General features: G+C 35.1%; 1 protein-coding gene across 1 annotated transcript; it reads left to right on the forward strand.

Moving 5' to 3' along the window:
* Positions 1–43588: 43588 nt before the first annotated feature.
* On the forward strand, positions 43589–60298 carry Lrfn5 (leucine rich repeat and fibronectin type III domain containing 5). Its single transcript, XM_032907816.1, has 4 exons — positions 43589–44993; positions 47485–48197; positions 53231–53274; positions 59902–60298. The coding sequence occupies exons 1-4, from the start codon at positions 43609–43611 to the stop codon at positions 59917–59919; spliced, it is 2160 nt and encodes a 719-aa protein (XP_032763707.1). The 5' UTR covers positions 43589–43608; the 3' UTR covers positions 59920–60298.
* Positions 60299–60948: the final 650 nt, after the last annotated feature.

Consider the following 60948-nt stretch of genomic DNA (forward strand, 5'->3'; position numbering starts at 1 on the left):
TTAGACTTCTCAAACCAAAATTCTACACTCCACATGTCAGTGCTATATATGGATTCTGTAAATTGTTTCTCTATTTTAAAGTTCCAAGATTGGATAAATAACTAGAGGATTAGTTAGGACAATCAGGACCCAGCAATGTCCAGAATAACCAGAAGACCACTGATCACATGACTTCTGTGACACCTTAGTTTAATGCTCTCCCCTGGTATCAGTGGCAATTAAATTAAAATTGATTTCTGGTACCACCCCCCCATTACATTTCCCAACTATATTGTTATTACAGTCAAAGATAATAAGTTCTTCTGGGAAAAGGATGGAAGACAGGTGAAATGATCTTAACAAATCCTTCCTGAAGGGGACTTAGATTTTCCTTTACTCAAGGTGGTCTGGATGTGTCATAGGTGCAAGTCATCACAAAATTTGTTAATGGGCCATGACTCTCTGTTTTTCTGATCAAATATAGCTTTTGTTCACTTGTTTTAGAGGGTTTTTCTTATGGTGATCAAAGAAAACTTTAATAGGTTTCTGATTTATTTCAATTTCATTCTGGAAACAGCATCATTAATTAGCATACACCAAAGCCAGACTGTTACAAACATTGCTTTCCTGTGCAACCCACTGTGATAGCTGTATTCTTCTAGCCTTTGATGAGTCATTGCTAGAGCTTATTCCTTACTACTTAGAGACCAGATTAAATCCATTAGATTTCGTTCATTCAACAGTGGACACATCTCCCATCTTAAGGTCTGCAACAGGAAAAAGAACAAAAATAAAATTCTGTGGAAGTGCTGCTTTCTAGTCATCATTTTGCATTTAGTGAGGAATATTTCACCTGTACACTTCTATTTGGAAACATTAGGTTTTGAACAAGAGTCCACTCCAGCATTACAATTTCCCAAGCCAAAAAAAAAAAAAAAATCCATTCATCAATTCTAGGCAAGAGACAGTATCCTCCCCATCTTCTCTGCAAAAATCATCTTTTGACAAATAATTCAGCCAACCAATTAAACTCTAGGTACCTTTTAATAATTCTGTGAGCTTTAATATTAAAACCAAAATCCTTGCTTAATGGTCCTTCATAAATAGACACAGCCTGACCCAGTTTTGTTTCCTCAACATTATCACACACCACCAAGATTTATTTCTACAAACTTCCTCCAGAATTGTACTTGAATTTATTTGAAAAGATTTTAAGTTCCTCAAGGTCATCTCTCACCTTCTCCTAGTCCATACTTCCTACTTTATTTTTCAGGGCTTTCTTTGCATTGAAGCCAGTTGTAGCTCTAGAAACAATGCTGTGAAGGAAACATAGTCTTTTATGATATCTTCTTCAGAGGAAATCTTCTCCACTTCTATAAACAAAGTAAGATAAATATTCACAGGGCATGGTGTAGAGACCAATATAGCAAGTTATGGGTACAGAAGTGCATCTTTTTTTTTCAGGGCAGTGAGCCTCTATCTTGTAGATATTGCTCTCAGAATCTAAGACCTCAATTCCCTTGTCCTTGTTTGGGTATTCCCATACATCTTCATCCTAAATTAAAATATTCCTTCCTTTATTCTTGTTAGTTTTTTGTTTTTTGGTTTTTTGTTTTGTTTTGCTTTTTTGCTTTAACTACTGACACCCTTCAAGGTTTGGAGTTAATTCTGTTTTGCAAATCAGCTAATCATATAATGAGAGCCTACTTAGGTTTGTTTTTCCACAACTTGAGCTTTGTGGCTGCTAGGGAAAAAGATTTTCTTCAGGGCACATTGAGAAACCTTTAAATTATTTACATGCATCTGGAGCTACTCAGTTTTATTACTGAATTCACTCTGTCTTTTGTTGCTTTGACTAAAGATGTTTAATAGACTAGAGAATCATTATTTTTCTATAAAAGTTTGAAGATTTATATATAAAGTTTGTCTAAATTGATTGCTCCTCACAAAATGTGAAGCAGAAGTACTAAAATGTATTTATCTTGATAAGGTTTTTAATAGTTTTCTCTATAGATTTTTAGTATTCTGCTTTTGCCAGAGGAATATTTATTAACCTGTGGGCTTCATTAGGTTGGAGACCTAACTCTAGGTACCACCAAACCCCTTGTGTGTGTGTGTGTGTGTGTGTGTGTGTGTGTGTGTGTGTGTGTGTGTGTGTGTGTTTAAAGCAGGTAATATGATAGATATTTCATTTTATTAGCTACAATATAAAAAGCATTAAGAAAGATCATAAAAGTACCATACCCTTCATAATTTATAGTGTACCGTTTCTGGAATAGGATTCTATTCATGAGAACTGAAAAATATGAAATAACTGGATAAAATATTAAATTGACTGAGAAACCTAAAAGGACATATAAATACATAAAGAGGCTGATGAATGGTAGGTACACAATAATTACACCCATATAAAAATAATCAGAGTGCATAAAATACATAATAAAAATAAGTACCAATAGTTAAAATGCAAACCATTATCATTTATCACTAGTAATAAAGATTCTAATTTAATACTATTCTTTTTCCTGTCAGGTTGTCGAAATTTAAAATATTGCTAATATCAACAGAGAAGTAAAGAGAACTTCCCAGTCCCATGTAGAGGTGGGAGGAGTATTGTTTATTGACTAACTAAACTGACTAACTATTGATGGTCAGGCCATCAATCCCCAAGACTTTCTAATAGTTTATTAGCAAGTATCACAAAAATTTATACATAAGCATAATACCTAAGGTACATTTTTCCTTTCTCTTTGTTTTCCTTTTCCTTTTCTTTTCTTTTTTTCTTTAGTCTGCTACCTCCGTTCATGGAATGACATTTTATACTTTAAGAACACTCATCTTTTCTCAGCAAAATTTCTTCAGAAATTTCTTTACATCACATGCAGAGATTTTTCTCTAAGGTGATTCAGCATTCAGTCAAACTATTAAGAATAATGAACCATCAGTATTACTTAGTAATTTGGTAGGCAATTTAATTAATGAACGTATACTTCATTATATGCATATTAAAATTTCTAAAAGGATTATTTTGATCTTCCTTCTTCTTGAACATCATATGGTCTCTGAATTTTATCTTGGGTATTCTAAGCTACTGGGCTAATATACAAATATCAGTAAGTGCATACCATGTGTGTTCTTTTGTGACTGGGTTACCTCACTCAGGATGATATTTTCTAGGTCTATCCATTGAACTAAGAAGTTCATGGAGTCATTGTTTTTAATATCTGAACAGTACTCCATAGTATAAATGTACATTTTCTGTATCCATTCCTCTGTTGAAGGGCATCTGGGTTCTTTCCAGCTTCTGGCTATTATAAATAAGGCTGCTATGAATATAGTGGAGCACGTGTCTTTGTTATATGTTGGGGCATCTTTTGGGTATATGCCCTGGAGTGATATAACCGGATTGTCGGGTAGCACCATTTTCAATTTTCTGAGGAAACTTCAGACTGATTTCCACAGTGGTTGTAACAGTTTGCAATCCCACCAACAACGGAAGAATGTTCCTCTTTTTCCACATCCCTTCCAGCATCTCTTCTCACCTGAGTTTTTGATCATAGCCATTCTTATTGGTGTATGGTGGAATCTCAGGGTTGCTTTGATTTGCATTTCCCTGATGACTAAGGACATTGAACATTCCGTTAGGTACTTCTCAGCCATTTGATATCCCTCAGCTGAGAATTATTTGTTTAGCTCTGCAGCCCATTTTTAATAGAGTTATTTGATTCTCTGGAGTCTAACTACTTGATTTTTTGTATATACAGGATATACGATTTTTGTATTTACAGGATATACAATTGGTAAATATCTTTTTCCCATTTGCTGTTTTTTTCTAATGACAGTGTCCTTTGCCTTACAGAATCTGCAATTTTATGAGATCCCATTTGTCTATTTTTGATCTTAGAGCATAAGCCAGTTTTGTTCTGTTCAGAAAAATTTACCCTGTGCCTGTGTGTTCAATGCTCTTCCCCACTATCTTTCTATGAGTTTCAGTGTATCTGGTTTTATGTGGAGGTCCTTGATCCACTTGGACATGAGCTTTGTACAGGGCTATAAGAATGGATTGATTTGCATTCTTCTAAATGCTGACCTCCAGTTGAACCAGCACAATTTGTTGAAACTGCTGTCTTTTCTCCATTAAATGGTTTTTAGCTCCTTTGTCAAAGATCAATTGACCATAGGTTTGTGATTTCATTTCTGGGTCTTAAATTCTATTCCCTTGATCTACCTACCTGTATCTGTACCAGTACCATGCAGTTTTAAATCAATATTGTTTTGTAATGCAGCTTGAGGTCAGGGATGGCGATTCCCTCAGAAGTTCTTTTAGTGTTGAAAATATCTTTGCATCTTCTGAGATCTTCTTGGATTTCTTTCTTAAAAGACTTGAAGTTCTTGTCATACTGATCATTCACATGCTTGGTTAGAGTCACATCAAGCTTTTTTTTGCATTATTTGTGACTATTGTAAAGGGTGTCCTTACCCTAAATTCTTTCTCAGACTGTTTATCCTTTGAGTAGAGGAAGGTTTTTTTTTTGTTTTTTTTGTTGTTGTTGTTGTTTTTTTAATCAGTTTACACAGTATAGTTGAAATAGGCCAACAGCAGCTCACATTTAAGAAGCTGAGGACCTAGAACCTCATAGTTACTCACTGAATTGTAAGCAGTCACAGACTGGTTCAGAGGGCCTGAGGATTACTGCAGAGCAACTTGTCTTCATTATCTTGGAAGTTCAGGTAAGGTTGTTTTTAGTAACAGAGGAGATATCAATAGGAGGAAGAAAATAGGTAAATTAAATGAACTTAGCAACAAGAGGGAGGCTGAGTTAGCAAAATGGACAATAATTGTTAGTCCCTTACTTTCCTTTTGTTGAACTCTGAGCTGATACCAGAAGGTACCGTCCTCATGCATCAGTTCAATTTCACAAAGATTTTGTCACAATCCTAGCAGCTATATTTAAAACGAAAAAGAAAATCCAGATCAGGCTGACTTTTTGGATGACTCTATGTTAAATCAAGTTGGCATTTAAAATCAACCATCACCACAGCCTCATCTGATTTTAACTGTTATTTCATCAGATATATTGGTACATTTTGCAAGTTGGAAAATGAAGGAAAATGATTGTTCCCCAAGCTAATAATTGACAGAGTTCCCTAATTCTTGGTGTAGATGCTCCACCTGAATGAACAGGCTTGATTTTCTTACTAAATAACTTTGCTACAGTCCTGATGGTCTACAATGCCACCTCAGATTTGTTCAGTGTGTTGAAGAGAGCCCACACCTAAGCTCTTTATTTTCCATGTGGCTACTGAGGTCATTCGTTCTCTCCCCTTGAGAATAATACACTGATAATCAACTTCTGAAAGCCTAGTTCTCATATATTTACTTTGAATTTTATAATACTCTTTCTTGATTAAAGTATGGAGCTTCCTGTGGGTAAGGAGAAAAACATTGATTAAACTATATCATTATCTTCAGATTCCAGAAGACAGTGTCTGAATAAATTTGGTGAGTGAAATGGGATAAAGTCTATGTATTAATAAGTGCATCTGTTAAGAAACAACAAAGGTGTTTCTGAACTGAATATTATAATTGGTTATTTTATTTATTTACATTTCAAATACTTTCCCCCTTCCCAGTTTCCTCTCCACAACCCCTCTATACCATCTCCTGTTCGCCCTGTTTCTATGAGGGAGCACTCCCTTGCATCCATCCATTCCTGCCTTACCTCCTTAACATTCCCCTCTACAGGGGGAATCAAGCCTTCATAGGACCAACGGCCTCCCCTCTCATTGATGTGAGACAAGGCAATTCTCTGCTATGTATGCAGGTAGAGCCATGGGCTGCTCCATTTGTACTCTTTTCTTGGTTGTTTAGTCCTTGGAAGCTCTGGAAAGTCTGCTTGGTTGATGTTGTTGTTCTTCCTATGGGGTTGTAAACCCTTTCAGCTCCTTCAGTCCTTCATCTAACTCCTACATTGTGATCCCTGTGCTCAAGTCCCATATCATTTTTGACTCCAGAATCTGCCTCTGTATTCATCAAGATCTGGCAGAGCCTTTCAGAGGACACAGTTATATCAGACTCTTGTCAGTAAGCACTTCTTGGCATCAGCAATAGTGTCTGAGTTTGATATAAGCAGATGGGATGGATCCCTAGGTGGGGCAGTCTCTGGATGGCCTTTCCTTTAGTCTCTTCTCCACTTTTTGTCCATACATCCTTTTAAACTGGAGCAATTCTGGGTTATTACAACCCTGCTTGCATAAGATCTCATCTGAACTGGGTTTTTAAATAAACCCAACAAACAATAATAGCAACATCAAGCAACATTAAATAAACTAATATTAAAACAAGTGCTTTAACTTCTGTATTAGGTCCATCGTTATCATCACCATCACCACCACCACCACCATCATCTTCTTCATGATCAGGATGTGAAAGTGTTTATTACACAGTTCTTTAGTACTGTTTTCTTTATTTTATGTATATTCTCATTAAGAACAGTAAGGTAAAGTTGAGCAACATTAAAAGAAATACCAGCTGACTTCTCCATGATTCCTAGCCTCTTCTACTACAAAAGTATTTGGAAAGAAGATTTGAGATAATCATGTCAGATCAAATACATGCATTGTTTTGGAGGTGCCAGGTAAAATGTGAAGGCAAAGTCACACCATCAGCCCTGAATCTAAAACGGGAAAGACCTAGTTCTCAAATTATTCACCACAGTTGGGTATACAATGGCTTAAGGTCCTTTCCTATTTCCACCTGATATTGATCCAACCAAACCCACTAGCCTTGCTTTGGTGTAAAAGACTTTGCTGAATAGGCCCTTGGTAGAGAATTCTTGACCATAGTATTCTATATTTGATCCTTAAAGGTGGACATTAATCTCATATTTTATGATGCTTTTAGTTATTTTTGAAGAGTTTCCAAGATCTTACCTCAGTGTGTTTCCTCTACATATCAAGCAAGCTGTTTAGCCATCAAATGTCACATCTATCTGAGATGCAACCTTTAGTCAGACTAGGTTTACATTTCTATCTAAATAGAAAAAATCAGTAACATGAAAGGAAGCAATAAAGCCAAAGAGAAATCAGAACCCAACAAGACAAACAATAAAAGATAAAGCTACATGTAACCAGACGTGTTCTACAGTAGAAATCAGGCATCCAAATCATTGAATACACTTTCTCTATAATATCTTTTTTTTCTTTTTTATTTATTTATTTATTTTATTAACTTGAGTATTTCTTATGTACATTTCGAGTGTTATTCCCTTTAATATCTTATTATACCTTGCATTGTTCTTCTTTCCAACTGGATCAGTTGTCTGAATCTTTCCCTAATGAATATTGCATATTCCTGGTCTTCCCTTCCTTGCGTCTCCAGTGAAGCTTTACTTGATCATAAAACACACTCATACCATGCTACTGGGAGCTATCTATAGTTATGACAACTGTGGAATGGTCATCTGGGATTTCCTATGAAATCTCAGGGTAAGGAACTGTGACCTCATAACTCACTCTTTCTCCTTGCTTACCAAACAACATCATGTACATAATTATAAGACATTTGAACAGCTTGAGCTATACCTGAGCCATCTTGAACCATGGGTGCAAGTTACCAGAAACATAAGGAAGAATTTATTTGACTTGCTCTTAGAGCTTTCAGTCCAACACAGCTAGATTGTTTCTCAATTACAATAAGGTAATACTGGCACAGAAATTGTTCAGGTTTCTTTTAACATAAGAGAACTTCTATAAATTTGGAGGCTACCCAAGCTGCCCTGAGATAGTACCTCTTGGATTTTAGTGTCTTAGATTCATACAATTATTGTACCACAGAAAGAATCATTTAAGGAGAAGTTTATTACAGATTCCTGAGTAGAAGTTTAAGTGAGAGTGGACAGAAGTTAGTCTGTGAAAGGTCATCAGAGAGATTTTCAAAGGACAAGTGGAAAAAGCTGAAGGGAGGAATCAGTATGGTGATGAACTAGTTACAACAGCTGGTCCATCAGAAAGCGGTTCAGTGCCTTCTGCCCATTCACTCATGTCCCTACCAATAATGTCCACGTTGGAAATATGAAAGATTTCAATTGGCATTTGTGATATCAAAGAAAGATATTCTCATAACTATTGCTGTGCCAGATGTGTCCCTATCCAGTTTCTGTTTCTTAAGGTCATCATCAACCTGGCAGAAGGATCTATATGATCAAGATTCCTGATACTAGCAAATTATAACATATATATATATATGTATATATATATATGTATGTGTGTGTGCATGTTAACTAAACTATAATATATATTTTATAGCATATGTATTATATATAGGATAGTGTACTATATATTATAGATTGATAGTATAGTACAGTTAGTATTGTATAGTATACTATATACTGCATATATATTTAAGTGTACTGTACTATATATATACTATAAATATTCTGTATATACTATAATATGTAGTGTGTATATAGTATAATATATAATATAGTGTATATAGTATAAATGCATACACTATATAAACAGTATATAGAGATAGTATACTCTATAATATATATAATTATATATATATTATTATATATATTACATATATATTATAACTAAACTATAACTATGCCAGTCACTAATTTCTCTAGCTAGAAGTGACTCTCCATAATCATTCCATTTCCAAATGTTCTATAAAGTTGAAAGCCATTAGACAAGCTCCTACACATGCAGCATGGTAAGGATGGGTATTGATTAAAATTTCAAATCCTTCAATGGATTTAACTTTTATGAAGTCAAGTACCTCCAGATCTATTTGTCAATAGAAATACCCTCACCTAAATTTCCAGATGTGTGTTTTATACATCTCTATGTGTCCCTCAGTCCAGTACATTTGACACTTAAGATTACCTATCATGTCCTTACAACTATGGTTTTGTGTGCCCTCCAAGTTAAATAAAACAAGTAGTCTTTGGCATTTCATATGTCATGAGCTCCTCTTTAAACTGATTCTGCTCTAAACATTATTTGAAAAAAATAACCAGTCCCACTTTTGGATGCCAGTTACAATTTCTTTGCGGGCTTTGGCAATGTTGCCATCTCTCTTGTCTCTAGCCTTGTTAGGAGCAGTTGCCTTTGGATAAGTGTGAGCTATTGCATCCTCTTATGTCTCTCTTTTATGTAAATTGGTGAAACATTTTTTCCTGCATCTCATTTTTGGTTTTCACTCTAAATTGTCTAAAATATCCAGTAAATCCTGTTTAAAGGCAGAATGTTATATTGCCTTGTTCTGGCCCAGAAAAAAATACTTTTTGTGCTATTTTGTTTTTGTTTTTGTGTGGTATGTATCTTTTTTATTCTTCATTTTTATGTTTAGAAAAAGGTTATGCTATGTGACTTTATCTGAATTAACGTGTACTGTGCACATTGGTCAGCCCTGTACCAATCCTCAAGTTCACACACTTAGTTATTGAAGTACTAAAGTCATAGGCATATCTCAACGCCCAGCTCTGTTCTCCCAAATTTAAGGGGGATACTTGGCCGTGGACAAAATAGTTAAAATTTTAGCTTTGTTGACCCAGACGTGGTCTTTGTAGTCCCAAATAGTGTATTCATCACAATCTTAATGCTAAGAACCTCTATGTTTATAAACCTATATAGTTTATCTCTTCCTACTTTCTTAGTAATATTCTGTCCTAATTTTTTTTTCCTTTTTTTGGATATTTTATGCATTTACATTTCAAATGTTATCCCCCTTTAGCACTCTCCCTCCCCCCATTTACCCTCCCCCTTTTTCTATGAAGATACTCTAACTTTCAACCATCTATTCCTACTTCAACACCCTGGAATTCCCCTACACTGGGGAAATGAGCCTTCACAGGTCCATAGGATTCTCTCCTATTTATGCCTTTGTCTTTGTTATCATAGTGACATAGTAACATCTTTTTATGGTTTTGGAGGCTTTTACCTGCTGTTCAAAATTCTTTCTTTCTTTCTCCTTCCTTCCTTCCTTCCTTCCTTCCTTCCTTCCTTCCTTCCTTCCTTTCCATTGCTCTTTCTCTCTTTCTTTCTTTTTTTAAACCTTTTTTCTTTGTTTGTTTGAGACAGAGCTTCTCTGTGTATCATTGGTTGTTGGAACTAACTCTGTAGTCCAGGCTAGCCTTACTGTCAGAGACATGGCTGCCTCTGTCTCTCCAATGCTGATATTAAGTCATGCAACACCACCACCTGGCTATCTGAAAATTTTTGAATCTTCCATAAAACAAAACCAATGGCTCTTTGACCACATCAAACCTATAGCGAATGGTACCACATCTTGGTGCTATTTTCTACATTGTGTTACTATAATAAAATACCTGAAATTTGGATCCCAGGCTGGCCTCAAACTCCAGATGCCCTGCCTCTGCCTTCTTCAGCAAATCCAACTGGCCTGTGCAACCAAATAGGGACTGAAGAAAAGGTCATCCAGACTATGATGTAGAGAAGGCCTTTTCCAAAATGAGGGAACAATGTTATGACACCTTACTATAAACCAAAGGCCAAGGGATGACAGAGCAATGAAAGGACATGAGGATAATGAAACAGAGTATTTCTGGGCATCCATCCCATATGCAGCCATCAAACCCACTCACTATTGCTGATGCTAGGAAATGCTTGCTGACAAGAACCAGGTGTGGGTGTCTCCTGAGAGGCTCTGCCAGAGCCCTACTGATACAGATGAGGATGGTTGAAGCTAATCACTTAACTGAACAAGGGGACTCCAATGAAGGAGTTAGAGAAAAGACTGAAAGAGCTGTAGGAGTTTGCAACACTGTAGGAAGAACAATATCAACCAACCAGACCACACCAGAACTCCCAGGGACTAAACTACCAACCAATAGAAGGAGAGATCCATGACTCCGGTCACATATGTAGCAGAGGACAGAATTGTCCAGCATCAATAGGAGGAAAAGCCCTTGGTCCTGTTGATGGCATTGTTTTCCCATAATGCCAGGGCATTAAGTTTGGAGTGGGTAGGGGGGAATGGGAGCATCCTCATAGAAGCAGGGGGATGGTGATGGCAGTATGGGAGAGGGAGAAAGGTAATAACATTTGAAATAAAAGTACATAAAATATCCAAGAAAAATAAAATTTAAAAGAACGAATAGTTTAAAAATACCTGAAATAATGTTAGAAGTAAATGTTTTAGGATCCATTAATTACAATGGCTGAGGATATAAGACAGTAACTACAGAGATGGTATAGCAGAGTAAACACTATATTTCACAAGTTAAGAAGCAAAAATGAAAAGGCCAGGTATCCTCAATTTCCTCCCACGGTAAAGACCTGTTGACCTACATACATCTAACTAGGCTGTGCTTACCCCTCTGGAAATTAATCAATTGAAATTGGAACTTTTGGGGACAACATCATTACATTTCAGCTCATAATGCCTTCCTTGTCCTCAGGATTCTTTCCAGGAAATACTCTCAGTTTCGTTATCCTCCTGTCCTTTCATTGCTACATCATCCCTTGCCCTTTAGGTTTATAGTAATGTGTCATAACATTGTTCCCTGATTTTGGAAAAGGCCTTCTCTACATCATAATCCAAATTCCAAACTTTTGTTCCTCTAAATGGAAACAATGCATAGCTCTTTTTCTCTTCCTCATTGTATTGATAACATTTCAGAAGAAAATAAAAAACAAAAATTAGCTACGAAACTATTTTGCATTGATAATAGCTAACATTTCTATCCAGTAAAAACTCTGGCAGAAAATCTGTTCATTCATTGCTACTGTACTTAATAGAGAGTAACATATTGAAGTTTGTGTATTATGAGAACTTGTTTTACTTATCCAAACCCAGCAATTCAAAGAACTGTGCAGTTTCATAAATAACAATGTTGTAACCACTATGTTTACTGCTCTAAGGAAATGTTATCCTGATGCATAGCACAGCGATGGACCTACTGTCTGCAATTAAACTTTGAAAATTGGCACCTGTGTACAGATGCTATCATTCTGCCTAAAACAATACAATTAAAGAACTGTTCTAGCCAGAGACTTTTCAGAGAAGGCTGAGAATATTAACATATGAATTGCATTCTGGAAAACTTACTATTCAGTTTATACAGAAAGCGTTTTAAATATGATTACTGCAAAAATGGCATACATAAGCTGATTTTAAAGCCAAATTTCACTTTAAATATAGCAGTGCAAAGCTGCGATTTGGATGACACTACATATGGTGTTTAGATCTATGCTCAAAATGCTCCTACAAGGTTTTTCAGCAAGGAAAAACAATTTGTTAAAAAAAAAAAAAGCAGAGCACGTCAGAGGTACTTTTTTACATATATAAATTTAAATTAGAGGAGTACATCTGTTTTGCATGAAAATTTATGATGGTTGTTTCCTTTTCTGAATCTGTTGAAAACAATGATTATTTAATAGAACTACTGTAATTTTAGTTTTTAGTTTAATTCTTGTATACAAATTGCTACTATAGCTTATTAGAATTGTGTATTTTAATCTAAGTATTTTGCTCCTAAGTTTTTCCCAGATGCAAATAAACCAATCTTGATTGTCCTGATACACTTGGAAAAAGTTAGAAATTGGGTTGCCTTATTAATAAATGTGTTTAGATATGCTAAACAATACTTAATTTGAAAGTATTTTCTTTCTCGCTTTTAAGATTTATTTATTTTATTTATATGAGTGCACTGTTGCTGTCTTCAGACACACCAGAAGAGAGCATCAAGTTCAATTACAGCTGGTTGTGAGCCACCATGTGGATGCTGGGAATTAAACTCAGGACCTCTGAAGAGCAATCAGTGCTTTTAACCACTGAGCTATCTCTCCAGCTCAGGTATTTTCTGAGAGCGAGAAACATGTTAGTTTTGTTGCAAGTGGTTGCATGTAAAGAAAAATAGCCTTGTGAAAGCCATATATCTTCACTTCAAGCTAGCTTGTGTTATGTTTTCTCTACTACTGAACATAGTATCTGTACACACATATCAATATGTGTATCTCTTTAATTTCTTCTCATTCTAAATGATGATTATCGATATGCAATTACATCAACTTCTAAATATATTTCACTGCCAGTGTAATAGTGTTATAAATACACTCTGAACATGAAGAATTACAGTCTCTAAGGTTGACTACTGATATTGTAATCAAATTAATTAGTTTGTATTTTGCACTCAAGTCATTGTGTCATGAATATATTTTTTACACCTACTGGTTTCATTCATTTGCAGGTGTAACAACTAAATGTATGTTATATTCTTAATTAATATAAAGAACTTAAAATGTCTACATTCAATCATAAAATATTAATAATTTAAATCATTGAGACTGTATTTTGATATAAAATTAGTTCCTGTTTCTTAGTACTCTTGTTTTGCACACATTTTTATCTCAGTTCTGAAGTTATTTTTTCTTGAGAATCTATATTTCAATTTAAAAAATAACTTTTACTCTTTAGTCGTAAGTTCCTTGTTCACATTTTATTCATTTAATTATAAGGTTTCTATACCACCTTCCTATTGTTTCTTACAGTACTGAGTGAGAACAACATGAGACTCCCTTTCAGTTCTTCCTTCTTCCCAGTGGCATTTTTCACTGCAGTGGAAATCATAAGTCTAATGCCCATCCTTACTTTGTAGCCACCTTCTAGAAAGGTGATTTAAAAGGAAAAAAGTTTGTGTGATTTTTAGGCTTTCCTTGCCACTGCAATAATTATTGTTATGAAGAAAATTTGTAATAATTACATAGGCTAAAACTTCTCATACTTAATAGGAAGTGGCTGCCATATATGTATATAATTAACCTTAGGGGAAAATGTGCATTTACTGGCATTGAATGTGTGGATTATTTACTTCTAAAACAATGCCATAGTGTTCTGTCATTTAGGAATGAGGATGATTTCCAGTGAACAGTTCTTACTATAATCCACTTTTTTTATTAATGAATTCAGCACAACATGTGAGAAAGTAAGAGTTTAGGAATCATTAATAAGAGGTGCTAATTTTAAGTTCTACATTCTATTCTACATAATGTAGACAGACTTTTTTTTTTTTAGAAAATACAAGTAATGATTTCAAGTTTCAAATAACAGTCTTGGTCTAGGAAAATGGCAATAAATATAAAAGTATACATGTGCAGTTAGGGGACTCTAAGGCTGTACAATGTTAGAAATAACCAACTAATTTGATAATGAGATATAAGAAAGTTTCATAGTACATCTCCAACTATTAACAAAACAATTTAATAACTGAGATGACAATTGAATAGTTATGAGCTACAGCTTTGGGGATGAATGTACTTCAATGTGGAGAAGTGGTATTCAGAATACCTACTTACAATCTTATTAAGATACAGTTTCCAGGAAATTTTAAAAATGTGTTTGGAACTCTGAGGCTGGAAAGATCACTCAGTGGTTAGCGATATGTACAATAGGAACTTTTAATATGAATTTTCCATTCCTAGGTCCCATATAGGCAGTTTATAACTGACCCAAACACTAGGTGCTAGGGATCTGATACCCTCTGTGGGCCTGTGTAAGTATCTCTATTCATGTGCACACATTCATATGTAATACACACATACCTTATTAAAAGTGCATCACTTTAAAATATAGTATGGAAGTGATTCCAGAAATGGACACAAGAAATTAATATGAAGGCAATTTATTTAAAATTTAGAGGAATTGTGAGATATTTGGTATAATATAAATAAGCAATAGTAGAAACCTAGAGATACAAGAACAGTTGGAGTGTAATTATAGGACTGCAAGTCTAGAGATTTTGGTGTAATAGTGAGTATGAAGACAAGAAAAAAAATTATTAATTGTGATGTTACTTTATACTGTCTTAGACCATTCTTCAACTCTCAATGAGATCACATGATGTAGTCAACAGCATTATATTCTTTTTATATTAGGGAAAACTAATTAAAAATAAGTAGCAATTGGCATGGCTAGAATGTAAAGTTATAGTGTTCCTTTTACAAATATTATTTACTCACTTATGAGAGGGATGGTGTAAGATACGTGTGTGCTAATGTGTAGTGTGGAAGTCAGAGGACAAAAGGAGTGGATTGGTTTTCTTCTTCCTTGTGGGTTCTGATGATCAGACTCAGTTTGTCAAACTTGGTGGTAATGGTTTGTATCCCAAACAATGTCTTTCTAGCTGAGTTTATATATACCTCACTTTTGGATTTAATAAAGCATTGCTACTATGCATTTGCGTGTCATGACAAATGACCTCCTATGTACAGGGAATTTATTTTTAAAAAGACTTCCAATCATTAAAGCTATATACTTGAGGAAGTACAAGGAAAGGAATTTTAAAATCCTGACTTAAAGAGAACAGTTTAGTCTTTGAGGATCTTAGTATTGATGAGGAAAATAGATGAGTTTATGACTGGGAGAAAGAACAATTTCTTTTTTGCTTGCATTGGTTTATTTCTGCTGTTATTTTCATGGAGGAAGTCAGTTAGGATTCATTTACTGAAATGAGCCCATTACCATATAATCTTCAGCTACTGCTTTTACCAAGTCACCTTTCTATTCAATGAAGCAAAAGTTCCATGTATAATTCTATACATGGAATACACAATTCTTGAACATATTTTATCTATCACATGCAATAGATACTGGAGATAAAATTTTAACTAACAATTTGTTATTTCCTTCAAAGAACTAATTAATATTTTCATAGACATATTTGTACAAGAGGAGCACTTACTGATTGTGTGACCCTTGTATCCATTGTTAACTCATTTCTTGAACAAAATCTGAATTACTAATTTAATGAGGCAGTAAACTTTTCTAGCCCTATCAATGAATATTGTAAGTATTCTGAAGGTCTTCTCAAATTATTTGACGAAATGTTAGAGATTACTGGAGATAAAGCCTCAACCTTAAGCATAGTATGCCTGTGCTCTACCACTGAGCTACACCCTCAAACTCTTTCCAAATTATTCATGACTAAATGTGGCTAACTTTAGTGAACAATCACTGTGTCCAGAGCACTGTAGAGAGACTTGCTGTGAAATATTTCATTGGTTTCATAATTGCCAAGTTAATTTTCTTATTCTTAAATTAATGAATCATCAAACAAAGATAGTAGATAAGACCAGTACCCCGGATCTTTCACTGGTAACACCTTGATTCAATTCAGCTCATTTAATGGAGCTTAAATCCACAGTGTGAACTAATTTAATTATACTGCTTCCTTGGAAACAGAATCATAACAGATGGCATTGATTTTATTTTCAATGAGTTAAAAAATTGGGGAAGTAGACACACAGAACCATGTAACCCATAAAATTTTATGGCTTTATGGCTTCTCTTCTCGAAGCATATCTAATATTTATTTGATAAAGAATTCATTTGTAGTTGGTAACACTATTCTTTATAATTCTGTATGTAGTGTAAACTTATAAGTTTTTTTAAGATATTCATTCTCATATCCAAAATGCTAAAATGCTCCGAATATGGTGATTAAAAACAGACAGTATTTTGTCCAAAATATATACAAAATTTATTCATTCAACTCAGACATTTTAAGTGTACAGTGATAGCGATTCAGAAACAAATTATTACTTAAACTCTCAAATTATCTAGGAGAGATCTCTTACATTGGAGGCAGGAAGGTAAGGAAATAAAATTTACACTTAGTGAGGATATCGGTAATGGTATTATGAAGTCAGCAATGGAAACAGAATGTGAAGATTGACAAATAGTCTCCAGCAGATGGAAAAAGAAGGAACTTTTGTTTTTTGTAAATTTTAAACAGTCTTAACAAGAATCTGGGCTGGATTGAAACTTGCAATGACAGACCAGACTGATTCAAAATTGTAGTATCTTTGAGTTCCTCTGTGTCATGAGTTTTTAAGTCCATTATAGACAGCTACTATACATACCCTGACAAAAGGACATAGAGATATTGTAAACAAAAGAACAGAAGCAAGGAGGTAAAGGAACTAATGTTGCGAGTACTGCATCGCAGTAAGGTGCTATGTGCAATTAGAAGATCCAGACAGTAAGTCAACCTCAGAAAATAATTGACTGTTTTATTAAATGTGTGTGTAAGTAATTTGAATTGGCATTGTGAATTTTCCACTTACTGCTTAATAATCTGGCTAAAGAAAGACAGAGCAGAGTAGAAGGAACAAAGAAAGACCATCCAAGAACAGGTACACCAAGCTCAGTGATGACTGCAGAGGTGCTCTGGGCAATGGCCCTTTATGGTTACCACATAGGCTTTGCAAGCTGTCACTGTTTCCAAGAACACCAGAGGCTGACTGTCTCTTAACAGTGTCAGCAAAATATGTCTCTTTCCTTGCAAAGAGAAAGACCATTATATACATTCTCTGACTTCCTACTTCTAAACAAGAACAGAATGATATCACCTGCCTATAACTGGCCAGCATTCCCGATGGAGCTGTGTTCTTGTTTTTATCATCACCACTCAGCCCTATACAGTCCAAACTCTGTTGTTTTCTGCCATAATTCTTTTTGTTTTGTTTTATTTTGTTTTGTCTTTTAACTCTCTCATCTTCAGTATCACACGCTATGGACTATTCTAAACTGCAATGAAGTAAACCAACAAAACAGTCTCCTCACTGTCCAGAATCTCCAATTTCTGTTCTTTGTGTTTTACTCCCAAAGCCAGAGTGCCCTGAGGAGTCATCAGACACAGCCTTAGCATTTCTTGTCCTCTATATTCTACTGGGTGCACTACACGTTGTGCTGTTTGCTCCACTAAAACAAGCTGCAAAAAATTAACCTTGAAATTTAGGATGTTACTTATGCTATTCAGGTGTTTCAATGGTTTATTCTTCTTAGGACACTCTGTTGTCCTCATTTACATCATATTGGACTTTATAGTTAAATTTTCCCATCACTTTTATTTCCTATAAAAATTCTGTCATAGAAGAGTCCCATTTGTTCCTATTCATCTTAAATCATCTTCTCTTACAAATCAGAGAACACTCCATCACAAAGGGAAGTCAAGCAAGGAAGGAACATAAGGTGGGAACTAAGGCAAAAAGAGTGAATGGGGGAATGATACAAGCTTTCAATCTTTAGTTAGTGAAGGCTGCATTACTATACCACCCCAAACTACTGACCATAGCTAGAACCACACAATAAACTGGAGCCACTCACATCAAATGTTAATCAAGGACATGAGGTGTTTTTTCAAATGGAGTAGCGTCTTTTCAGATAAGTCTTGAGTCAATTTGACAAAACCAAAACCAAGGAGAATAATCCTTGTCAGAGAGATGCACAAATGTATCACTATTCACCTATGGCCTTTTTTGTTTAAGACAAAGATTATATATTCTTCTTATCAATTTCTCTTTTATTTTTTAAATATGTGATGGAAGACTCCCTTGCAGTGATACTTAATGTGATATTTAATTATGTATTTTACTTTATTAATAAGAATTGAAAATTTAAAATGTGTACTTTGGTGCCAGATTTTATAGTATTTCTTGCCAAATAGTTGTCCATGTTCCATACATTTTCAAATGAATTTTGTCTGAATTATTCTTTTAAATAATGAAACTTGTCTTCTTTTCTTGATTAGTTCCAAATATAGGTCATTAAGTTTAATAAGGACTTAAATGATATATTTTTTCTCCTATAAATTTATTTTCTCATATGATTTTGTGCATTTTATTTTATTTCATTCCTAATTTAATTTGAATGCCCCCCCACGGCAAACATTGATGAAGAGACAACACTTGCTTTGTCCTAACTGCTTCCTTTAATGGTGAATAAATGCACAAATATTACTCAGGGTGAACCAAGGATTAAATATGTTTTGGAGAAAAATGCTCAGGAAGGAAGCTCATTGGTTGAACACAAAGGGGCTATCTAGGTAACTCATTAACATGGTCCTCTGATCCAGAACAGGTAGTTTGACATGGAGATGGACCCATACCCACCTTATTAAAATTCTGAGTTTAAGGGTTCGGGCTCACTCATCCTTATCAGTTCTTCTGTCTGGTGACACAGTCCACTTGCCCCACAATTCGATACTAAAACATTTGTTTTAATTAAAACTATTTTGCTCTCAAGTAATTTTTCTGTGTTTAAAGAGAATATTTTGCCCTTGGTGTTGCCTCCCATGTATATATTATCTAAAATTAGAAAATTATTTTGTAATTGTATGTAAGATGCCAGAACAGTGATTAGCATTTTTTCTTTTTTAATTTTTCAATTTTTTATTCTTTAATCCATTCTTATAGTCAAGATTTCACCCCCTTCCTGGTCTGACTTCTCTCCATCCCATATCTCCTTCCTGCCTCCCCCTTCTCCAAGATGATGTCCCCGTCTGACTCTACCAGGCCTGCCTCTCCCTGGAGTCCCAATTCTCTCCAGGGTTAGGTGCAGCTTCTCTCACTGAGGCCAGACTAGGCAGTCCTCTGATGTATATGTGTTAGGGGTCTCATATCAGCTGGTATACACTGCCTGATTGGTGGCTCAGTGTCTGAGAGATCTAAGGGTCCAGGTTAGTTGAAACTGCTGGTTCTCCTATGATGTCACCCTCCTTCTCAGCTTCTGCAGGGCTTTTCCCTAATTGAACCAGAGGGTTCAGCAGCTTCTGTCCATTGATTGTGTGCAAGTATCTGCATTTGACCCTTTCAGCTGCTTGATGGGCCTCTCAGAGGGCCCATCTAAAAATCAACCAAGATTGAAATTTACAATTCAATTTATCTTCTAATTTAAACATGCTACTGGGTTCCAGTTCACTGACACACTACCGTAACTAGAAACATACAAAGCATTCATGTTATTTTTTTAAGTTATAGAAGTGACATATCCTTTCCAAAGATTCTAGAAAGCTTTCTTTCTTTCTAAGACTTGGGGAGAACATGTGTTCCATGAGTCTACCAATATGTGCTCCTTGTAGTGTGTTGGTGTTCATGGCTATTCCTTAGCATGTGAAAGCATCAACATGACTTCTGATTTCATCTTTACATGGGTTGTTTATTGCATATATAACTTTCTACTTATATTCGATGAATGTAGTGGATATTTTAAATGCTTTATTATTTTATTGCTTAAGTAAATGCAAAGCAAATGAAACAAAAATACAAAATAGAAAAATGTGAACAGGATCTATTTTCTACAGTGATACAGTTCACATTAGATGAGGTACCGATCATACTCTAACTTAATATGCCTGTAACTATGCATAAATAGAAAATCATACTTATATACTGTGTCTTAAGAGTTGGTGAAATACATTTCAATACAAAACAACTAAGTTAATCCATTAATACTTCATATATATTTTCGTAAGCGATGGGTCCTGAAGGTACCTGGAAGAGAATGGGGGACAAGAGACATGAAGAAGGACTCCAAGACAAGAGACGGAGCAAGGCGACAATTTTATTTTTACCCAAGGCTGAATTTATACCATAACATGGGTAACAGAGGGAGGGGGGAAGTGTGAAAGATTTACATAGGCCAAGGACACAGTATTCGTGTGGTCAGGGAGTAGGCTGATGTTGACAGGATGTCAGAAAGGTCACAGGTTTGTCATATTATTAGTCAGCAGGAGAACTTTATCATATTATTATTTTTCTTGACCACCAGATTTGTATTAGTCTTCTGCAGCTGGCTGGGGATTTTCCATGAACCCAGTCATACTTAATTCTAACCATAATAATAACATCAATAATGGAGGGCTTCAAGGGCATCGCTCCCAACATATTTTGATAACCATTTTTTACTTTTTGGTGGATTCTTCTCATGTAAAAAAATTATCAATTTTGAAACATAAAATTTGTCTTTTTTCTTATTTAAGAACTGCTGGTATAGCCCAGGCTGGCCTTGAACTTGTGATCCTCCTGCCTCTGCCTCCTTCAGCAAATCCTACCGCTATGCGCGACCACAACCGGCCATTGTCCATGCTTACAGATAATTTATTTTTGTATTTTTGAATAAAGACATTTGTACATTCCTGATGCTAGGTGCAAGAGCCATATACCAGTGTCATGCTTTTAACTTAAATCACTGAGGCATCGCTACTGTTCTGTTAGCATCAGGACTGTAGTGCTGTGTCACCACATGAGAAGTTCAGAAATAGCCTTTCTGTGGAGGGTGAGGATGATTGTGCACAGAGTACAGAAGTATCCAATTATGTGACAACCTTCGTGTAATAAAATTTTGTTCAAAGTTAAAAAAAACCTGCTTGTATAAGAAAGCTTTTTCTTTTCCATGATAATAAATACAGCTTCATTTTCACCAAAGATGTAAACATTTACTTAGTCCCTACATTTGTGTACCTATATATCACTATTTATGTCTCATATAAGGAAAATATATTGTCTTATAGTTTCGGATACTTTGTCCATGGAAAGTTTGCAACAACTGCTTCCTTTAGAGAATACTACAGTGTTTTAAAAGTATTTTAGTCTTTGATATTTCATAAAATTTATTTTGAAGGGATTTATTCTTTCAACATTTTCAATTCTCCCATCATTGCTGCCTAACCTTGCAATCATCTCTTTTTTCTTCTTCTTTTTCCATCAAGTCTAGTTTTTGTTTTCTAGCTCATCTTGAAATACAGAGGTAACTGATCTGCTGTGTGGTCAGCCTCCTAGGGCTCCATGCTGTGATTTTTTGGAGAAGGATCTTGTCTATGCTAGCACTGTGAGTTTATATGTATATTTGTCCTGTATTATTTGAAAAATACACTATCCTTACAATTATCCACCATTTTGGTTTTTATAATATTTCTTTTCAATTTTCCATTAAGATCCCTAAGTTAAGGATGTGATATGATTATCTAATTTAGAACGACAAACTTCACAGTCTCTTGATTATGGCAGGTTGACTATATGGAAGTCTGTTAATGTTCAACTACTGCAAGAGGAAGCTTCTCTAATGAGAGCTAATTGACTCTCTGATGTATGGGTTTAACAATAATTACTTACAGGTCATTTTAATCCTAATTCCAATTAGAAAAACAATAGAGCTTATGGGATATTTAGTCATCAATTCCCGGCCCTTTGAATAGTGCCAAGCATGGATTCAATCTCATGGAAATGACATTTGATTAACTCAGAAAATGGCTGGTTACTTTCATAACATTCATGTACCTATTGCACCAGTGGACCTATCTTGTTGGATTAGGCTTTCAATGTTCAAAGTTGGCTGAGAAGGAAGCATTCTGTCCTCTGGCAAGGTGCATAATATCTTTTACCATTATGAACACTAGTCAGTAGGCATGAAATTACAGGTGAGTCGACCTTGATATCTCTGTCTTCTGTTAGTCAAATATGTGGTGTTTTCAGCAATATGGTTTTACCATACATTCTGGATGAAATCTGGAAATAAGTTTAATGTTTAAAATCTATGTGACCAAATTGGCCAATAAAAGTTAACAACTATTTCTGATTCTGAGGCTTTATTTGCTACCATGGGGTATGTAGTTGGGAAATTACCTTCCTATTCTATTTTTATGTATGTATAATGAATATTATTGTTAGTCCATTCCTAACTGGTTTTTTAAAAAATATTTTTAATACTCATAAGATTTAAATTAGGTTTTATTAATGTCTTATTCATTTTGTTTATATGCTATCTATAAAGTAGATATTACTATTTTAAGTTAATGGCTAGAAAAAATCTGACAAATGGAATGCATGAAAAACTATGGCACGAAAATATGCCCCAGTGTAAAGAATTTTAAACTGTTACACTTTACAAATCTAGTATTAACAGAAGAGGCCAACAAAAAATTAGACTGTAAATCATTATAACATTACTAGTGAGAATTCTAGTTTTCATTAATGTAATAAAACTTGAGTTTTTTCTCCTCCTTAACTATGCAAAAATGAGGCCTGTACTCCAGGTCTGCTAGAAGTCATTACTTTCTTACATGCAAAGCTGGAAGTAACCGTAAGATGTGTCCTCAGAAAATTTTGTCTCACTTGTATGTCACACTCTACTTATGTAGTTTTCTCTGTGTAGCAGAAATGAGAAACACCTGGATAAAGAATCCTCTTAGCCACAGGACAATTGATAGTATTGAATATTTAAAATTGAAACAGACATTTGGTGTTGACCCATGCCTTTGATGCCAACAATCCAGAAGCAGAGGCAAATGGATCTACAGAGGACAATGTAGTCTACAAAGAGAGTTCCAGGCCAGCCAAGGTTATATAGAACAATACTGTCTTGAAAAACAAAACAAAAGAAATTAAAACATTTATGACATACATCATTTGTGGGGAAAAGTATATATATCATATACACCTAAATACTACAGTGAGTAATTATTTAGATACTGTCCTTGTAAAGTATCTCTTCAACTGAATACTGCAATAGTCCTGCCAGCACCTATATTTAATAGAAAAATATCCTTTTATTTAACAGCCATATAACTTTTTATTTATATGTTTAATTATTGAGTATTTGTTTATATAAATTGAAATAGAATTCTATCCAATTCATTTGAATTCTCCAACTTCTCTAATATCCTCCTCCTTAATATATCCCATGTTCAAATTCATTTCTTCTTTTCCTTTCTTTTATAACTCATTAATTCCAACTAGTACTAGAATTACAAACAATCATGTGGGACTATTCATTGGACTACAGGTGTTGTACCAGTGCAACCCCCATCAAAATGAATGATTCACCTTCAAGTAGAAGCTTTCACTTGTCTGAAATTCTTTATTAAAAAGATAGGTAATTAACTTTCCCATACAGGATGCATTAATTTTGAACATGCTTTTGATTTTTAAATATATATGCCAGTATAATCTTCAGTACTTATTCATTTGTTTTTCCTTTATGCTATCATAGTCATTTCTTTCTGCTTTTACAGCATTTCCTTACGAAAATATTGTCCATTTTATACTTTCCTTCACTTTGCTTTGAGCAGACCCACTGTTTGTAGCTTGGCATCCTTACAAAAGACACTACTAAATTCCATAATCATAAAAAAGCTACATAAGCAAAATTGTACTTGAGCAGTGCTCCATTACTATGGAGTTTTATGCTCCTTGCATGTCAAGTGGATGAGTTTCATTGTGTAAAATTCATATAGCCTTTTGAGCTATTTCCAATCTCATCCCATTTATTTAAAAACAAGATACATATTATCTTGTCCAATCTGAGTAAAACTTTTAGAAAATAGTATACTTAATTTAACTTTTGCATACATCGTACATACACACACGTGTGAAAAAGGGATATAAAAGATTTAATTTTGCCACTTTTCTTGGTTATTTTATTTATTTACATTTCAAATATTATCTCCTTTCCCAGTTTCCCCTCTACAAGCCCCCCTATCGCCTTCCCCTCCATCCTACCTCTATGTGGATGTTCCCCCACCTGTTCAACTACTCCTGCCTCGGGCCCTAGCATTCCCCTACCTTGGGTCATCAAGCCTCCATATAACCAAGGGGCCCCTCCCAGTGATGCCAGATAAGACAGTCCTTTACTACATATATAGCTGTAGCCATGGGTCCCTCCACCTCCACCGTGTACTCTTTTGTTGGCGATTTAGTCCCTGGGTACTTTGTGGGGTCTGGTTGGTTGAATTTCTGTTCTTTCTATGGGGTTGCAAACCCCTTCAGATAATACAGTCCTTGCCATAAATTCTCCATTGGGGTCCCTGCACACAGTCCGATGTTTGGCTGTGTTGATCCGTACCTGCAGAGCCTCTCAGGTGACAGCTATACCAGGCTCCTGTCAGTAAGCACTTCTTGGCATCAGCAATAGTGTCTGGATTTGACATCTGCAGATGGATGGATCCCTAGGTGCAGCAGTCTCTGCGTGGCTTTTCCTTCAGGTGCTGCTCCACTCTTTGTCCTTTCATTTCTTTCTGACAGGAGGAATATTGTATTAATATTTTGGGGGTGGGTGGGTGACCCCACGCCTCAACTGGGGGCCTTGCATATCCTATGCATATGGTCTTTACAGACTCTATCTCCCCTTTGTTTTTTCTGCCAATGTCCTCCATGTTGGGTCCTTGGGAACATCTTGGGTCCCTGGCGTCTGGGACATTCCAGTGGCTACCCCTAATTCTCCATCCCCCACTGCTACACATCTACTGTCAAATTCCTGACTTTCTGTGCATTGCAGGACTGTTCAGGTTATCTGTTCCTGATTTAACATTGGTACATGGTATCTGTCTAGAAAATCTTCCATTTCATCTAGACTTTCTAGTTCTGTTAAGTATAGGCTTTTGTAGTTGGATCTGATTTTTTTTTAAAATTTCCTCCTTTTCTATTGTTCTCTCTCCCTTTTCACTCCTGATTTTGTTAATTTGGATACTGTTTCGTTAGCCCTCTGGTTAGTCTGGGTAAGGGTTTTTTCTACTCTTGACTTTCACAAAGAACCAGTTTCTGGTTTTGTTGATTCCCTCTTTGTTTATACTTGGTTGATTCAGTCCTGAGTTTGCTTATTTCCTGCTGTCTACTCCTTTGGATGTGTTTATATCTTTTTTTTTTTCTAGAGCGTTCAGTTGAGCTGTTGAGCTGCTAGTGTATGAACTTTCCAATTTCTTTATGGAGGGATTCAAAGCTACGAGTTTTCCTCTTAGCACTGCTACATTTTGTTTCATAAGTTTTGTATGTTGTGCCTCAATTTTCATTGATTTCTAACAAGTCTTTAATTTTTCTTATTTCTCCCCTGACCAAATTATCATTGAGTAGATAGTTGTTCAGCTTCCATGTGTGGGCTTTCTGCTTTCTTGTTTGTTTGTTTGTTTGTTTTGGGGTTTTTGATTCTGTTGTTTTGTTTTGTTTTGTTTGTTTGTTTGTTTTGCTATTAAGGACTAGCCTTAGTTTGTCCATGGTGGTCCAATAGAATACCTGGGATTAATTTACTGTTTTTGTATCTTTTGAGGTTTGTTTTGTGTCCAAGTATATTGTCAATTTTTGAGAAGGAACCATAAGTACTAAGAAGAAGGTTTTGTTTGATTATTTGTTTTTGTTTGTTTGTTTGTTTGTTTGAAGGTGAAATGTGCTGTAGAAATCTGCTATATCCATTTGGTCTATAACTTCTCTTATTTTAACTGTGTCTCTGTTTAGTTTCTGTTTCCATGATCTGTCCATTAGTTAAAGTGGGGTGTTGACATCTCCCACTATTATTGTGTGAGGTTCAATGTTTGCTTTAAGCTTCAGTAACAGTTCTTTTACAAATGTGGGTGCCCTTGCATTTGAGGAATAGATGTTCAGAACTGAGAGTTCATTTTGGTCGATTTTCCTTTGATGAGTATGAAGTGTGTTTCCCCATCCTTTTTGATAATTTTTGATTGAAAGTCTATTTTGTTAGATACTAGAATGGCTACTCCAACTTTTTTCTTGGGATCATTTGCTTGGAAAAGAAATTTCCCAACCCTTTACTTTGAGGTAATGACTGTCTTTGTCACTGAAGTATGTTTCCTGTGTGAAGCAAAATGCTAGATCCTATTTATGTATGCAGTCTCTTAGCCTATGTCTTTTTATTGGAAAATTTAGTCCATTGATTTTGAGATATATTAGGGACCAATGATAGTTGGTTCCTCTTAGTTTGTTGTTAGAGATGGAATTTCTTGCTTTTACTTGGGTAGAGTTTCCCACCTTGTGTTGGCCTATTCCTTCTGTTATTCATCTGTCGGGCAGGATTAGTGGAACAATATCGTTTAAATTTGATTTTGTCTTGGAATACCTTGGTTTCTCCATCTATGGCAATGGCAAGTTTTGCTGGGTATAGTAGCCTGGACTGGCGTTTTCACTCTCTTAGGGTCTGTAAGACATCTGTCCAGTATTTTCTGGCTTTTAGATTGTTTTTTAAAAAACTGTAGTTTAATTCTGATAGGTATGCTTTTATATGTTACTTGACATTTTTCCTTACTGCTTTCAATATTCTTTCTTTGTTCCATGCATTTGATGTTTTAATTTTTATGTGATGAGAGAAATTTCTTTTCTGGTCCCATCTGTTAGGTATTCTGTAGGTTTCTTTTATGTTTATAGATATTTCTTTCTTTAGGTTAGGGAAGTTTTCTTCTATAATTTTGTTGAAGAATTTTGTTGGCCCTTTCAGTTAGGAATCTTCACTCTCATTAATACCTATTATTCTCAAATTCAGTCTTTTTATTGTGTCCTGGATTACTTGAATGTTTTGAGATAGGAGCTTTTTGCTTTTTGTATTTTCTTTGACTCTTGTTTATATGCCTTCTACGGTATCTTCTACTTCTGAAATTCTTTCTTCTATCTCTTGCATTCTCTTGGTGATGCTTACATCTTTGATTCCTGCTCTCTTTCCTAGGGTTTCCATCTCCTGAGCTGCCTCACATTGTATTTTCTTTAATGTATCTATTTCCACTTTTTAAATCTTGGGTAGTTTTGCTCAATTCCTTCACCTGTTTGATTGTGGTCTCCCTTATTTAAGGGATTTATATGTTTTCTCTTTAAGTGCTTCTACATGTTTACTTGTGTTCTCTTGTATTTCTTTAAAGGATGTTTTTTATGTTTTCTTACACTATTCTATCATCTTCATGAAATGAGAATGTAGGTCTGAGTCTTGCTTTATATGTGTCTAGGGGTGTCCAGGACTTGCTTTGGTGGGAGAACTGGGTTCTGATGTTGCCAAGTCAAATTGGCTTCTGGTGTTTGTGCTCTTAAGCTTGCCTCTTGCCATCTGGTTATCTCAGGTGTTATCTCGCTTCCCAGTCTCTGACTGTATCCTGTCCTTCCTGTGAGCCTGTGATCTTTGATGTGTCAGAGTATCTGGGGAGTTAAGCTTCAAATTGGGTGTTGACTGTGTGGGTTTGGATCTAGAGCCAAATCTTTACTCCTGGCACAGGTAGAAATTGGAAAATGTGCAGGTTTCTGCGTAGGTGGGGCATCTAAGCACAAGGGTTGTAGGTATCCTGGTACACTAGGTATTAAGGCAGGGGTGGAGTCTCATCTGTGATCCTCGGTGTGTCAGAATATCCAATAGTCAAGCTGCAACTGGGCTGTAGGCTGTGTGGATACAGATCCAGTTCTAAGGCTCTGCTCCTGGCAGAAATGAAAAGCAGAAGGCCAAGATTTAATGTTTAAACATTTTATATTGATTTTCTATTGATGTCAAATTGTTTTGAATTTGATAGCTTACTCTCTGTGTGTAGGTTGCATCATAGTTCTTGTGGGTCAGTATTCTAAGCACAACCTAGTGAGATCTTCTGTCCTAAATTACAAGAAAGTTGTTGGACTGGTTGCATATTACTGAGTGTTTCCCAGTCTGGAGAGGGTAGTGGCAGGGGCATAGGGTAGGACTCTGGTATGGCTTTAAAGTCTGAGGATCTCCAGATGTTCTAGCTCTCTAACTATACTGAAATGTTGTTGATAACTTCTAAAACATCCTAAATACTTTCTTGCTCTTTCTGAGGGTAAAAGGCTTTCTGGCTTAAGTTATTGACACCTGTAGCCTAACAGCCAGGGATTAAATAATGTGACCTATGTTCTAGCTCAGCAGGAATTGCACTGCTCTAACTTTCAGCCTGCTAGTGGGAATTCACAAATTTTACCATCTCTTGGAATGTGCTTTGAGTAGCAGAAAGTCTGGTTACTATCTAAGAGCAAGTAACTAGTGACACATGGGTGACTGAAAGAGAGTTCTCATTGCAGTTTTAACTATGTGAAAGGGACCTAATAGCAGTCTCACTTTAATAGAGATTAATAATCACTGATATAATTTTAGTAATTCTTATAGGATCATCATTAAGACTTAAGATGTCATCTATTTGTCTCTATAGCATCACTACAAGACAGTACATTTTCATAAATTGTAGAGATCTGCTCAAAAGTGGTGGACTAATACCTAGTGATTGTTATATATGTTTAATGGTAAAAGGAAAAGCATATTAATGGCAGGAGCCTTTCCTAAAATGAATTCTCCTAGGCCTCGCCTACGGAAACGAATCTGTTGTGGATTATATTATAATCTGAAGCATCTATCTCAGGAAGATCACAGGCTAGTTATTATCTTGTCCCATTATGGCTCTTGACAGCATATATTTCTCAGCACTTGAATTCTAGCAAAATTTTTCAAGCCTTCTCTGATTATTGGGAAAATTCATCTCCTCACTGTAGTAGAATGAAAATAATCTGTAAGAAGAAAGTCAACCTGCTCTGTGATATCTGAGGCCAAGGAAAGCCTGAGAAGTCACTGAAAGACCTCAGGTGTAAATGACACCCTCAGGATAACTATATTCTAATTCAAAGTCAAATTAAAGTTTTTACTGGACTCTCTACATTTCTTGTACTTCTGATATATTTATCATGTACAGCAAGATGCACCATGTACCTTCTACAGGAGAAGACTAAACACTAGAGATTGGAATAGGTGTCATATCTAACACACATTATAATATATTTTATTTTTTAACAATAATTAATTTGTCATATTCCAATAATATGGGGCTCTCATTCACATGAGCACTACATTATTTAGAAACTTGTGGGCTGTGTATGTTGGTATTTGACGTTTGAAAAGCTGGGGCTTCCCTATGCTACTGCTAAGTCAGTATTTTATAAAAGTTGAAATGGGATAAGTAATGGGAGCATAACTTATAATGTATAAGTTATAAGGCTCTGTTTTCTAAACTCTAGAAATAAATAATGGATATTAGATTCATCTCATTTAAAAGTACTTCCCTCAAGATCCTTGCCAATTGACACTTGCAAAGCAGTCATTTATTTAAAACAGTCATTAGCTTAGCAATAACAAATAACTATGGAAATGCTTCCAAAATTAGATATCACAGTTCACAAAGCATTCTGTTATCTGAACATCAACCATGTTCCCTTTGTCCTTCAGAGTTTATATTCCCATTGACTTTCATGTAAGTCAGTGATTGTTTAATTATCTTTCCAGCTGCCGCTTAAACATTGCTACTTCTTGGAAATAGTATACCTCAACCGAACTTATCACCTTTTAAGAGGCTTAAATCTTTTTTGTCTGTTTTAATAAATTAGATTCTATTGATTAATTTACCAAAGCCCAAATTAAGTAATTCAGCCTACTTTTTTGAATACCCTGCATATTTTTGATGAACTCAGAAATCTTTCTATTCTCTTTAACCTCATTTGCCCATGGTTAGAGAGTATCTGTTTTTGTTTTATTTTGTTTTCTGTGATTCTGTTCTATTTTTTTGAAAACTGAGTAATTCTATGTAACTTTTCTTTGTTAGCTAAAATACATAATGCATTTCTAAGTAAGTTACTATCAAATAGTGCCCAAAGGAATAAATGAAAAGTGTCTGACAGATGTGTACTTAGTATGCTTACTCATTTTAATATCATATAATATTTGGTTTTTTGAAATTGTGTGGTAGCCCAGAGCAATAATTGTCAAAAATGTGCCAATCTGATACATAATTTTCATATGTGTGAATTAAAGCTAACATCAATAATTTAATATTAACAAAGTTTAAGCTATTTTAACTTTGAAATATTTTTACAAAATATGCTCTGATACATGCATTTTAAAAACATTTTAAAAGTCTGAGGCTATACTGATTGTATGCTATTTATATACTCATTTGTGGTCATTTATTGCATATTTATAATTGGTGCTGAAATATTTTCAAAATCATTTTGTATGGTTGGAGCTAGCTTACATATGAATAGATCATATACTTCAAAATAATACTTTAACAATTTTCAAGAAAATTAAGGTGGGCAGAACAACTTCCTAATAAACATCAATGTACTTTGTAGTCAGACAGGTACATATATGTGATCCATATACAATCTCTTCTGTGAGGTGACCCATATACAATGTCTTCATTCGGAAGATTAAGCCACATGATTTGTGAATTCATTTTAGACTTGCCTAAATAGAGAAAGTGTAAGAAGGAAGTGAGGAGGAATGACAGAAAGAACAAATGAAGGAAAAAAGAGAAAAAAAGAAGAAGAAACTTGTTTAATCTTATTGCAACTTAACTTTGACATTCAAGTTTACCCCATTGTCTATACTGCTGAGATTTCAGATAACAGATCTAAATTGCATTTCAGAATAAAGTAGACAAAGAAAGAATAGTGGGGTGCCTCAAGTCTCTATTATCACTCTTCAACTCTTCTCTGAAGTTGTTCTCAACATCTTCATGTAAACATTTTTTTAAATGATGGTTTGCCTCATCATTCCTATCCCTCTAAGAAGGCAGAGAAGAAATTACTCCAGAAAGAGTAGCCTGCAAGGTTGAAGAAGTGTCAAACGGATTTCAGAATGGCAATCAGTACTTCCTTGTGCTCATAGATGCATACATTGATCCCGACAAAAAAGTATATATGTAGATTTATAAACTTAAATAGGTACATGATTTTTATCTACTTTCACACTAAGACTCTGTCTGGCTGCCCATTCTTTAGGGGTTATAAAAAGAAAACATCGTGTTAGAGGTTTACTTACATTTCAGCAAAAGCTTACTTCACCTTAACCTGAGCAGTGAGGATGTAGCTGACACTGATAAAGCATCCATCCTGGGTAAATGCCTCAAAGTGTTGGATCAAGTGCATGATGGGTAATAAACTACTATCTCCTACTATTAATTTTCATCATGAATTAGTGTTGGATTTTAAGGACACTAGAGGTTCAATATTAGTCAGAGACATATAATGAAAGCCATTGTTTTCTTGAAAGGAGGCTACACATTTGTATTAGCAAACAGAGCATTACTTTCTAAATGCTCATATATCCTTAATTTTTGAGATTTTAGAAAGAGGGGGGAGAAATAACACATTCCTATTAGTGCTATGAAAGCTTCCATATGGTGTTAGTTTGTCAAAATATTTCTGTAGGCGTCCTGCCGGAACTTTTCGCCCACACACATATTTAGTATTTAAGCCATCAGTAATTTCACTACTTCCTTCTGGATGCAAGCATCTTGCTTTACTACTCCCACCCCACTTGTTTTTTTTTTTTTATTTCTTTCAATTTTTCACCTTAGTGGATCTCTTTTAGTTATCTAGAGTTTCACTTATAAGTATTTCATTTCCTGCAGTGCCTACAATTATATCAAGTGATAAATTTAACAACATTTATTTTCCCAAAGACATATATATATATATATATATATATATATATATATATATATATATATTCTGGTTGTCTGAATTCAGTCATATGATATCTCTGTCATTATCATCTTTCTGTGTTTCTCTAAAAGTGTATTTATATAATTGCTATGGTAACAGTACAACAAAAACAACATCATCTAGGGACCCTAGTTTGAACAAATACTAACCATCAGGTAGAAAATAGGGATTGGTGCATTGCAGAACATCAGAAATATTCAAACATGTCATTATTATTTGAATGTCAAAAAAATGTAAAAGAACAAATTCACTATGGTATAAATTAATATGATAGAGTAGCCTTTTAATTCAATATTATTTAACATTAATATTCATTTTAATTCAAACTTGAAAACTGTGCTTTATTATTGGGTTTCATATGATTTTTAAATACATATGCTAGAAAAGGTTTAATCTTGGCAAGTGGATCTATCTTCTTGAGCACTATTTGTGTGTGTGTGTGTGTGTGTGTGTGTGTGTGTGTGTGTGGTGTGAGCATTGAAAATATGCATATAAGGATTTAAATTAATGTTTCCTCAGAGAACTCGTTCATTTCTTGACTACATCAGTTGAGTCAGTAATGAACCTAACGTCAGCACCTGGTGATTCCCCTGCCATCTGATGGATTCCAAAGGCACTGCACTCAGGTACATAATCCCACACATAGTCACGTGTGTATATACAAAATTAAAAAAGAATAAACAAAAGAATCCACTGAAAATTCCAACCTTTTGAAACAGAAAGCAGATATTGTTACCTTTAGTTACTCTACAAGGAAGTAGCACACCAGACTCTCTTCTTTGCAACTATAATTTTTATGTGTTTTTTGACATCTTTATAACCTTTACCCATTTGTACCCATCTTTTAATTTAAATGTTTTCATTTGTTTGGGGGAAGAGGGACGATTTTTAATACTCCTTTGAAAATATCATGTATTTTGATTATTTTCATTCCAACTCCCATCAGCCTACACTTTCCACCCAACTTTTGCCCTCTTATATCAACTCTAATTTGCGCTCTTCATAGATACTTCTGTCATAGGATCTTGAGTATGATAAAGGAGCCAGGTGAAACTATGATATTTCATCTTATATCCATCAGAATGCCTGAGATCAGGAAAACAAATGATAACAAGTGCTGACAAATGCTGACATGGGTGAAAAGAAAATACTTAGTCAATGCTGGTGGATATGCAAAACTAATCTAGCTACTATAGAAATCAATATGGAGATTCCCCATAAGATAAACAATTAATAACCACATTATTCAGCAAATCTTGGGAATAAGCCCAAAGAACTCTTTCTATTAAAAACCTGCTCACCCATGTTTGTTTTTGCTCTATGTACAATATCGTAAATACAGAAACAACATAGATGTCCATCAGCTGATGATTGGAAAATAAAAAAAAATGTGTTGAATTTACACATCGTAACTTTAATTACAAAGTTATTGAAATTAAAAGTATGAAATATATACTATTGTTGAAATAATAATGGTGCCATTGATACTATCTATACTATTTTGAATTTCATTTAGTATATTTTTTATCTCAATGATTCCATTTGACTTTTAATGTAGTCCAATCTTTCCATTAACTTTTATTGTTAATATTGAATGTTTAACAATTTCTCGAATTTGTGGAAGATCATAAAGGTTCTTAAAAGAGTTGTTTTATGTTTTCTAACCAAAATTGGGAAGTGCAGGCTATTAGTAGTGTGTTTCTGGTTTCTCTGTGTGACTGCTAGCTGAGATAATAGTTCCCTGGACATTATTGATTATTATGGGTAGGCAGAATACCTAGACATGACTACATCTGTATTTATTTAAATCTTTTATCTTTTTTCCTGCCTTGTCTTACCAGAAATTCTAATCCCACAGTTGAAGGGTTATAGTCACTTCCATTAGCTTAGCACTAGGTGGCACCCCAAGTCTGAGATTTTAATAATTTTTGGAAGTATATTGACACTAGTTCAACAGTAGAGGGCAATTCAAGTGCATATGTGTTTAAAATCTGCAGCTGAAGTCTTGTTCAACGCATAAAGTTTGGATATCTGAGGAGGGATATCCATCCATAAAAGCCTCTCCATGACACCAGTGAACCTATATGCCTTGTCCATATTCACCTGTACTGTACTCAGATACTTAGACTCCTGATGTAGGGCAGAATCATTCTGAAGGCACAGTTTCAGGATGTCAGGACTTTCCCATATCTACTATTAGTACAATCTGCTTCTGGTAATGAGTCCACAATTTACCAAGACCAAAAAAAAAAAAAAATAGTTACGACCATATCCATGTGGCTTCTGGCTGACTGTGACTAGAGTCACATGGCCAACATCACTTCAAACATCCTGGACAAAGGACTCTAAAAGCCACTTGACTCGGGCAGTAGAAGTACATTTTTATGAACCTGCGCAGAGTACGTTCAAGGTCGTTTTCAGTTTAAGACTGCAACAACCAAATACTAAATTCTGAAGCATGGTCATGCAAAGTCATATCTCACACCATTCCATAATGTTAAAATTTGAAGAAGTGTGAAGAAAGCAGAGGGTGAATTGTACACACAATATCCTATATAGTCTTTGGAAGTCTTATGTTACAGGTCCAACCTAAGACTAAAAATTATGTTAAATGATAGGTCTGAGAGTGGAGCATAGTCTCCAGTTGGTATGGGTGGTTGTTAAAGGGTTCTCTTTGTAATCCTAGCCATAGTACAAGTTTGTCACTTTCTGTGGTGGTACTGTCACCACATTAGCATTGCACTACAAAGTGTCACAGTCCTGTGGTCATTCTTGTGTCCTATTTATTGAATTCTTTTCTTCCTGGGGTTGGAGAAAATTTTGCAGTTGCAATACTGATGATACTTGGATAATGTTTCTCATGTGATACATGCTGTTGGCACTGGCTTGGGCATAATATGGCCAGAAGACACAGTCATGCACTAGGTTTCACTGTGTTAGACTTCCTGCTAGGTTCAGCTATAAGACAAATTTTCTTACTCTGACAAGCTAAAATCATCTTTCTTTCTGCTTAGAGTTTTGACTGGGATTTATATGAACAACTGTTTCTTGTTTCCCACTTCAAATATAGCTTATTATGTTATTAAAACCAGCTACCCTGGGTTCTCATCCAGATTATTATGATCTTCTCATGGTAGTTTGGTGTCTGACTAGTTATATAAATTGGAATAATTGCAATTGGTAGAAAAACATGTTCAGATTACATCTTATAGCTTTCTCTTAAATATTTAAATAATAGGTATAATTGTGTGCATCATTTACAGTATTACGTTTTCAATTATACATGTGTTAGGAAATGACTAAGTATAATTATCAAATTTATTATTCTAGATATTTATTAATTTTTTGTAAATACTTAGAAGTTAATCTCTTTAATTTTCAAAATTACAGTGTAACAACAATATTGGATTCACAATATTTTGTGATCTATTTCATCAAATGTATTAACATTGTATGACACTCATGTTGTCCTAACTAAGATGACTTCTATGGACTGAACTTCTATATTCTCAGAACTTGAATGGATTTGTATGACATAATATGATGGTGATTTAATTGAAATATATTTTGTCACGTTGTTTTATGATGCATCTTCCTTCATCCTGTGTCCACTGATAACTGATTGTCTGTCATGGACATGCAAGAGAAAGTGAAACTCTTCGACTAAATACAAGTTATAACCATAGGCATCTAATAGTGTGTTTAGTCCTTCACAGAGATGTAGCAAAGGCAGATTCTGTGAGGAAGAATCCACGTTCTTTTAATGCGGTTCTTTCCCTGAACACACTCATAGTTGGGAAAATATCTTCTGAGTCCCAAATGTGGGCAGAGATAGTATCTTCTCATATCACAGAAAAATATATGTTCTTCTCTTGAGATCTTACTTACCTCCACTTCATTATCTGAAGACTACCAATATGAGAACGTTTTTCAGGGGAGCATTACCTTCCTTCTACATCATCCATCATCTCCTATACAGTTTATTTTTACTTACTTACCAGAAAAAGGATGACTTTCTCTTATCTCACTATAACCTTTTAAAACTATAGCCTGTGAAATACATTTTATATACAAAATAGAATATCACAATGGCTACATATCTATGCTACAGATTATATTTGCTGTGACACTGCTGGCTTAATTATTACAAATGTTAACTATAATTTTCTCTTTTTCTACATGATTCAATCCTTTACAGAGTACTTCCCACTTTTTTCTGAACATCATGTGAGGAAGTTTCAGCACACAGAGTCTAATTTTAAGGAAACTGATTTAAACCTGTTCTGGCTGACTGTTGTTACTAGTCCAAACTACTGATGTCATAGCAGTGTTGGGACTCTTCAACTGTGCTGGATGAGGCTGTCCTTTTTGACTTTTTTCCTTACTCACCTATTTTCTGTTAGAGGAAATGCACTTATCACCCTTATTTGTGGCATTTCTCAAGATTCACAGATTTCTCATGACATTATAAATTCTCAGTGAGAGACAAAGTAAATAAAAGGGGAATCTAATCATACCACTAAGAGTATATTGATCATTATTGTGGTACAGAATCCAGTTTCTTTCTATTAGCTATAATTTACATATTATTTAAGGAATACGTAGGATTCAGGATGGAAGCATTTGGAAGGTCACAGACATATCTTGACATACCAAGGGTAAGTCATAGTGGTATTTAAGCACACAATTGGGATTTCTATCCAAAAAGCTTTTAAGTGTGTCATCACTTAAATAAGTTAATAAATTATGTCATGAACCGAGAATCACTAAAAAACATTATCCTTTTCTACAGTCATCAGTACACATAACATACTATATTCACAGTTTACAACAACATTCTAGCTGTGATCTCAGCTTCAGAAGGTGTCACACTTAGTTACCTTTTGTTTGCCTCTTGTTTATCAGCTTACATCACAGGGAAGGAATAAATATTTCTGCTTTGAATTTTGTTTTGAAAATGAAAAGTTTGTACTTTATGTGCCATTATATAAGAATTAAAAAGCACTTGAAGGTGCTTTGTATAGTACCAGAGGAAAAAATTATTAACAACACACAGCTACAAGCTAGGGGACCTGTAACAGAGAGCTGCCTGCAAGTTATATTTATAAAATGATGGTATAAATATAAAAAAAGTAATGAACGACTTTTAAATTTGAATCCCATTCTGTAAGATAGAGGATAGATTTGACACTGCTTATTTGGCAAAGAATCTAATATTAGATAATTTGTGGGCCTAAGGAATGCCCTACTCTTGTTCAGCTAAAGGAACATGGCAAATTAAAGAAAATGACTCCTAATGACATATTGCTATATCCATGGTTCAGAGCATCAATGAATTCTCATAAGACTGACTTCATCTTCCAGTACATGACAATCAACAGAGAGACCCACAGCTAGACAATGTGCAAAGAGTGAGAGACTTTAAAGCACTAAGCCTTAAATGGAATGTCCTCATCATATACAGGCATCAATGCAGAAAAAGAATCAGAAGGTCTTTTAAGAGCCAGGACGTTAGATGATTTCAAGGGAATGGTGACATCTAGATACAACAAGACTGATACACATATGCACCCTCAGAGTCTGGAAAACATGCACAGATTCCAGTTCAAACCAGTCAATACAAGAAAGAGAATAGGACAAAAAGCCCCACTCCTAACCAAGAATTTATTTGCATTTGATACCTGTTTGAAAAGAGGCAAATTACTTTTCTTCAATGAAGTGTCACTAGGTATATTAAATACTCTATGACAGATCCAACAGTCAAGAATAGTTGGCCAACACAAAGCAGATTCCATATTATTTGGTGGCTTGTTTTTCTTTTTTTCTTTAATTTGTTTTTGTATTTTTGTCTTCTGTTGTTTGTTTGACTGATTGGTTGATTGATATTTTTCTTTATTTCCAGAAAGATGGGGAGTAAGAATAAACATGAAATTAGGAGGTAGAGATGTAGGAAAGATCTGGAAGGATTTAGGGAAAGGAAAGATGAAAATTAAATACATGTGAAAAAAATTCTTACAAAGAAAATTTTCATTGAAGAAGTCATACATCAACAAGTTTCACAGAACATAATGAATTCCACTTAATAAATTTGACTTTGTGTTATCCTCATCTCACTTAAGATTCCTCATTTTCGAACAAATAGGTCACCTCTTTGTACTGTGCTCAGGAAATGGGAATTATTGTTTGATTATTTTCTTTTCATACTTATCTAGTTTTCATAATGCACATCCATAAAAATTCATTTACACACATGTTATAGTAAAATATATGTTCACCTGATTTAGATATGAAAATATAATGTGATACTAAGAATCCATTGACCTATTGAACTATCTAAATTTAAGTGTCAAAAATTAGGGTAAGTCAGAATTTCTCCTATTACACCTTTTGTTTTCATTGTATTTGTTCTAATTAAAGGCCATTTTTAAGCTTCAGTTTAGCAATATGTTTTATGGATTTTAACTAATTATATTCAATATGATAATGATTTTTACTAATAACTGTTAAAGACCAGTTGCTCACTATTATGTCACATTTGGACACCTGAGTGTGATAGACCTAATCATAATGTCTTTTGTATGTGCTTTTATGGAGACTGTCCTTTAAATTATTTGTGCTTGGTTGGGGAGAGCTGTCATAGTAGTTTTAGGTACTTGGTGCCCAATATCATACAGTTAACTACATCCTGTAAGTACACCGCCAAGGGACGACTGCTTTTTACTGGCCTCCACAAGAACTCACGCTGATATATTATGCAAGTATTAAAATAACTAAATAAATAGTGTTTCTAAGTTCTCTAGGAAAAAAATAAACAGAAAATGATTTTTTTCTTTTAATTATATAGTCAATTGTTTTTCATTGAATAAAATATTGTTGTTAGGACTTTAAGCACTACCATATCTCGTACCGTGAGTCATCGGAATCAGTGGGCAATACCGTTTGCCTCTGATTACCAGCCTGAACAATCCTACAGTAGCTGACATATTAGAGCTCTCCTGAAGGAAGAGCAGCTGCAGGGAAAGCAGCAGTTTAACTCTGCTATGCTGTCTTCCACTAAATGCATTATAATCTGTGTTGCTTGAAAAATCTGAATTTGCTTCGATATCCCCTCCCAGTTGTCAAATAAACACTAGCTCTTAGGCATGTGCTATGTAACCGTCATAAGCAGAGTGTTGTATAAAAATCATTTTATAGTGTGTGTGGTAGTGGCTTCTTTGCTTATACATGAGTTGTTTTGTGTCTGAGAAGAGTTTTCTTGAAAGAACATGTAATTCAGAGATGTGCAGAAATTATCTAAAGTGTGACAACAGTGTTCCAATTTGGAGTCTTACATCCTTCTAAAATTCCTAGCCAAACCTATTTGTGTAATTTACATTTTGCTATTTCTAGAGAGCAAGAGACAGATGTTTGTAAGTTTTATATGCTTAGATCAAGCATATATGTTGTTAATATTTGTAGTTTTTAAAATCATTATTACAGAAAAACATAACTACTGTTCAAGTGGCTATCAGTGTAATGATAAAACTAATTATATATTAATCCTTGTTTGGATACCGAGATGAAGCTGTTTCCTCGCATGATTCCTGGTCTTATATATTTTGAAAACTAAAGGTTCACCTTGTGCTATTCTCATTGGAAAGCTCCTTAACACGATTCATTTTTATTGATACTTAGAACTGTTAGACAGAAATTAAAGATTGTGGTTAGAGAACTTTTATGTCTATTTTGATTTATTCTAACTTTTTAAACAGTCAAAACTTCATTGAGATTTCACTGTATCTCTTGATACAATAATAAGTCATGCTATGGAAAAGGAAGCTAAGTTAAAGTTAAACATAGTATAGAATTAAGGACATATATCTCTTAAAATCATTATCACTCCTTTCTTATTAAACTACAGTGTAGCATTGTATAGACTCTTTGTCTTAGGCAGAGTTTGTATTCCTGCATAAAGAAAACATCATGGGGTTGGGGATTTAGCTCAGTGGTAGAGCACTTGCCTAGCAAGCGCAAGGCCCTGGGTTCAGTCCTCAGCTCCGAAAAAAAAAAAAAAAAAAGAAAAGAAAAGAAAAGAAAACATTATGACCAAGAAACAAGTTGCCCAGGAAAGGGTTTAACATTGCTGTTCATCATCAAAGGAAATCATGACTGGAACTCAAGCAGGTCAGGAAGCAGGAGCTAATGCAGAGGCCATGGAGGGATATTAGTCATTGGCTTGCTTCCCCTGGCTTGCTCAGCCTGCTTTCTTTTTTTTTTTCTTTTCTTTCTTTCTTTTTTTTTTTTTTATTAAGTTGAGTATTTCTTTATATACATTTCAGTGTTATTCCCTTTTCCCAGTACCAGGCCAACATCCCTAACGGTCCCTTCCCTTCTTTATGGGTGTTCCCCTCCCCATCCTCCCCCCATTGCCGCCCTCCCCCCAACAGTCTAGTTCACTGGGGGTTCAGTCTTAGCAGGACCCAGGGCTTCCCCTTCCACTTGTGCTCTTACTAGGATATTCATTGCTACCTATGAGGTCAGAGTCCAGGGTCAGTCCATGTATAGTCTTTAGGTAGTGGGTTAGTCCCTGGAAGCTCTGGTTGCTTGGCATTGTTGTACATATGGGGTCTCGAGCCCCTTCAAGCTCTTCCAGTTCTTTCTCTGGTTCCTTCAACGGGGATCCTATTCTCAGTTCAGTGGTTTGCTGCTGGCATAGGCCTCTGTGTTTGCTGCTTTCTTAAAGAACCCAGGATGACAAGCCCAGGGAGGGCACCACCTACAATGGTCCCTCCCAACCTTGATTGCTAATTGAGAAAATGCCTTACAGCTGGATCTCATGAAGGCTTTTCCTCAAGGGAGGCTCCTTTTTCTGTGATAACTCCAGCTTGTGTCAAGTTGACATGCAAAACCAGCCAGAACACTCTTCATCTATATGTAGTTCAAAAATAGTTGCAATAACTGCATGGAGAGTTTCTATGCAGCTTTTTCCAATATTTATAAATATTCCCACCAGCACATCCTCCTTCACACAAACAGACTCTCTCTTTCTATATGATCATATATAATATACTACATATTTAAATTGTGATTCTTGGCTATAATGATCTTCAGTTTGACCTAGAATAATTAATGATGTTTTGCATATAGATTGTTTCTAGAATGTGATTTTTTTCAGGCAGTTGTCTCAGCATATTGTATTTTATTATAAATTTGTGCTTTTAAGTTGGTTAGCTATTGGTATATAAGTCATTAAATTCCTTTGTCTTTTAATATCTTTGTAGTTTGTCTTTGTATTTCCCTTACTGTTCTTATTTGGATTCTTGTTTTGCTTCAATTTTCACAATGGCAATTTAATATCAATTCTATATTACTTCATAAAAAGTTATTTGGAACCTTAAATTCTTCATCTATTTTTTTTAAATTTAGAACTTGTTGATTCATACTTTCATATAAGTTATCTTTTTTCTTTTTTTGTATTTTTTCTTTATGTAGATTTTACATTTACTATTGAGATAATAGATTTTAATTACATTTTCTTTCTGAGCAGGTATACAAAGTTCTCTATAGCCTGAATCTAAGTGAACTATTTCTTTAAATCACAAGATTTAAATTACTTTATTTTTCTATAATAATAATTGTGTCTTCCACTTTTTAAAATATTTACCCTGTTCTTATATATGAATAAGGCATATTATTCTCATCCAGTAATTTATCATATCTTCTGTTCTTCACTCATTTTATAAAGAACCAAGATTCTGACATTAGATGTAACTTTCCTCCAGTCTGAATACAGTATCATTCTATAGTCTTACAGCTTTTTGTTTGTTGGTGAGAAATCTACTTGTTTCATTGGTGAAGATTTTTTTATTTTTATGTTTTAACAAAATATTAGTATATCAATTTAAAATATCTCTGTTTTGATTAGCATTATTGAAGGAGACCCTTTCATTATCCCTCATCCCTTTTTCATGTAGATGGCTCAGTGACCGGTTAGTATTGTCATGTGTTCGCCTCACATTACATAATAGTTTTAATTTCTAGGAAGGCTTTTAAGGTTGTTTTTTTTTTCTTTTCCTTTTAATGTTACAGCCAGATTATAGTTTCTTTATGTTGAGTTGTGAGAGATACATTTTAGAAATCACATTTACAGAATGGTTTCCCGGTATTTCTACAAGTGTGTTTTGCCTTCCTATCATTTTCTGAACTTCAATTATACTCGTGTTTGTGTACTTCATATTGTTCCATTATATTACTAGATTTTTATTTGCTTTTCTGGAAACCTCTTTGTAATTCGCATTATAAGGCAGTAGATGGCTGCCTCTGGTGGAGCCTGTATACCAATCAGGTATTTGACTACTCTCCTCCACTTGAGTGCATAGGAATCGCCTGCTTTATTTTCCTAGCAGGTGTTGTGGTTTTGGCTAATGTTTCCTAGAGAAATCAGAACTCACATTTAAATTTACTGCCTCACTTATGCAAAATGACTTGTATCTGAAAACTGTGTTTTTGTTTGTTTTGGTTTGATTGTTTGTTTGGGTTTTTTTTGGCACATTTTGTTTCCTATTGAAGGCATAGTTCAATTCTAGTAATCATCAAGAAAACAAGACTCTATCAGTTTAGAATAGTCATTGTTAGTCATTATATCTACATTTTATAATGTGTGGAATAACTGAATATTATGACATAATATTTTCAGAAAAATATCTAATGCTCCTAGAAAAATTTACACGTATTTTACATATTCCATTAAAATTGTGGTGATATGATCCAGCATTTTCTCTCTTGTTGTGTAAAACAATATATATATATATATGCATATATATACGCATATATACATATATATACACATATATACATATATATACATATATATACATATATGTATATATATACATATATATATACAAAAGATATATATTTTGGAGCCAGAATGTGAGAGTTCAACAATATCTCCTTCAACTATGAGTTACAACCTAATCTAAAAGCAAACATTTCACTACTACATCTGTAGCTGTTAAGTGAGTAAATATTCTCACAATGTTTGGAACTCAGTTGTGAAAAAAAGGTTGTCTTAAATCCACCATTTTTCCTTTCTGAAATCCTAACTTTCCAATCCCTGGCACAAATCTTGTGTGTGTGTTGTGTGTGTGTGTGTGTGTGTGTGTGTGTGTGTGTCTGTGTGTGTGTGTGTCTGTGTCTGTGTGTCTGTCTGTGTGTGTGTCTGTGTGTGTCTGTGTGTGTATGTGTGTGTATGTGTGTGTATGTGTGGGTGTGTATGTGTTTATGTTGCTTGAGGTTGTTGGTTGGACGTATTTTAGAATGGCTTTTAATTCACATAATGATAGTAATCCTTTTATAATTTCTTTCCATTAATATTAAATTCTGTGAAGAGTTATATTATCCTTCCTTAGTGTCCACTGCTGATGCTAGAAAACTGCATTAATACTCATTTGATATATATATGAATGCTACTCTTTCTGTGTTCCTATGTATATAAAATATTCTAGTGCAGATATGAAATATATAGTAATTGGATTTTAAACTCTCCTTTATATCTTTTTTGCAGGCTCTTAATCCTGATCTACAATGGAAAAATTTCTTTTTTACCTGTTTCTCATTGGCATAGCTGTGCGAGCTCAGATCTGTCCAAAGCGTTGTGTCTGTCAGATTTTGTCTCCCAATCTTGCAACCCTTTGTGCCAAGAAAGGGCTTCTATTTGTTCCACCAAACATTGACAGAAGAACTGTGGAACTACGGCTGGCAGACAACTTTGTTACAAATATCAAAAGGAAAGATTTTGCCAATATGACCAGCTTGGTGGACCTGACTCTATCCAGGAATACAATAAGTTTTATTACACCCCATGCTTTTGCTGATCTACGAAATTTGAGAGCATTGCATTTGAATAGCAACAGACTGACTAAAATTACAAATGATATGTTCAGTGGGCTTTCCAATCTCCACCATTTGATATTGAACAACAATCAGCTGACTTTAATTTCTTCCACAGCATTTGACGATGTTTTTGCCCTTGAGGAGCTGGACCTGTCTTATAATAATCTAGAAACGATTCCATGGGATGCAGTAGAGAAGATGGTGAGCTTGCACACTCTTAGTTTGGATCACAACATGATTGACAACATTCCTAAGGGAACTTTCTCCCACTTGCACAAGATGACTCGGCTAGATGTAACATCAAATAAACTGCAAAAGCTGCCTCCTGACCCTCTCTTTCAGCGAGCACAGGTGCTGGCCACCTCAGGAATCATAAGCCCATCAACATTTGCATTGAGTTTTGGCGGAAACCCCTTGCATTGCAATTGTGAGTTACTGTGGCTGAGACGATTGTCAAGAGAAGATGACCTGGAGACCTGTGCTTCTCCTGCCCTTTTAACTGGTCGTTATTTTTGGTCAATTCCTGAGGAAGAGTTTTTATGTGAGCCTCCACTCATTACTCGTCATACACACGAGATGAGAGTCTTGGAGGGTCAAAGGGCAACACTGAGGTGCAAAGCTAGAGGAGACCCTGAGCCCGCCATTCATTGGATTTCTCCTGAAGGGAAGCTGATTTCAAATGCAACGAGATCACTGGTGTATGATAATGGAACACTTGACATCCTTATAACAACTGTAAAAGACACAGGAGCATTTACCTGTATTGCTTCCAATCCTGCAGGGGAAGCAACACAAACCGTGGATCTTCACATAATTAAACTCCCACACCTACTAAACAGCACCAATAATATCCACGAGCCTGACCCTGGCTCCTCAGATATCTCTACATCCACAAAGTCAGGTTCGAATGCTAGCAGTAGTAACGGTGATACAAAGATGAGTCAAGATAAAATTGTGGTGGCAGAAGCAACTTCGTCAACAGCATTACTTAAATTTAATTTTCAAAGAAATATTCCTGGAATTCGTATGTTTCAAATCCAGTACAATGGTACTTATGATGACACCCTTGTTTACAGGTAAAAAAAAAATTCAGCCATAATGGATCTTTGCTGACCATTATAGTGCAGGGAGAGTGAAGCACTGTTGCTTTGTATCGTTTCTAAATCGACACTGCTACTCTGCGCTGTACATGTAACAATCCAACCTTATGGAGGATAATGTAATATATGAAGTCATGGGTATATATGGGGAAGTAGTTTAAATGGCAATGTTTTTAAATAGTACACATTTGTATTTAATACTATGACTATTTTTTTAACCTCCTATGAGGGATGTGACTATCATACAAGACAGAGTTACTTTAAAATTTCAAAAAACATACCAGAATTTACACATCCACATGAGTGTTCTTTCCTTCAAGGAAGTCACGTTGGGAGGCTATCCCATTAACCCAATGATGCTGCCATTGCTCAAAGCAGTTTTGGAGTTATCTTTAGAACCTTCGGCATACTAATTTGAATGTCCTCAGTGGTGGCAAATCTTCGTCTTTTGAGGGTGAGTTTCAATTTTGAAAACAAGCCTTTTGGAGTCAAGACTTGTGAATAAGGTGGGTGACCAAATGGGTATTGCCACTTTTGGGTGAACACTAGGATGTAACTATAGAGTAATGAGACTGATTCTTTGAGTGATTGAGTTATGCGCGTGTATGCTGTTTTATGTGCATGGGTTCTTAAGATACTTCCAAAGAGGCTGAACATCATATTTTGAGCAGTGAAAGTATCACTGGAGTTATGTATGTAACTACTGGCACAGGACAGTGATGGAGAACTTGAATCTGCTAATGAATTTCTGGTATGTTTTTCTAAAGTTCAGCCTCATTGATTTATAGTCACATCTTTTCAAATTTTCAGTTGGAAATTCACAATCTTTATTCCCTATAATTTTACACATGACCTATTATTATTACCCCTAAGAAATGATGTAATGTCACGGATTTGAAAATATAACCTTTTAGGTCAGTTTAGTTCTTATATACAGAAGCTAAATTCTTGAAAAATAATTTGTTTTACATTCATGTATGGAAAAGAGATTAATTTCTTAAAATAAAGGTAGAGTAGTAGGAAACATAAAAATTGTGTCTTAGCTAGCTATGTAATCAATCCTGCCCCAGGTTCTACCTGACTGAGTTTTAATTTCCTCATCTTTAAAAAGAGAACAATTAGGCTAAGTGGTTTCTAATATCCCTTTCATCAGTAAATGGACGTGGTGGCACACTATGTCATATGATTATTAGCAAAATGTAGTTTACCTTCTTTCACAAGCTCTCTACACTCTCCACAGATGATATTCAACTGCTGGTCAATGAGAGACACTGGCCTCACCACAGTTTGCTCTATTGTCCATATATTATAGGTGTTAACTCTGTGATTAGCTGCATTTTATGGCAAAATCCCAAAGAAATAACTTCTTTCTGGAGAACTTTGATGAATTTCTGACCAAAGGGGTTGTCATTCTTAAAGCCTCAATAGCCATTCTTTGCATTTTATAATGTTTAAACATTGATATCCAACATTTGCAATATATTCCCTGATTGGCAGCATTCATTTTGGTTATGAATGCATGCTCTTGTAAATTGCCCAGTGCATTCAGAGCATACTGTGTAGTTTTTGTCTCAGCTTAGTTTTACCATGGTTTGAAATATCTATAATTCATTTTCAAGAAAAATTATAGTTTCACTGCTTACTTTAAATTGTGTTTGCTTACATCTTACAAAACAAGTTAACAATAAATAGGAACACAGAAAAATAATTTCTGCGAAATGGATCCAGAGAGTTCTCTAGACTTCAGAACAGAAAAAGTGTCTTGATAGACGTTCTCACTGGCAGATGTTGGTTCAGTGAATTCATACTCCTGGCAAATGCTTTGCTTCATCAGGTGTCCTGGTAATTGCTCATAATGCACATCACACTCATTAAAACATACTGGAAACTAAGGCAGAAGAAATCACGGTGTCTGTAAATAAAATCTGTTCATCATCGCAACAGTAGAAGTTATTAAAGATAGCCTTAGCTAATCCCATTCCACAGCAACTTATTACTGGCTTGGAAAACAAATGCTCTGAATCGCAGTTCCATTCTGGTTGCTAATGTGATTGTCCGTGTTTTCTCTCTCTCTTCAAATTGCCTTTCAGCCATTGAGGTGTTGTAAGTGCTAAATGGATTTGTTTAGTAGTCAGATAATGTCACAGTCACACCTTTCGAAAGCAATTTGTCATAAATGATATTTTCGCAATGGCTTTTATTAGGAGTTCTGCTTTGCCAAGCTTTGTAATTAGTAAGCTTGTCAAGGCGTAGTGCAGGCACCATTAATATAACGCGAACTGTAACAATGAGCTTTCAGCTATTCTAACTGGTAAATATAAGATCAGCGCACATCTCCATATTTCATATCTGCTGTAAATGTGCTTATCTTAATGAGGATTGAAGGAGAAAGTGCTAAAGCCATAATGACTTTGCAGATATGTGTTGTTTTGTTGTTAATACTAACACATATTCCATTGTCCCTCAGAATGATACCTCCTACGAGCAAAACATTTCTGGTCAATAATCTGGCTTCTGGAACTATGTATGACTTGTGTGTCTTGGCCATATATGACGATGGCATCACTTCCCTCACTGCCACAAGAGTCGTGGGTTGCATCCAGTTTACTACGGAACAGGATTATGTCCGTTGCCACTTTATGCAGTCCCAGTTTTTGGGTGGCACCATGATTATTATCATTGGTGGAATCATTGTTGCATCCGTGTTGGTTTTCATCATCATACTAATGATCCGGTATAAGGTTTGTAACAATAATGGGCAACACAAGGTCACCAAGGTTAGCAACGTTTATTCTCAGACTAACGGGGCTCAGATGCAAGGATGCAGTGTCACGCTGCCCCAGTCCATGAGCAAGCAAGCCATGGGCCATGAAGAGAATGCCCAGTGCTGTAAAGTTGCCAGTGACAGTGCGATTCAGTCTTCAGAAACATGTTCGAGTCAGGACTCTTCTACTACTACCTCTGCTTTGCCTCCTACCTGGACTTCAAGTGCGCCTGTGTCTCAAAAGCAGAAAAGAAAGACTGGCACGAAGCCAAGTGCTGAGCCGCAGAGTGAAGCTGTCACAAATGTTGAGTCTCAGAACACTAACAGGAACAACTCAACTGCCTTGCAGTTAGCTAGCTGCCCTCCTGATTCCGTTACAGAGGGGCCCACATCTCAAAGAGCACATACCAAGCCAAGTAAGTTTCTCAGTGTGCCTGCTGAGGGAGCCAGAGTCAGGCACAGGTCCTCCCTCAGCGGAAGTTTAAAGGAATATTTTCACTATGATAATTCACAGAAGTCATTGGAGCTGTCTCTTAAGAGAAGCATGTCTATGAATGCAATGTGGACTCAGTACCGTGTTTCTGATGTTTGCTATGGAAAAGAAACTGTTTTAAATGCAGAGTGCATATAAGAATCCTTTGTGTAATCTTTTTTTTTCCTTTTGAAAAGTCACAGGAAATTGCAATTTGAAATTCTTCTCTCATGTCAGATACAATCACTTCAGGATTTTAGAATCCTTCTCAGGATGAGATAAGGATATAGTACCTTCATATACAGGCATGGAGGTTACAGACATAAAATGGCAAACATGGGAGAGTAAGAGAACGCAACAGTGCCTTCTCCTACTCTAAGGCTAATATAAAAGCCCTTTGACTGTAAATCATAGTTTTAAAAAATGGTGATCACAGGGCCATGAGATTTCTCAGCCTGCAAAGGCACCAAGCCTGCTACGCTTGACTACTAGTGAATGGGAACCGATAGTAGAAAGAGAAGATGAACTTCCACAAATTGTCCTCTGACACCCACTCCCCATCTACACAAAATAAATAACAATCGTTTACCTAAAATACTACCACAAAAATATTAGATTTTTGTAATTCAAATATAAGTCTGTATGAATAATTTAAATGCACAATGAAGACACTATATTATTTCAGTGGAAATTAGGTTGTAAAAAACAACTTAATTACCTTCTAATGAACAGTCTTGGTTCAGGCGCCAAAATTTCTTTCATAATCAAGATCTTCAGTGGAAAATAAAATAAACGGTAATTTATTCTACATTTGTCATATATGCTAGTCTATAGAGTTATTCTGAGCACAATTGTTGAATGACTTTATTTTACATTTTTTAAAATGAGGTAAAAAAAATCAGATAAAAATTTAAGCCTGCTCTTTCAAGCAGGTGTTTGCTTTTATCACCAAGGAAATAAAAACATTTAAAGGACGACATCTCATTAACAAATGGTAGAAAATCACTGCTCATTAACCAGAGTGACTTTTTTCTCCTTTTGTTATAATTTTGTTGCTGAATGTTTGTCTTTTGAAGTAAATGCATTTTTTTTAAAAAAAAACAAAAGACTATGGTAAATGAAGTCATATGCACTCTAGAGGGGAAGCATTATTCTTATGAAGTATGTAAAATTAATTCTATGTTTCCTTGCAAAATCATTCTTGGAGATTCACAGAATTCATAATCCAAAAATATATACCTATATGGAGTTGTTAAATGGCTTTATTTTTTCCTTCTAATTTTACTTTCATTTTGTTGTGAGACTATATGTCTTATGTAAACTCTTATACCCTTAACTCAGCAAAGACACAGTTATCCCAAGATGGCCTCAAACCCACTCTGTAGTTAAGAATACCAAGAATACCTTCAAGATTCATCTATACACATGCCTCCACTACCAAGGTGGTGAGATTACAGATTTGCACCACCATGTCTGCCTCAAAATGATAGTGTACTAACTCACATCACTCAAACATTACTTAAAGCTAAACTTCAGATTCTCACACCATTAGCTTCATTTTTACTTCTGTGTATCTACAAAATAAATCAATTAATTTAAATTTGGCAGAGGTCCATCTTATCACATGTGCTTTCTATTGATAAATATCTAAGCCTGTTGTAATTTTTGGAAAAGTTTATATTTCAAGAGTTCTACAAATACTCACATACCAAGAAAGTTATCTGATGTTCATATGTATAAGATGTGATCATATGAATACAGTTTTGCTTATAGAGAAAATTAATGTGATTTAGTATAATGTCTGATACAGAATAGATGACTAGTTGACTGAATGTATAAATGGATCAATAAATATATGAGTAGCTCTAGGGATGGAGGTATTTTATTACAATTATGTATGGTTCTTACTAATTAATATCATGATGATTGTGGTCCAGAAATTATGTTTCCATAACAATCAGAGACTCCGTATTGCCTTGTTTTTCATTTGCCATATAGTATAGTCTTTAAGTAACCTGCCATATATATGTAGTCTTCTTTATTGCTTTATACTATAGGCAGAATGAATTTATTTATTTCCTTTTTATCCATTATTTAATTTTAATTTTAGTCCAATAACATTATCAGCTTCTGGTAAGCCAAACACAAGTACTACACGGTGTCTTTGTTATTAGAGTAGTTTAATAATTACTTACTCTGAATGTTTAGATAAAACATTATGTATCCCTCTCTAAAATACTTTTGATACTTTTTCGATAATTGTTCTTTGATTTAGAAATAATTTACAATATTTCATGCAGTGTTCTAAACTTCAAATTTTCTCAGTATTCTAGGAAAGAGTAGTTTGTTTTGATGACTATTATATTTGGAACCTCCAACTTGATTGATATATAAATCTGTTTATTAAACTGTGTAACTTAGATGTGTGAATCAGTAACTATGACACTGTCTAGTTTATTTCCTATAGAATGTTCCCCATTATTAAAGGACTCAAAGAGGTCTCACTAGTTAATGCATTAAACTAACTGATTTTACCTATTTCTAAGATATAATTTGATAAAGTTTTAGAATATGATTTTTAAATATTCTGTGTTATCTAGTTACACACAAATATATTCAGTAAAATATTTGTGTTTTCTTTGAAGTAATTCACTTTCAAAACTTTAATACAGTCTATTTTCTTTTCAGTTTTAAGCACTCCTAATATGATGACTGTCAATGTCATTTCATTTGTTTTATTTGATTTAATTGCAGAAATATAAACTTTCTTAGAAATTAAACAAATAATTAGAAAATTCTAAGTAATTAATTATTTCCCATTTCCTAATTTTAGTATCCCCTTTTTGCTTATGGCCTGGTATAAACTTAAGAAAACTTACTTTAAAGTGGTTAACCTTAAAAATTCTATGGACATAAAAGATTGTATTTATCTTTAAAATGAAATTCTACATTTTTTCAAAGGCAGAAAATAATAGCTTGTTGGTTTTTTGGTCTCAATGATTAAAAGTGCTGTTTATAATGCTAAGTGAGGCATAGACATTCAAGTCACACAGGGAGAACCTCATTGATCTTCCTCCTCAGACTGTTCATTGTCATGAGAGCAGCCCTTAGCATTCCATACTGTGTGTGAGCCTTGAAAACGTTTGGTGTAAAGACTTCAGTAGAGGTGTAGGTTGGATGGGAAAGTACAATACTTTTCTTCTTAGTAGCTAACAACAACAATAACAACAATAATAATAATATATTATATACATTATAATGTAAGTGGAATATGGCATTAAATGTCTTTTATGGGTATAAAATATGTAATGAAAAAGATAATTTAGCTGGAGATCCTGCTAGTGCTTACGTGAACTTATTGTTGTTGTAGAGGACCTGGTTTCGGTTCCTAGTACCTGCATGGTGATTTATAACCTTCTGTAATTTCAGTAATGGAGGACTGGGGACCCAGTGTCTCTTCTGACTTCTTTAGTGTCCTAAATGCATATGGTATACATCATTTCCCTCATGTGTATGCATATATATATAAAACAAAAATTACACTTCTAAGATGAAGAGCATCAAAATTCATAAAAGAAAGAAGTAACTCAACAAAATCAACAAGATTTTTATGTCACTTTTAAAGACCATTTTTCAGAATGTCCCAATTCTAGACCCAAGAAATAAAAAAAAGTGAACAAGGACGCTCCCTCAGCCATGATTTCATAAGCACTATGAATTTCGTATTCTTTTCAGTATTTTCCAGAAGAAATGACTGTTTTTAGCAGAACATAAATCTACACAAAATGTTTTCTTAATATGTACCCATACCTGACCAATGTGGATTCATTACAAGTGGGACAAATTACCAGTTTATAACTGGAAGTGTATTAAAGTCTTACATTATCTCATGGTGATAATATAAATACATTTAACACATTATTAAAGTTTACAACTAGTCCTTATAACTAAGGAAGTGGTGAGTAATTGTTATGACTGTGTTCAGGTGTTTTAATCATGAACCTATGTATTTTTTAATGTACTTGTTTTGGGTGTGGTTATATAACATCTCATTTAAAACATACATTTTGCAGTTGGTGAGATTTTGCTCCATATCATACAAGTAAATAATACCAAAGTATCAGAATGAATTGAAATTATGAAACACAGTTTGATACAACCATAATCAAATTCTCAATTTTCTCCCTGTAACATTCGTGAAAATCCTAACCTACAGGGTCTATTGTAAATATTTGTTCTCAATGAGTTTATGTGTAAAAAAATTAATATTTCTCCTTTCCTAACATTTCATAGACTCTGGCAACTATCCTTAACGACCCTTAACCATTTTCATTTTAAAATAGTTAATAGTTTTTTCATAGGAACACATTCCTCAAAGAAATGGAATACACCCAATCAGGGTTGAATCATGATATTGAGATTTTATAGATAAATGGTATCTAGGGATGGAATTTATGTAGGATCCTGTTTGTAGTCTTTTACTTAGAAATGGATGACATAAGAGTAGTTGAAGACTATATATTAACTGGTGGTTAATACTATTTTTATATCTCTGTGGTAAGTATGGACAAATTCTTCTACTAACTTAGAATTCTGTAGTTTCCATGTTTTTATGGATAGCTCTGCAGTTGAAATGTTAATTCTGGGATGAATAGAAGAAGAGACTTGACTGTCTTATTGAACTACATTGATCCTACATTAGGAGACAGGAATTTATATTCTAGAAGCACACACTCATACACACACACACACACACACACACACACACACATACACACACATACACACATACACACATATTAAAATTAAATTAAAGTTATACTAGTAAATATATCAAATAGCTACAGAAAACTATAGCATAGCAAAGCTAATTGTTATACATGTGACTGTCCAATTCAGTAATAATAGAGTGAGTAGGGTGGTAGGAAAACAAAACAAGTAAAGAACTAATTATGACCTTGAAAATCTCCTTCCCAGATGCTTTGCTGACTAATGTTGACCAGAATGTCCAGGAAACACAGGTGAGAAGCTTACTCACAGTTATTTACTTCAAAGACCATAAAGACTTTCTATTGTCTGCATGAAAATTTAATTGCTAACAGGCTAGAGCCTTGACTTGAGATTGCTCATTAAATAGAGTGCTTAACAATGTAGACTGCCATTTACTTGGGTTCAAAAGGTGTCTGCACCAACTGCTGATGAACATAAATGTTGTTGAGATAAAGGTAGTTCAGATTCTGCCATCGGTGTGACCTCGGAGCAACTCTTGCAGTCATTCCTGATTTAAATCATTTTACAATATTGCTACACACATATATATCTTTGTATGAATATACTGACCCATGCCTGATACCTGTCTTTGTCAGGACATATTCAGCCATACCTTTCATCCCTGTCCTACTGTCCTACTGTGGGTTGAGATAATAAATTTGACTTGATTAAAAATGATATTCCTGTTGTTGTAAAAATATAAAAATAATAAGGAATAACGGTGTCTTTTACCCCGATAGCTCTGTATTGCAGTGCCCAGATATCTGCTAGATATCTTGGCGGAAACACATCCCAGCCGCACACTTTCCTACACTCAAACACTCACATAAAAGAACACACAACACAATAATCTTAGATCCAATTGGTAAGATATAATTGCCCACTTAAACATACAATGCCCGGTACTATCCATCCCTTGAGAACATTAATAACAACCTGTAAATACACAGAGCAGAATCTTAACATCACCTGCCATCTTGTCCTGCCACGGCTTCTCAGCTCCTCTCCTCCGCCCTGTCTCCTCCTCTCTCCCCTAGTCTCCTCCTCTTCCTTCAAACTTCTCTCCCGCCCATCCTTCCTTCTCCTCCAATGACAGGCCTCCTTCTATCCTGTACCTGCCTCACCTGTGACATCATCCTACATATTCCTGTACACTGTTATACAAAATGAATAAAGTGGTTTTCAGAAAAGGTCACATGAGCCTTATTGGAGGCATCGTTTCTGTCAGTCATCAATTACTTTTTGAGACTGTTCCTTTTTTGTTTTGGTTTGGTTTTTTAATTTTATTTTCAAGTTAGATTTTGATTCCTTCATTTTAATTGGACCAGCAAATGTGTTCCCAGAATGGAGAGCACAGAAGCGATCCATCCAAAAAGCTGGAAGTTTCAGCAATTTCTCTGACGTTTCAAACAGGGGAGGAGGGATCTTTTAAAAATTTGAAAAAAAAAAAAAAACCCTGCATGTTTCAATATCAAAGGCAATTTTAGCTCCTTAATACTATTTAGCAGTAAATTCCACCTCTAAACAAGAGCAAAGTGTTTTATGTATCAGTTCTTTCCTGACACCATTCTTGGATTCCTTTTTTTTTTCTCCAAATAATTTACCTTTTATTCACTTCGCATCCAGCTCACAGCCCCCTCCCTCCTCTCTTGCCAATCCCACCCTTACAATTTTCTCCCCCTATTCTTCCTTCCCCTTCTCCTCAGCAAAGGGGAGTCCCCCTTGGCTACCACAGCACCCTGGGATATTTAGTTCCAGCAGAATTATGTTGGTCCTCTCTACCGAGGCCCCACCCAGCAGCCAGTTAGAGAAAAGGGTTTTCAATGGCAAGTAGTAGAAACCATGACAGGCCCTGCTCCACTTGTTAGGAGACCCATATAAGACGAAACTCTACATTAGCTACAAATGTGTAGGGAGTATAAGTCAAGTTCCTGCATGCTCTTTGGTTGGTTCAGTCTCTGTGAGCCCCGTGCGCCCAGGTTAATTGACCTTATAGGCTTTCTTGTGGTGTATTTTATCCCCTTTGGCTTATTTACGTCTTTCCTTCACTCTTTCACAAAACTCCCTGAACTCTCACCTATGTTTGACGGTGAGTAATCCAGAGCCATAAAAACACATATGCGTATGCGTTCTTGAGTTTCTCAATGGACAGATGGCTCAGTAGAAACCAAGAACTTCAGCAAGTCCAAGGGCAACAGCCAGAGCTGACTTGCAGAGAATGCCTTGCCTTTCCACATCTTTTCACTCGATTTAACTTCCCCCCCATTCTCTGTCTCTTTACTTAGTTTTCTAGTTTCTCTCTTCCCCATCCTCCTTTCCTGTCTTTTCTATTCTTCCCCTTTTTCTATTTATCTTCTTGTTTTTTTCTTACTTTTAAACTTTCATTTATTTTTGGAGTTTGGGCATCCACCTGACTTGAACTTTAAGATAGCTTAAGTAAGGAATTAGGGGCAAGTGATTTTTATATCAGAAACATTTCAAAGTCATGCTCAGTGTTATTGGGCAGATAGAAAAAGAAGACTGAATACACAAGACATATTCAAATTGTCAAGTAGAAGTTTCCAAACATATTCCAAGGGCATTCTGCATCACTGTGACTGTTCTGTTTCGTTATTTGAAATGGAATTTAGAGGTCACCCTTCATTCTAACTTTGAGGATTCTCTGTACTGCTGAAAAAAACAAAATTCTGTCAACGTGATAGATTCATAAAATTATGAACAATGACATTTCATCACACTGAATTTAGTGCTCTTTATAGAAACTTTGAACAGGTGATTAAAACAAAATGTAAGTTTGTATCAGCCACAACCTACAAGCATATGCACATAGCAATTTATAATATCATGTACTTTATGTTTTGCTTTGAGTAAATAAAAAGGGATGGAATGGGTTAGTCTTTAAAATTCTTTTTTCAATTGGATATTTTCTTTATTTACATTTCCAATGTTGTTCCTTTTCCTGGTTTCCCCTCTGGAAACCTACTGTTTCTATGAGTGTGCTCCCCACCCACCCAACCACTACCTTCCACTTCACCACCCTGGCATTCCCCTATGCTGGTGCATTCAGCATTCATAGGGCCAAGGGCCACTCCTCCCACTGATGTCAGAAAAGTCTACCCTGTGCTACATATGTGGCTGGAGTCATGTGTCCCTTGCAATGTACTCTTTGGATTGTGGTTTAGTCCCTGGGAGCTCTGGAGGGTCTAGTTGGTTGATATTGTTATTCTTCCTATGAGGTTGCAAACCCCTTCAGTCCTTTCTCTAATTTCTCAATTGTGAACCCATTGCTTAGTCCAATGGTTCGCCGCGGGCATACATCTCTGTATTTGTTATACTCTGTCAGAGTCCCTCAGAAGGCAGATATAAAAGGCTCCTGTCAGCATGTACTTCTTGGCATCTGCAATAGTATCTAGGTTTCGTGACTGTATATGGGATGGATCCCCAGGTGGTGCAGTCTCAGGATGTCCTTTCCTTCAGTCTCTGCTCCACATGTCTTCTTATTTCCTCCTGTGAGCATTTTGTTCCCCTTCTAAGAAGGAATGAAGTATCCACACTTTGGTCTTCCTTGTTCTTGAGCTTCATGTAGTCTGTGAATTGTATATTGGGTATTCCAAGCTTTTGGGCTAGTATCTACTTATCAGTGAGTGCACACCATGTATGTTCTTTTGTGACTAGGTTATCTCACTGAGGATAAAAATTTCTAATTCTATCCATTTGACTATGAATTTCTTCAAGTAATTGTTTTTGATAATTGAGTAGTACTCCATTGTGTAAATATACCACATTTTCTGTATCCATTCTTCTGTTGAAGGATATTTGGGTTCTTTCCAGCTTCTGGTTATTATAAATAAGGCTGCTATGAACGTAGTGGAATATGTTTCCTTGTTATATGTTGGAGCATCTTTTGGGCATATGCCCATGAGTGGTATACCTGGGTCCTCAGGTAGTAACCCATTTTCTGAGGAATTGCCATACTGATTTCCAGAGTAGTTCTATCAGCTTGAAATCCCACCAACAGTGGGGGAGTGTTTCTCTTTCTCCACATCCTTGCCAGCATGTGCTGTCACTGGAGTTTTTGATCTTAGGCATTCTGACTGGTATGAAGTAGAATTTCAGGGTTGTTTTGATTTGCATTTCCCTGATGACTAAGGATGTTTAACATTTCTTTAGGTGCTTCACAGCCATTTAGTATTCCTCAGTCGAGAATTCTTTGTTTATATCTGTACACCATTTTTTGATAAGGTTATTTGATTCCTTGGATTTTAACTTCTTTAGTTCTTTGTATATTTTGGATATTAGCCCTCTATTGGATGTAGGATTGGTAAAGATATTTTCTCAGTCTGTTGGCTGCTGTTTTGTCCTATTGACAGTATCCCTTGCCTTACTAAGCTTTGCAATTTTATGAGGTCCCACTTGCCGATTCTTGATCTCAGAGCATAAGCCATTGGTGGTCTATTCCAGAAAACTTCCCCTGTGCCTACGTGATGAAGGTTCCTCCCCACTTTCTCTTAGTTTTGGTGACTTTTAAAATTTTTTAACATATAAAACCTACATATTAATGTCATGTGAATATTTCATTTGCAGGTTTTCATTTTTTTGTATTTTCTATAATCATTAATAAAAAATTCATACCTAAAAGAGGAAATCTTTATTAAATCAGTGTTAAAATCTCATTCACCCACTTGTCAATTCTCATTCCATTTATATATCTATAATTTTTAAGAGACTGCGTGACTTCCTCATAGGTATTCTTGGAACATTTAAGTTATTTTAGCTATTACAGATCTATCCTTTCCACAGGAACAAAGTCAATGCCCTTCCGAGTAGGCTGTGGCCCTGACTCTTTCTCACATGTCTCTTTTGAGTATAAGTGCTCCTTTGTGTGTGGATGAAGGGCTCCACAGAAAAAAGTAGCTTTTGAGCACAGAACCACAGCAAGGGACAGACTCAGGGATTCCAAACCGAAGCATCTATTAAGGGGAATTTTTATCACAGATGGAGTGTTTGAAACAGAATTTTATTTTACAAAATGCCTTATTACGTTTTTGTTTATTTCTTTTGTTTTGTTTTGATTGTTTTTTTTTGTCTTAAAGAACCTCAGCCCTGAGTAAATATTTATATACACATATCCTAATAAATTTTAATTTCATAAAATTATGTGTTAAGATCACAAGAATATAATTACACAAGAATGACTCAAGGACAGGGCATGGAGTCATTCATAAATTTTGTGATAATAACTAGGGCAATTTGGATAATTAACAAAGATTTGTATCCTTAAAATATCCCAGTAAAGCAGAGGGTGCCCCAGGTTAGCATGCTAGAAAAGGGCAGTGTATACAGTAGACTTCTGTATACTGATACTAAAATGCTATCAGTGATAATTTGAAGAAGGACTTATAGTCTCAAAACAACAAAAATATGTATGCTTTCTCTTGTGTGTGAATGCATTTACAGGAAGCATGTCATAGTTTATACTAGCTTACATCAGCCTTAAAATAAGTGTTCATAATTTATAAATTTGATTTGACCTCTTTGTTACATTTTATTATTAAATGCGATAATTATAAATTTAGTTTTTTGTTATATCTTCTCTACTAATGGATTATATGCAGTGAGTAGAGCTGTTTAAGAAACTGCTGATTTCTTCATGTTTTATGTATAAATTATGTGAAACATAAATGAGTTTGATGATTAGATGTGCAACTATCCTTTGTTATAACCAAACTATAAAAATAATCTAGACTGAACATATGACTGTGTGTGTTACACATTTCATAATAGGAATATTTTACCTGTAGTAAGCTGTTCCTCTAAGTGAGAAGATTCAGTGCATAGATTATACTTTGAATAGCTTTTGCTTCCTACATAAATTCTGTTAACATGAATGTATGTTAGTGTGTATGTGTGTATGACTGAACATGTGCACAAGCCACCATATTCCTGTGTGTGTTTGTGTGTGTGTGTGTGTGTGTGTATGTGTGCGTGTATGATTGTCCATGTACATGAGCCATGATATTCTTATGACTCTTAGAAGACAGTTTGCAGAGGTTAATCCCTCCATGTGGAGTTCAAGGATTAAAGTTAGGTCACCAGGCTTTTTGGCTTGCATCTCTGCTGCTAGAATATATCACTGCCCTCTCTTTATTGTCACGATTGGAATTTATAGAAATATCTTCAATCCATAAGAAGTTTCAAGCCATCCTAGAGGAAATGATAATTTAACTTAGAACTTTAAATATTGTAGGAACTGATATTGTGTAGTTTTATTCCAATGCATCCTGAAATTCACCATTCAGTGTCTTCTTCTGAATTATTCTTATTCATACTTCCTGTATTTGTTTTGTGAGTAAAGAACTAATTAGTGAAAATGAACAATATTCTTCATTCAGGGGACAACCAGGTCTCATGAAATGTTAATGTTACAAATTTCTCTGTAGAATATAGAGAGTAGGGATTGTGTAAGTTTGGGAAATGTTGAAGAATTCTGATAGAAGACATCCATTTTTTTCCTAAAAAGCAACGGAGGGATATATTATAATAAATAACATGGATTAATACATATGAAGAATTTTACCTGGAGGGTGTTGGGAAAAATGAAATAAGAACAAATCCTGGCCTACAATTTAGGTTTGATTCAAATGAACATGGAGGCTTTATGCACTTAGATTGGCCTTTAAAATGGACGGTTATTATCGCACATTTGCTAACTTTGAAATGATCAGATCGCATCTTCCCTATGGATGTGGGTGGCTGTGACTGTCCTGTACCTTGTGTTGGGAATATTCTGTCTATGTTTCTTATCTCAGCAGTTTTAGAATTTCAACCCCACTATCTCACTAATTTATGTTTTCTTCTTTTCCTTTCTTTGGTTGCAGAGGCTGGAGTCCATATAAAGAGTACCACTTCTCTCTCTCTCTCCTGAGAACAGTTGCCCCTGATATTTTTACTGGATAAAATTTGAAAATGTTCCAGTTCACAGCAGTGGATTGTTGAACTGCTTGTCCCTGAAGGAATTGCTCATGGGAGCCAAAGCGACAATGTCTCTGATTGGATGGAACTGGCTCCCTCACCACATGGTTCATCCCCTTTTAAAACCAAATTTTTTTCTTCTGATCTACAAGTATTTTTTTTAAGAAAGGAAGGAGAACAATGCCTTCATTGGCATCCCGTTCTGTACCAATCCATCCTACATTGCCCTCCATGATTTAACAGACTGTAGAATCTTGAATAATCTATATCACTTTAACAAATAAATGTTTTACTATGACACAATTTGCCCATTGCCTTATTTTGGGGAAGACCTTTTGCTTCAAGCCTAAATGGTGATATGAATTTTTATATGAAATAATTTGTTCTAATAATCAAATTCTTTTATGCTTATTGGGTAAAAAATTAAGGAATTCAAGTAGTTCAATAACATAATAAAGTTTTTTTAGGGTGGTGCCTATGTCAGCATGTGGGGAGCACGACTATTTGAGCTCACTTATAGCAGCTGCGTATTTCATGTAAGATGCAAAGTGTTCAGGATTCTGTCTCCTAATGGACCATCAGTGAACGAGCAGTTTGGAGAAAGGGTAAATTGGCTCTAGCTTTCCTAAAGAACAAAAAAAAAAGGTAAAATTTAATAACTTGGTCAGGCTTTTGAGTCATGATAAGAGTCTTTATCTCAATTATTTCAAATTTTCAGAGTAAATAAATAGAACTCACATCTATGTTAACACTAGAATATGTAGAAATATAATATCTTTTAAGTTTATAATGTGAATAAAGCCACACTCGATGGTACCCAACCATTTCCTTTTAGTGTAGGTATTAGACTGGAGACTCAGGAATAATTTCTGTTCTTCATATTCTATGGTGTCATAATCATTTGAGTAAAACTTGAAGCTTCATATGAACTGCGTTAGTTTGGCAAGAGAGGT

This window comes from Rattus rattus, chromosome 7, assembly GCF_011064425.1.
Source record: "Rattus rattus isolate New Zealand chromosome 7, Rrattus_CSIRO_v1, whole genome shotgun sequence".
In the NCBI taxonomy this organism is placed as follows: Eukaryota; Metazoa; Chordata; class Mammalia; order Rodentia; family Muridae; genus Rattus; species Rattus rattus.

What these genes read in the sequence shown, in the direction of transcription:
- Lrfn5 (XM_032907816.1), top strand. Translation starts at nt 43,609, where the DNA reads ATGGAAAAATTTCTTTTTTACCTGTTTCTCATTGGCATAGCTGTGCGA. An exon ending in GATGACACCCTTGTTTACAG is followed by an intron (nt 44,994 to 47,484) that starts GTAAAAAAAAAA and finishes ATTGTCCCTCAG; the next exon opens with AATGATACCTCCTACGAGCA. An exon ending in AAGAGCACATACCAAGCCAA is followed by an intron (nt 48,198 to 53,230) that starts GTAAGTTTCTCA and finishes TCTCCTTCCCAG; the next exon opens with ATGCTTTGCTGACTAATGTT.